The sequence below is a fragment of the Ailuropoda melanoleuca genome, chromosome 3 (assembly GCF_002007445.2).
Source record: "Ailuropoda melanoleuca isolate Jingjing chromosome 3, ASM200744v2, whole genome shotgun sequence".
Lineage (NCBI taxonomy): Eukaryota > Metazoa > Chordata > Mammalia > Carnivora > Ursidae > Ailuropoda > Ailuropoda melanoleuca.
Window position 1 is genome coordinate 40116995 of NC_048220.1, and position 66013 is coordinate 40183007.

At 40.1% G+C, this 66013-nt stretch overlaps 1 protein-coding gene and 1 pseudogene across 2 annotated transcripts in view; both read right to left on the reverse strand.

Moving 5' to 3' along the window:
• Positions 1-19850: 19850 nt before the first annotated feature.
• On the reverse strand, positions 19851-21245 carry LOC100474275 (annotated as a pseudogene).
• A 36260-nt stretch (positions 21246-57505) lies between these two features.
• DEPDC1B (DEP domain containing 1B) overlaps positions 57506-66013 on the reverse strand; it is an 83654-nt gene continuing 75146 nt past the window's right edge. For both annotated transcript variants that reach the window (XM_034656263.1, XM_034656262.1), the window contains exons 9-10: positions 60628-60813; positions 57506-59353 (exon numbers count right to left, since the gene is read on the reverse strand). In XM_034656263.1, coding sequence (XP_034512154.1) covers positions 59192-59353; positions 60628-60813 — 348 coding nt within the window. In that variant the 3' untranslated portion in view covers positions 57506-59191. The remainder of the gene's footprint in view (positions 59354-60627; positions 60814-66013) is intronic.

The following is a 66013-nucleotide window of genomic DNA, read 5'->3' on the forward strand; positions in this document are numbered from 1 at the left end:
AGAATCAGGGGATGTACTGTATGGTGATTAACATAATATAATAAAATAAAATTAATTATAAAAAAAAAACTAATGATGTACTGTATGATGACTAACATAATAAAAAAAATAAAATAAAATGAAAATCTATTTCTTACTCTTGGTTGCAGTAAAAAATATTTGAAAAACCATGCTGTGAAAACTATTCTTAACATAATTCTAAGTGTCATTAATATTCTAAGGCTTGGTATTTACCACAGCATGTATTTTGTAGCTATATCAATTTTGCTTTAGCTCAGATGTAAATGTTAGATTTGTGAATAAGTCTGTGATAGAGGAGAATTAACTTAGTAAATGGTGAAAACTGTAGGTCTTCAATGAGGGAGTTAGAGAAGCACGTGAGAACAACATTGTCATGGAGGTAAACAGAGCTCAGTGTCTGTGGAAGATAATGTCTAAGAACAAGTGAGCTTTTAGTTCAGGGAGTGTACTAGAAGGAGTGAGGGACCATAAAGGACAGCTGTCAGAGGAGAAATTTCCCCAGCTCTCCTCTTGGCTCCCATCTACTGGTCTCTTTTTGAAAACACCGCTGAGCAATACCCTTCTTGCCTGTGGTCTTTGGTGGGCTTCAGTCTTGCAGAATTCCCCTCCGTGGCTGAAGAGTGATCCCGCCACCATGTCTGGCTCCACATTTTTTTTTAAAAGATTTTATTTATTCAACAGAGATAGAGACAGCCAGCGAGAGAGAGAACACAAGCAGGGGGAGTGGGAGAGGAAGAAGCAGGCTCATAGCGGAAGAGCCTGATGTGGGGCTCGATCCCACAACGCCGGGATCACGCCGTGAGCCGAAGGCAGACGCTTAACCGCTGTGCCACCCAGGCGCCCCCTGGCTCCACATTTTTTCCCTCAAGAACCACCCTGGCAATCTGCTCTCCCAGCTCTCTGGCTCAGGACCACCGTCTTGCTTATGATGCCCTCCCACCAACCTCCAGCTGGAGTGTAGGCAGTAAAGATCAGGGTGATGAGTTGGGAAGAAAGCAGCTTTAACCTCAGTTCCTGGGCTTGTGCCACCCCAAATGGAAGAAACCCTCTAGGTCAAGCATGTCCATATGGCATAGCAACTAGTAAAAAAGACTAGATTTACAGCAACCATAATGATAATAATAATGAGTTAATTTGAGGGTCTGTTTTGTGCCATGCATTGTTTCAATCATTTTACATGAATTAACTCATTTAATTTTCACAGTAACACTGAGGAAGGTGAGGTAATCCCCACTTTGCAGATGAGGCAAATGACGATCGGAGTTTTTAAGCAACCAGCAGTCTCACAGCTAAAAAGTTGTAGACAATATAGAGAGAGAAGAACTAAAGGCAAAGTATGAAGTAACCAAGAAAGAAAAAAATATTGATTACCTTCTTGACAAAGAGAGATTCTGATTTCTCAGGGTAACTTTAGTTTGCCTTTAGTTACAACTGCAAGACTTCACACATACTCAACGTGTATCAGTGCTTGAACTCCAACTTCCTTTACCTGTAAACTCATGTGTGGCATTTGTGGAAACATCCAATGTCAATCTCACAGAGGTTTTTCCTTAAGAAAGATTGTTTTTTGTAGCTTGCAAACTGGAGTCTTCATCATGAAATGTTGAACAGTTTCTAGGGACTCCCCAGGACACCTAATCTAGAAAACAAGAAGGTCCAGCACCCAATGACTAAAAGTCACCCTACTTTTTTGAAAGAGGTCTCTCTCAGCAAAGAGACTGGTAGACAGAAGGCATTCTGAAAATCAACAAAATAAATCATTTAACCTATGGATCTGAAATCATTGGGGGAAAAGGCATCAAAACCCCAAAGCCTAGTGAATTACCCAGAAACAAAGTCAACATCAAAGGGCTAGGATACATATTGATGATTACATAGTGGTTTCTCCACCAAGCTTTTCCAGGAGCTAAGAAAAAAAAAGTGTACAAAAGTGGGAAGAAAGAGACAGGGCTAGAAACCACTAGCAAATCAGAAGTACTTATTAAAAAGAGAGAACTTGTAACATGACATTTAGACATGGTTTGGGATGTGCACTGTCTCATTAGACCCCTGACCTAAATTTAGTAGTTTTAAAAGAGCTACATCTCTATTCCCACCCATTTCCAAATACCAGCTGAGAACTCATTTCTCAGACCCTTTTCATCCACAAGAGAGCCCTGAGAAGTTTTTAAAAATCTAAGGAAAAAAGGTCAGGAAGTTAAAAGGCAGTATGCAGTCTCTTCTCTTTCCTAAAATGGCCATGTGGTTAAAATCCATGATTATGAAAGAGTTAAAATTCTGCACTGTTTAAGAACAACCAGTTGACCTTTAAATATGCTGGTTTGATTCCAATCACCTTTCAACAAGCATGAAATCTGGCACAAAGTGTACTAACACACACCAACTATTTTCATAGTGTACATGACTGAGCTCACAGTGTCCTGTTTAGAAAAAAGAATTAATGTTCGTTTTCCAAAAGCCAGACTTAAAGGCTGAGTGTCTCCGTTGGTAGGATTATCCTTTGGTAACTGTCACCGAAAGTCCTATTAGAGAAGGCCTTTCCTTGAAAAAGAAGTTTTTTTTTTTAAAGAAAATAACTTTTTCAATATGGTTTGAACTCTGTTATAACAAATGGTTCCCCCCCTCCCACTCTTGAACATCAAAAGTAAAAATAGCTGGGAAAGAGTTCATTACAATGCTCAGTTAAGAACTTTACAGACCATCTATGTAAGAGAAAAACTATCCCACCGGGTGGAAAGGTGAAATGCCCAACCCCACTCTGGGCAAATGCATTAAAATTCAGAGATTCAAAAGCAATTGTTGAGTGTCTATGACTTAAAATGACTCTTTGCTTTTTCAAAGTGATTCCCCTGAGGTTCTTTTAAGGGGTAATATTCCCTTGTGCCTTCAAAACAGAATTCAGTGTATAAAAATTCTGTCACAGGCTTTTTGAGAACATATTGGCCGGCTGTTTGGTGCCAAACACAGATGTAGGAGCCCTCTGTAGAAGACTGCGCTAGCAACCATGTAGCTTCTGGTCAATCATGAAACTATGTTCTTTATCACCTCCTTTGTCCTCTATCTTCAGATGCCCTTTGGGTCTCAACCCACCCCATTCACTTCAGACCGTTACATGGAATAGTAACCCCAAACCTTGACCATATTCAAGCCCAGATGTGTTTTTTCTTTGTTTAAAACTTTGCCTTAGGACTGAGACGTCTGAATTTCCTTCCGAAATCTCAACATCCTCCTCTCTCAGCATCCTATTGCAGTGAGAAACTTCTGCTGGCCGTGCACATGTTTGCCTGCCTCTCCTTGCCACAATATTTGACTTCCCTCATTCACTCCCTGTCATCTGTGAGTCTAGAGAGAGAACAGTGAGGATCTCGCAGCAATGTGGGCAGTGGCCCCAGGCCAGTGTCCAGATCACCACCACCCACCCAGGAACTTCTGCTTTGTGGTGCCAAGGGAGGGGCTTGATTCAGGACAAGGCGCCATCTGGCTTGGGGACTACTCACAGACCACATCAGGAAAACATCCACCAGCCCGAGGCCATGGCACACAAAGCCCCTTGGAGTTTACTGTCTATCAGGACAACTTGGTGACATGTATAGCGCTGAGGACTCCTCCAAAATGAAAGGGACCCTCCCAGAGACTGGATGAGTGGGATCATTCCAACAATGTGCCAGACAAAAGGAACAACCAAGGCTTCTACGAGCCTCACTCATTGCCTCTGCCCTATTTCTTATTTGTTCCCAGAAGCAAAGCTCTCTTGCTAGCTGCTGCCGAGTAGCTACAAATTCCAATCCCCTTTTGACACCTCCAGGACTAAGTATATGTTAAAGTCTTCATATAACTATCAAGCCCAACTCAAAACTGACTCCCCACACCCATTTGCCTTGCCAAAATTTGGGGAGCAGGGAAATCAAAGTATCTTTGTGCTACTAACCTCAGCTCAACAACTAACACAGAAACACAGGTCACCTGAGTACAGGTGTCAACCACCACTAGGCCCACATCTGACTTGTGTAGTTTTTCTCCTTGCGTGAAGACAATGACTCCCCTGGGCACATCATCCTAAAGTCTGTGATACTGGAGAAGACTCAAAGACCTGTGTGTATGAAGAATTGGGTGGAAATACATTTACTTAATATTTTCTATGTTATTAATCAGGGCACATGATTCAATGGCAGATGAGAGCTGTTCAGGATTCCCAGACCAGCCACCACTTCCTCTCCTTTCCATCAGCATCCTTCACACGCCAAGGTCTACCAGAAAATTCATGTGGTAATGAGGAAAAGCAAGCCTGAGACACCTGAAGACAAAAGACTGAAGATTCAGTCTCGGCATTATTATTAACTGAGTGATTTTGGCCCAGTCAGGACAATTCACTTAAACCACAGTTTCATGTTCTGTAAATTAGGGATTACAATAACCACCATACAAGGTACTATGAAGGAAGCAATGAGACACCGAAAGGGAACATAATTTTGAATTATAAACAGAGAAAGAGAGAATAATGAGAAGGGAGGGGAGGAAAAACTGATGTCTGCCTGCCTTGCCCTTTCACACTAGTAGATAAAATGGTCACAGAAAACCTAAAGAAGATAAACCAAAGTATACCATCCTTAGGGACTGTCAAAGGGAGAAGCTGCTGTGATGGCCAGACCTGGTGTAGAGCTCGGCCAGAGCGGCAGGTCCGAGGCTCTGAGAGCCTGGAACCCAGCACTATCGCTCTGCCGCTGGCTGACAGCAAGCCCAGGTCACTCCCCGTGGTAGAAAGACCAGAGCAGCACAAGGACATGCTTCAAGAGCAGGGCGAAACAAACATGTCACGCCATGAACTTACTTTATCCCCATGGCACATCAACTTCAGGAGAAAATTCCAGCTTTGTGTTTGCTGCTTGGTCCCACTTCAATGGGAAGTTCTGCTGAGGCCAGAAATAGAAAACAGGAAGTCAACGGAACTGATTTGCTTAAGTCTCAAATACAGAGCCCCGCACTCATTATGGATGAGAATTACTGTGAGGTAGAAACCTCCATGTTAAGGGGGGGGGGTTGTTTTAAGATTGTTTTAGAAAGAGAGCACAAGCGGGTGAGGAGCAAGAGGGAGAGAAACAGACTCCCTGCTGCGCATGGAGCCGGAAGGGGGGCTTGATCCCATAACCCTGAGATCATGACCTGATCCGAAATCAAGAGTCCCATGCTTAACTGAGGGAGCCACCGAACCGCCCTAGAAACCTCCTTTTTGAAACATCACATGCCGACTGTTTACAGAAAACATCCTGCTTCAGGGAAGAAAGGAACCATCCCTCAGCTTCCTTCCTTAATAAAGGGAGGAGGCAGGGGGGGACTGGCAGTGAGGTAAAGGCCACCCAGGGTGTTCCAGCAGAAGCAACTGCCCCTAAATATAACAACGCGGCCCACTTTGATGATCAGGTGCTATTCTCTGGGCTGGTTCCTCTAAACACACTTTCTCGAAGGGAGCAGCTACTGAAGCGGCTCCCCTCCCAACTTCCTCAGTACCGTTCACACCATCGCTGTTTTCCGAGGGTCCCGCCCTCGATACTTGCACGGTGGCACGCCAAGCTCCACTCGGTCGTCCGGGCCCCTTCCGTGAGTTTCCATCCCACACGGACAGTTCCGCATCCCGCGTCAGGCACAAGTTAGCTCGCGCGGCACAGCTCCAACTCTGGGTTCGCCACACCTTGCCAGTGCCTGAGCTATCTCCGGTCTGAATCCTCAGCACCCCGGTCTTCCCCCCACTCTCTTTTAGAAGACTGCCCTGCCCGGTGAATCTTGGCAGCATACACTTTGCTCTCTTGATGCCCCTGCTCCAACGTCTGCCACAGCTCCCCAGTCCCTAGTAAGCGAATCTAACTTCCTTCCGAGTGGTCTCACCTTATGGACGGAGCTCAGGCAGTGCGCTGGAGCAGAGAGCGCGCGAGGTGGCGCCCTGCGGACTGGGGAAGATTCTATCTGTGGTAAGTAAGCTCCTCCGCTAAGTGACTGTGTGAATCTGAGCAGACTACGCAACCTCTCTGCACCGGTTTCCTCATTTGTGGCCTGAGGACAAGATCACCTCCTTAGTTAGGAAGGATTAAACAGCCACACAATCGCAGTAGTCAAGAGTGGGTTTTGGTTAAGAAAAGTAATCAATGCTTATGGAGTGCTTACCACCTTCCGGGCTCTGTTCTGAGGGCTGCACATGTTTTTATGTAGCTATTATTATTATCCTCCCTGTGCAGAAGAGGAAATTGAGTCAAGGGAAAGTGAAGGCACTGAAACCGCACAATGAGTCAGGAGGACAGCCAGCCTTTGAACTCAGGCAGTCTGACTGCAGACCCTCGATGCTCCTCGCTTTCCCGCCTCTCATTAGGCTCCTCCTCCTTCCCTCTGGCTTTCACTGGCTAACACCGCCCACACATCCGACCCATCCTCCCCTCCTGTCCAAGCTTTGTTCCACATTCCTGGCTCCCCTGAAGGATGCCATGCTGCACTTTCTCTCCAGGCTCTCCTGGCGTCTTGGAAGAAGTTACCGGATTTTCTCTAAACTCAGGTATACCATCCCTCCTCTTTTTATCTCGCCCCCATTTATATATCAGCTTGTAGGTGTTCTCCAGTTCTGTCATCTGTTTCCAGAAAGCGCATCAGAAAAACGGACCACACCCCCAAATTCCAGCAGGTCCCCAAAGAAACATGTTATTGACACCAACATTCAGCTGCTATTACCATGCCAAGTCTCCCAACTTCCATTCATTTATCCAACAAGCATTTACCACACACCAGCCGTCCATTTCAGTACATGAACATTACATGGGCCCTGTCCTCTAGGATCTCACAGTCAGTTGAAATCAGTGTTCATACAGACAATTTTAGCAAGTTCTGATAAGTAGGAAATGCATGTGGTTAATGGCTCCTTGCTCCTGCATTTCCCACACCCTACCCTCAGGCTACCATACTGCCCCTTCCTTTTCATCTCTGCTGCCACCTAGTGGTTCACTGCTCCTTACCTGTTCCTCAACTATTGCAATCCCCTCGAACTTACCTTCCTGCCTCATTCCCCTGCCCCTGAAAAACAGCCCACCTTCTGCTACCTAATAACCTACAGGGTCACTCTCCTACATAAAGAACATACAGGTGAACGAACCAAGTGCAAGGCCGTGAGCCTGGACAAGCCAACACTGCCGAGGAACTTCCCTGATTTTCCATTCTTGCCCCATTCCCCTCCACAGACATGCCCTGCGCCTCACATACCACCTCAGGGAGACTTTCTGTAGCACTTCAAAACTCATTCACCTTCCCATTTTCTACTGTGCTTTTTGCCCACCCTCCCCTCCAAATCTATGAGCTTATTTTTATCTCTGAAATTCAGATGCTGCTCCTAGATTCAGGTCAAATCACATCCCCCAAGAAGCCTTCTCTCAATCTCCCACAAGGTGTGATAGTTGCCTTCTCTGATGTGCAGTCGTCATGCATTTGTGTCTCCTTTAGGGCACTTGACTTGTACGGTGCATTAGTCACTTCTATGTTTTCCCTTATGGTCTCTGTATCTTTGTGACAGCGCTTTGCCCTTAACTGTCTTTGCTCAGTACGTCACCTAGGAGATTGCCTCCAGCATAACAGGTACTGAATGAATATGAATATGCTCTTTATTCTTTCTATGTGATGAAGTGGGAGAAACATCTCATGAGGACCAAGAAGAAACCTAAGGTTTTTGTCCTTTTTATTGGTATCATGTAATCGTTTATCCGACAAATCTTTTTTTTTCATCCCTAGGCTGCATGCTAGGCACTCGAAGTACCAAAAAAAAAAAAAAAAAAGACACAAACGCCTGCACTGAATAAACATATGTTCTCTTTCAGAGATACTGGCACATAATACAAATAAAATATGCAATAATAGACATACAAAATAGTACGAATTGCAAAGCTGTGGCAACTCCATTACCAACTAGGTGTGTGATCTTGGGCAAGTCACTTAGTGGGTGAAATAAGTATTGATAAATATAAAATAAAAAGTCATAGGCAGACTGTGAAGTGATTATTTTAACCAATGCATAGCATGTTTTTCTAAGGGATGCCACTTGCTAGTTAATAAGTGCCAATATATTTGCAAAAATTATTAATGCTTATTAATTCTATGGAGATCAAGTAGGCAGTCGCTAAAGAAAGGTAAAGACCAGCAGCTGAAATTGATATTTAGACAGTGAGAAAAATAAATTGTAAGTACTTCACCAGCACAACATAAGTAAACCAGTGAAATTCAAGGGCATTATGTGTTAGGTGGTCCCTGAGTCTGGGCTCCTCCGCCTGCAGGTGCATGATGGATACTATGGGATACCCCTCCTCTGTCACACCCCCTAGAATGGACATCAGAACACCCTCCAAGGCTGATTTCAACTATTTTAAAATTAATAATCAGAATGGACATATGTGTTGTCACCTTAAAGAGAATCAATGGCTGACAGATAAATAGAACTTGTCTTATACTACAAGGAAAAACACTCACATCTCCTTAAAAAAATGACTCAACACAAAAAGAGCGCTTATCATTCACATCATCATAGGAAAGTGAGGCCAGAGAGGCAAAAGTAGATTGTGCTCACTCAAGCTCTCCCCAGGCGCAAAGGAGTCTTGATCACCAGATTTTGACTTTAACATCTTTTGGCCACGGCTATTCAGAAGACAGATGTGAATGTTCCACTTCACCCCAGCATGAAACATGCGAGTCATTTAATAGACTCCTCTAGCCCTGATTCTGTGCTCAGCAAACCCGGTGGTTGACTGGTTTGCCATAAGGTCTATCAGTTGGAATAGAATGTGATATCAAGCTGATGAGACTGTGGCTTCTGGGACAGTTGTCTTTGTCATCAGAAACATGTCAATCTCTTTGACCCATCAGTCCCATTAGCTAATAGGACTCCTCCCCTAAGCAGCAGATGCCCTCTCAGGAAACTCAAATGAAACCAAATCAAGTTTCTGGACCTGAAAAGCTGAGGTCTAAACCTTAGACCTTAGAGAATTCTGCTGCAAGGACACTTCGCCAAGTCTCCAGAAACACACCCACATGCCCTTCCTTCTCTTAGAGGCCTCCTTCCTCACCACACATGCCATGTACCTTTACTCTAAACTCTTCTATTTGTTACTTAAACTAGGTAAGGACCACATTTACTCTTCCTTAGGCATCATGGGACCTAGATGGGAATGATGCTTGGCTAAGCTTGAGAGATGCTCTCCCTTGAGCTCCCATATTCTCCCACCAGTTTTCCACACGTGGGATTGGAAATGCATGTGTGCAAGCCAGCCTCCCCTCTGTGATATGGGCAAGGACTTCTTTTTGTTCATCTCTGTTCCCCACACTCGGTGCCTGGCACATCGAAAGTATTCGATAAATGGTTGGGAATGAAGCAATCACTAGTATCATCAAGAACTTACTAAAAAAAAAAAAAAAAGAACTTTCTGAAGATTTACACATGGAATTCAGAACTACAAATGCAATGGTTCCTATCCTCAAGCAAAATCTATGAAAAACTGAAAACCTCAATTGTGAACCATAATTTGGTCTTAGGCATGGGTCACTGTCAGAGACAAATAACTCAGAAGCAACTCTTTCTCCCTTTCTCTAAGTGTGCTACCCAACTCAGAAACAAATTTCTCCCTTTCTCAAACAGTGTTACCAGGAAGGTTACTACACAGCAACAATTCATAAAGCCCCCTCCTGTTCAGATGGTGACTTGACCTCACACGAGTTCTTTCCTGCACCTCGCTTCTTCAAATTCCCCCCACCAAACACCTCTTCCACGTCTGGTCCCCAAAGCTCACTCCTTCTATCCCTCCATCTCTCCCCCTGATTCTGCATCACAAAAGCCCAAAAGAACTGGTTTGGCACTATTAAACCGTGCTTGAAATGTGGGGAAGGAAAAGAAAATGAGGGTTTCAGAGGTGAGAGGGGTGGGGGATTGGGATAGGCCAGTGATGGGTATTAAGGAGGGCACGTATGGCAATGAGCACTGGGCGTTATATGCAAATAATGAATCATGGAACATTACATCAAAAACTAAGGATGTACTGTATGGTGACCAACATAACGTAATAAAATTAAAAAAAAAAAAAAGGAAATAAGTAAGCAAAACCACAACCATTCCTGGTAGATAGTGCAAGAACGTCATGAATCTATCATACGTTACAAATGTTGTCCTCTTCATATACAGATACAACCTACAGGTGCTGAAATGAACAGGAAATGGTACAAAGAAAAGAGTTTGAATTGTTTAAGCATCTGCAATATTAAGAGACTCATGACAATCACAAAATTTATTGAGCACCTACTCTAAGAACTGTTTTGGAAAGGACAGTGTGTCGAGGGACCCAAGACCACCCCAACATGTGGACATTCACTACAAGAATTCACAGAACTCAGTTGATTGTTCTTACAGCTGAGATTTTATACAGCAATATAGTAAGGATACAAAGCCAGATCACAAGAAGGAAAGATAGGGTGAGCCTGGAGGAGTCCATATACAGACTGCCTTATGCTCTCTCCTTCCCATGAGAGGTCACAGACAGAACACAGCCCCCAACAACAAAAATGCAGCAACATGTGTGCAATGATTCAGCCTAGGGAAGCTCCTTAGAGACTCAGTGCCTGAGGTTTTTTACTGAGGACTGGTCATATAGGTACTTTCTGCCTAGCACATTAAAAACTTCCAGACTCCCAGGGGGAAGCAGGTGTTCAAGCATAGACTAGATTTGTGCACAAAACTCTAGACACAACACACCACACCCAACAGTTAACTGTTGACTGAGAGCACTCAGAAAACCGGGTACCTAGATACCAGCCGAGAGCTAGTCTTGCCACTAGGTCTTTCCAAGGCTAGCAGTCTGAGGCCTGCTATGTTAACTCTTTTCTGCAAAGATACAAAGACCTAGTTTCTGCCCTTGAGGCAAATAACATTTAGAGAAATAAGATGTATACATTAAACGGGCAAAGCAATAGAGCAGACCGAGCATGCTGGCTAACACTGAAGCCACACTGCCCAAGACGTGCTTGAGGCCACATTTATCAGAATCACCAGTGTGCTCACCAGCCTAGTGGCTATAACTCAAAGCATCCTAAGCAGTGTAAAGACAGAACGTCAGTCAAAGCCAGGGGTTCTGGTAAGATTATAGAAGACCGTGAATGCCACCATGAGAAATTTAAATTTGATTTCATAGCCATGGGAGGCCAGAGAATTTTTTTTTCTTAATCAGCTAATAATAACAACAACAACAACATCAAAGCAGCACTGTTTGAAGATTCATCTGGCTACATTATGTAGAATATAGTTAAAAAGGCAGAGATCGTAGGCCAGAAACCAGAACTTCAAAGGGAAAGAAAATGATCATCATGGACACCAGGGGCCATGTCCGAGGAGTTAGGCATTGTCTGGGTGTTTTGTATCAATGCTCATGTCAGCCTTCTACGGGAGGTACTACTGTCCCCATTTTATAGGTAAGCTCGGCCAATGGCACACAATGGATTCGAACACAGACAGCGTGATTCCGGCACTCAGGTACTTACTCACTATCCACCAGACCTGTGTAACACAAAGTCAGGACAACAGAAAACCAACAAGTGGGGAGCCAGTGCCCATGGCCAGAGCGAGGAAGGAACCACACAAAGTCCTATGCTTATCTTGTCCTTTCCTCCCCTTGGCTGCCTTATTCTAAGATGATAGGTAGAAAGTCATTTTCCAAAATTGATAGAAGATTGAAAGAGAGAAGTAAAACCAGAAATTGTCATATTTTTCTGAATGAGATGAGAGGTGAAGAATCGATAGGAGTCACAACTTCTTCTTGACCCAGATAGGTAGTAAGAAACCAAGTACCATGTTGCATCTTGATTTAAAGAAAGCAGTGGCCAACTGTGGCCTTCTTCAATCTTTAATATCTCAGAGAAATTTTACACTATTAAAATGTTCCTTCCTATTTATTTCCCTCTGACATAATATAACCCAAATATCACTTAATAACTGGAGTACACTCAAGACTATGATTTCTTAAGACATCTAAAATTAACACTCCACAATCATCACCATTCTCATCATCAAGATACCTTTGTTGCTCGCTCGACTGCATAAAAAGTTTTGCAGATGCTAAAGCAAGTCATTGACCCCAATGGTTTTAGAGGACACAACATAGTCATTTGCTTTAATTGATAAATAGCTCTCCCAGTTCTTCTTAAAACCCAGAATTAAGCAACAAGACATGACAAGCCACTGTTTATGGGGAATTAATCTGTTGCCTCAATTGACATTAAACAGGAGGCCAAAGGCCATTAAAACAAGCTGAAATTAATGTACCAAAATAACTCAGTCCAGGACACTGATCTTATCATGTTGGAAATGACTCTAAAATCTTTATTAGCTCTTAACATAAATCTAAGTGAGCTGTCCGTATCTTTCATATTTGGATTCCCTATTAGCCAATTCAAACACTCAGAAGTATGGCCATGAAATGCCAAAGAGAAACAACTTGAACAAACCTTCAAAACCTTCCACATCACCCCGATGGCCCAGGGCGTGTACTCTGCTATTGGGGAAAATTCATCTGAATTCTGTAACTGGCCCAGTTAATAGCTTGCTTGAAAATTCTTTTCCCCTAAGAGGTAATGGCAGCAAGAAGTTCCTTGCTTAGTTATTGTTACAGCGCTGTGACAGGGTATGAAAGGAGACACCACCTGCCTTCCAGGAGTCTCATGAGAAAGATGGGACAGACACAGGTTTAAAACACCACGAACAGCGGTAAAAGTGTGGGTCAGGAAGTCAAACGGCCTCGGCTGGAAGCCTTTCTCCACTAGCTGCCATCTTCACCAACTTTCATAACCCTCCCTCTGCCTTAGTTTCCCCTTCTGAAAAAACTGGGTGAATCCTAATACCCACCTCACAGGTTGTTGTGAAGAATCAGGACGATAACGAACACAGAATGCTTAGCACAGAAAAGGAGCGCAACAAACGTGAGCTGCTTCCACCACACAAGTCTTAGTTTTCTTTTTACTAATAACGACTGTTCCTACCACCGTGGCTACTCTCATCTACAGTTTGCCCCCATACCTTACAGATAAGGAGGCTCCCAGGCTGCATGAAGTGGTCCAGTCCAGATGGAATCGTTCATCTCAGGCAGGGAAGCCAGGAGGCTCATGGTTTGTGAGAAATGTCAAAGACGAATATTTCAGATGGAGGCGATGGCTGTAGAGGGGAGTGAGCAGAGCCTGCATGAAGCAGATAAGTCTGCTTTAAATGGCTTCTTGAGCTGAGGAAAGGCACATGTTCACAGGTCATATGATTTTTCAAGCTGGAAAGTAACTTAGAAATCCTTAAGTCACTCAAAAGAAAAAAAAAAAGCAGCCCTTGGAAAGCCACAAAAATCTTATGCCTTCCTCTAGTGCTATTTGAAATTTTGGAATCAACTCAGTATGAAAAGGAAAAGAACGATGGATGCTGGAGTACCTTTGGGGGGAAAAAAATCTGTTTCTATTTTGAAAGCTACATGTTTCTCCCTTGGATCGTATGGCAACAATGTTAGCCCTGAATCGGCTTGCTCACCACTAGCTTTCCTTCCTCAGTTATGGGGAAATCCGCCCTGTGCATGTTACTCTCAATGGCAAGCTTTTCTGTGGCTTTATTTTCAAATGCCACAGGGACACCTCCACCCTGCCTCTCATACACCCCGCTACAAGGAGACCGCGAGAGCCCAGTGACTGGCTCGTAGCCACACAGCTAGCTGCCAATGAAGAGAAACAGGAATCCTGCTGATAAAGAGGAAGGTTCCGAGGAGGAGAGGACACAGACATGAGAGTGAGGGCTTAGAATAACCTGCTGTGGGAAATCGATGGCGTGGGCAGCTACGTAGATCTGAGCAAGAACAGAGACTTAAGCAAAATGATTTTTCAGGAAGAGCATCTTTCCTGCTGTATAAAGAACACAAGAAATTAAACATGTCAGATTGCTTACCGTGGCAGCTTTGGCTATCAGGACCTAAAGTGAAATATCAACACAACAGAAAGGGAAAATCCAGGTGTGATTTTTCTCATGTGAGGAAGTTTCTGGTTTCTAATTGGCGTTTAACCCATTTTAGGTTTAAGATTTTGAAATGAGGTTCTTTCACAGTTGGTTATAACAAATGTAACGGCCTGGAATTGCTTTCTGTTAAAAGAGAAAAACAAAGTCACAAACTGAGCACACGAGAGCTTGGACTTTTTGGGTGTTCCCCAAGTCAAAAGTCAGGTTTTATTCCTGCTTCCCTTAGAGAGGATCTCTTGCTTCAGGACTTGGTGGCAGGGCATTTATTGGGCGAGTCCTCATCCTGGAGCCCTTCTTCCCTCCCAGTACGAGTGTGTGCAGAGTGACCGAGTACAGACCTGTGTTTGTGATAGGTTCTCAGCAAATGTTTGACTCAAGACTCAGCGGCCACTCTTAGCTTACATGGCCTTTTCCCCAAAGGGACAGGATGAGAAAGGAACTTCGAGACTGGAATTTATCCTGCTTAGCATGGAGAGTTTAGCTACTACGTATCAAAGGCCTTGCGGATGGGAACTCGTAAAGGGCAAGATACACACACACACCCCCATGTTTGAGTTACCATCTCAAACCAAAGTTAAATACACTTGTAGCATTCCTCCTGCTGACCAATAAATTGTAGTGATTTCTCGGAAGATGACTTCCTTTTGTCTTGGAGACTGGCCGGCAGATGGGGATGTGGGCAGGTTCAGAATTTCCATACAGAAGGGGATTAGGGCAGGAATCTATCAAGAGGAACATGGGGGACTTTGCTTCAAGCAGTGTCTGCAAAACACTCATCACGTTTATTGGACCATGACTGGGTTTTATCAGGAAAGGAACACCAGCTTCAGCTAAGGGGCGTTCACGGAGGTAACGGTTAAGCCTCCACAAACAAGGCACCCTCTGGCCTCCAACTGGAGACTCAGTGGAAGGATGGAAGTCCAGAGGGGGAGAAACTTGGAAAATGATGAAACTCTAATGTCAATGTGTCCGTGCTGGTATGAATCTCTGAAGTCTCTCTTAAGGTGCTTGGGTTTGGGGTTCAGCAGCTCAGAGCCCTTCCTGGAATGATCCAAGCACATCATTCCAGACCCATCCTCCGTAATTTTTTTACCTTATTCATATCCTACTTTGGTTTGGGGAAAAAAGAGGAACATCTGTGAAGAGATAATACCATAAATGGTAGAAAATTCAAAAGTTAGACAAGAAAATACGGTGAAATATAACACCTCTCCTACCTCTATCTCCCAGCCACTCAACAACTCTTACAGTTTCTTGAGTATATTTCCAAAGCTCTTCTATGCACACACAAGTATATACGCACATTTTTATGAACATTTATATAAGACATGAAGAGTACTTTTCAAATTTTTTTGTGATCCACAAAAAGCAATGAACCTTATCTTGTGTTCCATGGACATAACTATCTGTGCCCCAGTACCGGGGTGCTTTAATCATTTTAGCTTTATCATACATGCTCATCAGAGCATTTTCATTACTATTTGAATTCAGAATTTTCCCTGGCTGTTCTTGCCCTTTTATTTTTCTACGGAAACTTCACCCTTGGCTTCTCTAGGCCCATGGTCCTTTTCTGCATTATATCATGACACCAATTGTTCTTGTTTGTATGGATAAGACTATTGATTTGGTTTTTTTTTTTAATCAAGCCACACTACTCCATTCTCTGCTGATTGCTGCTGCCAGTGAACTTTCAGTGAATTTTGTTTTCTAGGTACAGTTGCATTATTTGCAAATATGGTTATCTTAGCTCCTCCTCTCCAGTTTGTAGATTTCATTTTTTTTTTTAATCTAAAATTCTGAGAAGTACCTCAAGATTAATGGTCAATAATGTGATGATAGTGACATCTTNATTTTGTTTTCTAGGTACAGTTGCATTATTTGCAAATATGGTTATCTTAGCTCCTCCTCTCCAGTTTGTAGAATTCATTTTTTTTTAATCTAAAATTCTGAGAAGTACCTCAAGATTAATGATCAATAATGTGATGATAGTGACATCTGCATTCTGATTTAATGTGAATGTCTCTATTATTTGCCCATTAAGTGTGAGCTGATTTTTGAGGAAAGATAAATATGTTATATTAAGGCCACAGAAAATTTGTTCTATTTTATGTGGTGTTCTTCTATAATCAATAATGGACTTAACTTTTATAACATATACAGCAGCCATGGGTGTGAGCGCATGGTTTTGCTTTAGCTGTTTTAGTACATTATTGTAGTGAATTCTACCGGTAAGTTTCCCAAATACTAAGCTAACCTGGCCTTCCATGGCCATGTTTTATTTTTCTTTTATTGTCACTCTAGATCTTGTTTGCTAACATTTTACTGAGGACCTTGGCTTTGATAGTAACAAGAGACATCAGTCTATAGTTTTCTTTCTTTTTATTGTTGTTCCATGGCAGATTTTGGCACCCATATCACCTTTACTTCATAAAAAGAAACCAATGGCTTTTCTTTATCTAGAAAAGTTTGAAAAGCAATGGAGTCAGAAGAGCTTCCCTGAGAAAACACTTGCACCTTGTAGTTGGGAGAGGCAGCCTCCCCCTAACTTTTTTTTTTCTTTTAGTATAATTCATCTCTTTAAGTTTTCAGACCCGTCTGGGGCCAACCTTAGAACTTTACCTTTTCTAGAAATTACATATTTTCATTCAAGTTTTTAAAGATTTAGTTGGATATGGGTGACAAAATAAGTCTCCTAGCAGCTCCTTTAACTTTGAGATTATTTCTTTTTTTTTTTTTTTGGAATTAACACTTTTATTTTTTTTTTAATTTTATTTTATTATATTATGTTAATCACNACCATACAGTACATCCCCAGATTCCGATGTAAAGTTTGATGCTTCATTAGTTGCGTATAACACCCAGTGCACCATGCAATACGTGCCCTCCTTACTACCCATCACCAGTCTATCCCCTTCCCCCACTTCTTGATTCTTGTTTTCTTATTTCATCCATTTCTGCTTTCCCCTTGTGAAAATAAAAGAATATTGCAACATTATTCACAGGTAGCCAAAAGGTGGAAGCAGTCCAAGTGTCCACCAACAAATGAACACATAAACAAACGTGATATGTACATGCAAGGAATATTGCTCAGATATTGAAAAGCATGAAGATCTGACCGACGTTACCAGGTGGATGAACCTTACATCATACTACATGAAATGAGCCAGACATAAAAGGACAGATATTGTAGGATTCCATTTAAATGAAATACCTAGAATAGCCAAATTCATGGAGGCAAACGACATTAGCATTTACCATGAGCTGGGGGGAGGGAGAATGGGGAGCTATTGCTTAATGGGCAGAGTTTCCATTCAGGGTGATGAAAACATTTTGAAAATAAATAATGATGATGGTTATGTAATACTGTGAATATAATTAATGCTACACTAAATTACATGCCAATTAAAATAGCAAATTTATGTTAAGTATATTTTACTACAAGCCAGAGAATACAAAAACACTAATTCAAAACAATATACACACCCTTCTGTTTACTGCAGCATTATTTACAGTAGCCAATTTATGGAAGCAACCCAAATAAATGTTCATCGACTGATGAATAGATAAAGAAGATGTGGTGTATACACACACACACACACGGGAATATTACTCATCCATAAAAAAGAATCAAATCTTGCCATTTTCAATGCTGTGGATGGAGCTAGTGAGTATAATGCTAAGCAAAATAAGTCAGAGAAAGACTAATACATCACTAATGTGATGTCATTCATATGTGGAATTTAAGAAATAGAATGAACAAAGGGGGACAAAAAGAGACCAAAAAACAGACTCCTAACTACAGAAAACAAACTGATGGTTACCAGAGGGCAAGTGGATGGGGGGATGGGTAAAACAAATGATGTGGATTAGTACACTCATCCTGGTGAGCACTGAGTAATATATGGAATCGTTGATTCAGTATATTGTACACTAGAAACTGTAACAATGTATGTTAACCATACTAAAATTAAAATTTTTTAAATTCCAAAAAATTAGTATAGCCAACAATTCTAATATTTTATTCAGATGCAGCTTGTAGATTTAATTTTGCCATTTTAAAAATTCTTATAATTCATGGGGCGCCTGGGTGGCTCAGTTGTTAAGCGTCTGCCTTTGGCTCAGGGAGTGATCCCAGAGTCCTGGGATCAAGCCCCGCATCGGGCTCCCTGCTTCACTGGGAAGCCTGCTTCTTCCTCTCCCACTCCCCCTGCTTGTGTTCCCTCTCTCTGGCTGTCTCTCTCTGTCAAATAAATAAATAAAATCTTTTTAAAAAATTCTTATAATTCATTAACTTTTGCTTTTCTCTTTATTAATATTTTACTATATTTTCTCTAATGTACATTGTTTTATAAATTCTGGTATTGGATGTTTAAAAATCACTTAATGTAATTCTTAATTATAAGTATTTAATGCTATGAATTTTCCTCTAAGCACTGCTTTACCAAAATCTATCTCCAATATGTTGTTTTAATTTTTGTTGTTTTCCGAATATTCTACAATTACAGTTTTAAGAATTTAAAGAGTGTTCTTTGGTTTCCAAAAGTTAAGGTGGCTTTTTCTTCTATTTTTATTATTAATTTTTGATTTCATTGCATTGTCAGAGATTATTGTCTATTTCTACTTGGGAGAATTGATTGCAATTTTCTTTACAGCTTGATATATAATTTTCATGACTGTTTCAATGTTACGTCAAAGGACAGTATAGTGTTTCTGAGAATATGGCTTAATGTGTATCTATAAAAGCTATCTTACTCATTACATCATTCAAAGAGTCCATATTCTTACTTGCCTTTTTTTTTTTTACTTTCTCTATCAGTAGTTAAGAGATAGGAATTAAAGTTTTCTATTATTAAAGCATTTCTATCTATTCCTGTCTCCTTTAAGTTTGGCACTGTGGTTTCCACGACAACTTTTTAATCACATTAAATTACATCATGAATTCCATCTTTTACTATTATCAAGCTCCCTTTTTATCTAATTTAATGTTTTTTATTCTGAATACAACCATATAGTTATGACTGCTGCTTTCTCTCTCCCTCTTCCTCACTATACTGTCATTTGCTTTTTTATCTATGTTCGTTGGTTTGGACCGCCCTAAGAAATACCACAGACTAGGTGACTCTAACCACAAAAATTTATTTTCTCACAGTCTGGAGGCTAGAAAATCCAAGACAAAGGTGTTAAATTCTGGTAAAATCTCTCTTGCTGGCTTGGAGACTGCCAACTTCTCTGTCTTCACATGACAAAGACAATGTTCTAGTGTCTCTTTCTCTTCTTGTATGGACACCAGCTCTGTTAGATCAGAGCCCCACTCTTTTGATCTCATTTAACCTTAATCACTCTTTAAAAATCCTCTATGCAATTAGGGGTTAGGGCTTCAACATATGAATTGGGAGCGGGGCAGGTCTTCAACATATGATTGGGGGGGTTAGGGCTTCAACATATGAATTGGGAGGGGGACAGGATTCAGGTTACAGCAATGTCTGCCCAGCTCTCTACACCTTCAGCCTGTATGGGCTTCGATGTTTTACACACATGTCCTACATCACACATAACTGGATTCCACTCTCTTTGTAAATATGAGTGTCTTAATAGGTGAGTGGGACAATTAACATTTATTTTTATGGTCATATGTTTGGTCAAATTTGGGTTCTCATTTTTTTTTTCTTTCTTAAAGTCTTTACTTTGAATCGTGATGGAAAAATCTTACAGGTATTCATGGAAAAGGAAGACATGATCACAGTTATAAGTGAAGACAATCTAACCAGAAAGCCTGAATGCCTGTCAGCTAATGTTGAAGCCAAAGTTGTGAGTAGGACATGCTGCAGGGCTGAATGGAATGGCAATTGGTATTTCTCTCCTCTTCTTCACTGTCTCCTTCAACAGAATCCATACCAATTTCCTCATAACCCTTCTCAAGGGCAGCCATGTCCTCATTGGCCTCAAACAACTCTCCTTCTTCCATGCTCTCACCCACATACCAGTGAACAAAAGCACACATGACATACATCAGGTCAAATTTGTGATCCAGGGAAGACCAGGCCTCACCAACAGCTGTGGAGCTGCTCGGCATGTGCACAACACTACTTTGGGCAGGTCTCCACCAGGCACCACATGGGAGGCTGGTAATTAATGCCAACTTTGAAGCCAGTGGAGCTTCAATCCACTAACGATGCTGTGTTTGGTCTTGATGGTGGCAATGGCAGCACTGACAGCTTCAGGAACCACGTCCCCACAGTACAACAGGCAGTAAGCCATGTATTTGCCATGGTAGGGGTCACATTTTCCCATCTGGTTGGCTGGCTCAAAGCACACATTGGTCACCTGTGCTGTTGATGGTAGGCTTTCTCAGCAGAGACGACAAGGGCCTATGTGGCCAGAGGGAAGTGGATGTGGGGATAGGGCACCAGGTTGGTCAGAAATTCTGTCAGATCAACATTCAGGGCTCCATCACATCTGAGGGAAACAGTGATGGAAGACGCAATCTGGCCAACAGGGCAGTGAAGGTTAGAGTAGGCTGAGCATTCAATATAGAGGTTTCTATGGCAGACTTCATAGCTGACCTCATTGCCTACCGTGAAGGCACAATCACAGTACTCCCGGGTGGTGTAGGTAGTGAGGATGGAGGTGTAGGGCTCAACTCCAGCTGTGGAAACTTGAGGGGCTGGGTAAATGGAGAACTCCAACTTGGACTTCTTGCCATAATTGGCCAAGAGATGTTCCATCAGCAGGGAGGTGAACTCAGAACCAGTTTCCCCTCCAAAGCGGTGGAAAACCAAGAAGCCCTGAAGACCTGTGCACCAGTCAGCCAGTTTCCAAATTCAGTCCAAGACAGAGTCAATGATCTCCTTGCCAACAGTGTAGCACCCTCAGGCACAGTTATTGGCAGCATCTTCCTTGTCTGTGACAAGCCCCTCAGAGTATAAAGAGCTAGTGGTAGATGCCGGTGTGAAATTCATCAGTGACGGTGGGTTCCAGATTTACAAACAGTGCCCTTGGGGACCAGCTTGCCAGAACATGTCTCACTGAAGGAGATGCCAAAGTCATCTCCTCCTCCATTTGTCTTGTCACTTGGCATCTGAATGCTGAGCTGGATGCCATGGTCCAGGCAAGAGAACTCCCAGCAGGCAATGCCCATCTGCACACCAGCCTGACCAACATGGATGGAGATGCACTCATGCATGGCAGCTACAGCTTAGCAGGTGCAGGTGACAGGTGGAGACACTGGGTCTGGGTTACCTTCGCAACAAGCCAAGAGTCCAGGTAAGTAACGCACTCTGGTACTCACATTTCATGTGATGATTCCCTTCTCTTGCTTTTGGTTCCACTGTGTAGTCTGCTTTGTTAAAATGCCAGCCTGATCTTCCCCCTTTTAATAGTTTGCTTTTTGTTGCCTAAATGAAAGATTTTTTGTCTTTGAGGGCCAGCATTTGGAAATACTTGGAAATGTGTCAGTACCAATTTTTCTGGATCATAGCGCAGCCTTTTCATTTGGAGATTCAAGTCATCTCTTATTTCCTAAAGCACTTTATTATTATCTCCAGGTTCCTTCTTAAAGGATACCAATAATGTATATGTTCCATTTCTTTCGCCTTCAATATCTTTCATATTCTCTTTAATCCATTCTAAGTTTGCTCATTTCCAGTTGATTTTTGCTTGTTTTTCTTAATCCTGTTTGCTTACCCATCACTGATGTCAAGAGTGCCTATTCTCCTCTGTGTTTATTCCAGTATGCTTGCATTTCAAAGGACGGCTTTATTTTTCTCTTCTGCTTCCTTCCTGAGCTCTGCAAATTGTTTCCTCTCCACCTGTCGCGTCCCTATTACTTTCTCCAAGCTCTCAATTGCTCTGCTTTCAATGGTTTCATTAAGTTGCCTTAGCTCGCAGTCATGTATTTGGTCATAACTTTCAGCATCTTGCTGGTCACTTGTTCTTGTGAGGATCCCCTCCCCTCCTTTTGTCTTATCTTTATATAGAACCTGTGCTGTTTGCTTTTGTGTGTTCATTTTCAATTACATGCATCCTTCCTGGACTCTAGAACTGGTTCATGTTGGGAAGGGGGTGAGCAGTACCAGGCTAGCAGGCATTCTCCAGGGTTTGGGGAAAAACTCGTTATGACAAGGTTGTATATGCAACTTATTCTAACTTTTACCTCTCTCTCTAGCCAACAAATATGGGCAGCTAGAGAGCAGGACGTAATTCAGCCTCTAGTCCACCTGTCTCTCCAGGAGAAAGATAAAAATGGCATTTCTGCATATTTTTATTCAACCCTGCTTTTTCCTATTTCTTTGTGTGATGAAATAGGGCCCAGGGATCTGGTTTCCCTTCACCACCACAAACAGCTGGCACTCCTATGATTCCAAAGCTGAGATAATTGGCTTTGCCCCTCAGGGTGCCATCTATGCAAGAAAATGCTTTCCTGCCAACCGTGACTGAGATTACTGGGAGTCTTCCTGCAGCCATATTTGATCTGTACTGTATGACCAGCTCTCCCCATAGATTATCTTTTGGGGGTTCGTCTTCAGTTTTATCAAAGGTGACATTCATATTTCTGCCCTTTTTTCTTTCTTCTTCTAAGAAGCAATGGAAAAATATCTTCAGTATGTCCTTTTAAATAAAAGCCCCAGTATTTAGAAAAGGTAGTTTCAAGTGAACACAAAGAGTAACCTGAAAATGCGCCGGCAGGGGACACACATCCTGAGAACCAATCGTGGAAGGGAGGGAACAATTTCTTTGCCAGGGCCTCAGTAGGCAATGAGAAGAACCAATGTTCACACTATGTACATGCTGGTCCCTCCCTGTGAAACTCATTTCAACACCCAGGGTTTTGCTGTATCCCACCCTTCGGAGTCCTTGGTACTCAAAACATGATCCACGCACCAGCAGCATTAGCAGCAGGTGGGAGCTGAGTAGACATGCAGAACCTCAGACCCTGCCTCAGACCCCAGACTCAGAAGAGGAATCTGCATTTTAACAAGATTCCTAGATGACTCGTCATCACAATAAGTCTGGGGAACCCCACTGAAGATCTCAGCGCCAGCATCCCTTCCCTCCGCTGACCCAATCACCAAGGCTCCTTTGTTACACATGCCTACGACATTTCTTTTCTTCTGAGCTCTTACTCTGTACTTACACATTTATTAGAATATGTTTAAAAAACATATTCATCTGTATTTCTCCCACTAAACCAGCTCCAGGCTCCATGGCTCTCCCGCAACCAATCAATAAATATTTGCTGAATGACTGAGTATGTCCCATGTTATATTTATGTCTCAGAACATTTTTAGTGTCAGTTGGCACTTGCCCAACCTCCCACCAGAGGCCTCCATGCATCGAACGCATCCATGCCTGTATTCACCTGCAACTCCCCAGCTCAGCACTCCAACTTTGGAGAAGACCCTGCCAGAAGTGAGCAAGGAAACAAAGGAATGAATGGGATCTCTGAAAAATCCAAGAATTGTCATCAGTTCACACATGGTTCCGAACATCGTATATACTTGTACATGGCCCAAAGAGATCCTGTTACCTGAGTGTCATTTTGGAAAATCTAATCATGATTTCTGTGTGGGAAGGGAAGACACTTCGTGGGCTCTGGAGCAGATAGTTAACGCACCAGCCCCAGGCCAGAGAGGCTCTGTTGTGGCAGTAAGGACCCAATGAGAGAGGAGGGGCTGGCTCAGGATTGGGGGATGCCTAGAGGGGCTTCCCCTGCTGTTCTGCGCCCACTCAACCCCAGTAGTGCAATTTTTCCTGTCCATTGACCTTGCCAGGTGTAGGTGAAATTGCCATTCTCAGCTGTAGGGGGCTGTTTGGATGAACAAGGAACAAAAAGTGACAGCTTGAAACTAGTTTCCCTACGTGGATAATTAAACCTTTCCTAAATATAGTAGGTTTAAAATGAATGTTCACAACACTGAAACAGAACATGCTAGTTCTAAAAATACAGACTCCCTTGCTATGAAAGTCCTCTCAGGAAAAGGGGACACTGAAGCACAACAATGATTTCATCCCTCCTGCCCACCGCCCCCTACCCAGTGAGCCAATGTGTTCCAAGACCAGGGTCACCACATGGCAGGGGAGGAGGTCAGAGCTGTTATCAGATGCTCTGTGAAGCTCTCAGGAAAGTCAAGGAAGGAGAGGTTCTGAGGCAGAAATGCTCTCTGTGGGATCCTGCCCAGCACCAAATCAAGCCAACCAGCTCTTTTTTTTTTTTTATAATCAATGAATATAAAACTCGAGTTCATACAGGAAGGAAATTTCACTAGCTTTGCAATTGTAGTCCATGATGCATTTTGTCAGAAAGGACATTCAAACACGAAAAACTTTGAGGAAATCAACTTTCTAGGAAGGCACGATCTTGAATGATTAAATCCCAAATAACCTTGACTGTCCGTGACCTCCAAAGCAATGAACCGAGATCTCAAAGAAGGCTGTTCCCTGGTCATAAAATGTTCCAGTGTAATTCCCCTGGTGTAATAACAAATGGTCAACGAAGCTCCAGTGAGTTGTCTTCACTTGGTATGTTCACTTTCCCACCTGCTCTCTTTTGAACCCACTCCAACCAGAGAAGAAGTTTCTATTATGGGCATAATGTCTCCATGCTGCATGATCCAGTGTTCGGCCCCTAGTCATGCCAGGAGCGTGGGACAGGGCTGGTCACTCCCTTCCTGAAAATCTTCACCTTTCACTCATCTGGGGCTCAGCCCACCATTCCCTCTGGTTCTCCTCTGACCTCAGTAGGGGCAACTTAGCTGGGAGAGAAAGTTGTATTTTGCTTACGTGTGACCTCATCTGCAGTGACCGCGCATTCTGTTTTTGAAAGGCTGGAATTTTCTTTACAACAAACTGTGTATGTGAATAGGACAGAATAATAGCCTTTGTCCTCCCAAGACATTATGTGTATTTTCAATCCTTCATACAGGGAAGGCCTCTTTTCCCGCGATTTCCAAAAATAGTAATTAGTCCTGAGATGGTGTTGCTAAAAGATATTCTATGAAACACTTGTCACTAAATTTTCTTTTTTCCCCACAGATAAAAAGCATATGGTTCAATATATAGCTTTTGACCAATACAAGAGAATCATGACCACATGAAAGAATCCTCATTTGTGCTTCTAAGGCTCTTTAGTTGGCTTAGCTATGCTAGTAACTCCCTCTCCTGGTTTCCCAGGACATCCCCCTCTCCCCACCAATGCACCTCTCCACCTACCCCCCTCCCACACCACTGCACACACTTGAGAGCAGACAGGCCTCTTCATCTTCTGGCTGACTTGCCACACAACAGAGACAAGATCCTATAGCTGAGAAATCCTTCAAATTCCCCTTTTTGGCTCTTAACTGATTCTTTCTTAGTGGCTATGCAAACCTCTGGACTGGAGACAACCCAGCATAACTTACACCCGCGGTTCAGCGTAGGACAAAGGCTACCCGGTACCATATTCACACATGCCTGCTCTTTAACAATCTTAGGACTTAGGCCAAGAAAGAGAAGTCATTTGCCCAAGTTCTAACAGTGGTCAGGGCAGTACCGGGAACAGAGCAGTGTCTCCGTCCAGCAAGACAGGGATCTTTCCTGCCCTGATGCTCTGCTACAAGCTCCTTACCTTAGGCTTTACAGAAGGCACTGCATAGAGCCCCACACTGTTCTACCCTTGGTCTCTTGGTGCTGGAATGACATTCCTACATAATTCTTAAAAACTATGGTCTCTGATTCACATCTGGTCCATTAGGTCTCTCTGATTTTCTAGGTTCTGCCTGGACTTCTATCAAAAGGAATTCATTCATTAACAAAACTTAAAAAAAAAATCTCTTTGGCATTTTGAGAAGTTTGTAATTTAAATCTAAATGAGGGAGGGAAAGGTTTGACATAGAACATTTAAGAGCAGCATGGGATGTTGGCTTTATTTTTTCCACTTGATAATCAGGATTATTTCCTATCATCTTCCTTGGAAAGGCTGGCATTCATTTGTTTCTCTAGCACAGAACTCATTAATGCTCTCAACCAGTATCAGTTGACTCTGGGTTCCATCTACAGACCTCAATTTCTTCAAGAGAGCCCTCAAGAGTTCTGATTTCACTTTCTGCCTATGGTGATTTATATTTTTTCTTCAAGTTATGATCTTCTGGTTTCCTCCTGAGAAACAAGATAGCAAATTGCATGAGCTTCAGTATATTAGCCTTAACAAAGTCTCCAGATAATCATAATAAATAATCTTGCCAATTCCTGGTCTACTCAACAGTTTCTCACATGAAATGCTTTATAATGGGGAACCGACATTGTGGATAAACAGAAATAGGATTTCTATCCATTGCCTTCCAATTCCTTGGGTCTAAACACATTCCTTTCTCCCCCATGAAACGTAGCTGAAGTTTAATTATTCTACAATGCTTTTTTGAGCTGGACCTCCCCGTCCCAGCCACATCCATCATACAGACTTTTTATTGATATCATTAATACTTTATAAGTGTTGTGGATTGTTCCTGCTTCCTCAAAGGAAGCTTATCACATTTTTACCCTCATATTCACAGTACCTAGTAGATAGTACCTACCTAACAGAGTAGTGAGTAAACATTTGTTTAATTGTTGACCTTTCCCAACTCTTGACAGAATTTAACTTGCTGGTCTGAGAAAGAAACTAAAACGGACTTGCCTTGGCTGTATGTGCCAAGTAGAAGAGAGAAGGCTGGAACTACTACTTATGTTTTGCGGGTTTTTTTAAGATTTATCTATTTGAGAGAGAGGAGGGAGAGGAAGAGAGAATCCCTAGCAGACTCCCCTCTGTACATAGAGCCCAACACAATCTCACAGCCGGAACCTGAGCCAAAATCAAGAGTCGGACACTCAACCCACTGAGCCAGCCACACGCGCCTTTACTACTCATGCTTTTGAAACAAATATTGACTGTGGATTTGTTCCGCGGCCCCCAGCTTCATGAAGTGTCACACTCCTTTAGTTTCCCAATCTAATTCTAACTAGCGCTGGCCCACTAAAGTTGACAGGAAACCCAATCTCAGTCATTTTCAGGCCTCCGTAAGCCCAAACCACCAATATGGGAACGTGGAGCTTCCATAATCCATTTGCAGAAGGGCCTCTGCTCTGATCCTCTGTCTGTCTTGGTCACGGAACCTGGAGGTGTCATGTCGAACCCAATGGTGCAGACCATGGTGGGCGTCCCTGTCATTCCCAGTACCCACCCCAGCACTGGAGTCAGCCCTGCGCTGAAAGTCACAGTGTCTCTTCAGCGCGCGTCACCCTCAGGGGGCTCAGCACCGTGACATCGTCTTTGGTTCGACCTCAATCCTTCAACTTTCCAGTCTTCCCTCAGCATCGCCCCGGGCAATAGCTCCAGGAGCACAGGTCTATGCCACAACAGTCAATTCTTTCTCTCCCAGAGAAAGGGGAACTCAGACTTCCACGTGCAACCCTCAACCAGCAGGGATGGAGGATAAGGATAGAGAAAAAAGCAGAAAACTTATTTTCGCCATCATTTCCTGCCACCCCAAGTTATTTCTACTGCTTATCACATCTATACTTAAAGATTTTATAAACACGACTAAAATATTATTCCAAAAGAGAAGGCAGGAAGGTGTTGTTTTTTTCTCCTTTTGAAGAACTGGGGGCAAGGAATGATGGAGATGCGGGACCAGGAAGAACTCTATTTCAGAGGTATGAAGGGCTGCCCTGCTTCTCCCTGTCTAGTTCTCAAAACAAAAATCTACCATCTTTCTTCACATGGAAAAAGGCCATGTTCACAATAAGCTCACTTCACTTCCTCCTGTTTTAGCATTTTTTACATTCTTGGCCTGTCCTCCAACTCCACATGCAGTAATAAACCAGACCAATTGGGAGAAATTAGAACAATTGTGCAGATTCTGAAACTTGCTGTATGACATTTCAGTTTTGTTTTTTTTTTTCAAGTAAATGACTTGAAAAGTTAGAGGAAATTGTGGTTGTTTCAAGCAGTCTTTCACCTTTGTGTGGAAATTGTTTAATCTGATAATTGCTCAGTTGTCATCGCTAGGGGACTGTAACTCATTTGTAATCTACAAGTTTATAGAACTCGGGAATTCTTAGCATAACTTACATAAAGGACATTCTTAACCTCTAAAATTTAATGGGTGTTTTATATTGTGTTTACTTGTTCCATGGGAGCTGAGAAAGAAATCTAGCATGTCTGACACTTTTCAGAGATGTGCTTGTTCTGAATCCAATTCAAATGTTGAAAGTTCAAGAGAAAGTACTTAAAAGGAAATAGTTTCAATGTATATTTATGTCACAATGACATTTGTAACAGATGTAATATATTACATAATATATAATTTATAATTGCTAGAGTTTAAGTACTTTGTGAACTCTCAAATAGGATCTATCAATATTTATGAAAAGGTGGACAAAGAGTTAGGAAATATTACATAATTTTCTTTATTTTTTTTTTTACCATACTCCCCCTGTCAGTGTTTTGTCCACTCTCTTAGAGAAGGGGTAAACTGAGGCAGAAAGCAGACAAGGCCTATGAAATTTCCGGGCATTGATTTCTGAGGCGGTGTGCGAGCACTGAACACTTAAGGCTAGGAAAGCAAACTGAGGTTTTTACAAAATGTCTGAGACAAACCACAAAGGAAAATAATTTCCCACCCACGCTACCATCACTCCAGAAGACAAAAAAGCTTCCCTACACCAAAGGAGAGCAGAGCCTGGGGACAAGAATGTCATAAGAAAAGGACCCCCCAGAAAGACAGTGGCTACAGCCAGCCTCTGTGCAAGGATTCTGGACCCTAAGCGCTTCAGAAAAGCAGGAAAATGTACTGACACAGCCCCCAAAGTATGGCATGACCAGAGTAAGACAAGCCATGCGCACAGGCACCTGGGGTGACTCGGCAGCAATCCGTGAGTCCAAGGACCCAGGATCAGGACTGGGACCACGTGGGGAGACAGTCATTCCCAAACAACTGCTTAGGACCCCATGAGTCATCTTCAACATCATCAACATTCCCTAGAATCTGGACTCCAAATGTGAAATGAGAGAAAATGTGGACCCAGGCCTGACTGCCATTGTTTCCATCACACAAAGAGAATGGGGACTGATACAAGAAATGTTGATGGATGATAGGGAGAACACCAGTATTTGCGGACTGAGACTTATATCCACTCTTAAGGAAATATTTAATCTTCATAATATGTTTTTCAACTAAGCAGAGAGACATTTATAGTCTTGATTTCATTGACCTTATCTACTTTTATTGCATTATGAAACCGGTGCATTGTGAGGAAACCTATAATCTACAAATGCTACCTACTCTCAATGCTCACTACTTGAAGGTCAGGAGGAAAAGTTTATGATTTTGCAGATAAAAAAACACAAAGATACAAACAGCAAAACAGAGCAGGTTAGTGATAGGACTGAACATAGTTCTATGTTATTTTTCATGGATTCTGTGGTCCTCAGAAAATATACCAAGTGCTATTTCATAACATGAGATATCCAAATGGCCAAAATAAGTATTGTTTAACTAACTATATAGCATCGAAAAGCCCAGAGAAGTTTGCTTTCTCTTGGTTATTGTAGCCACAGGGGAGAAGCTGCTAAAAATCAAACATAAAATTTAAGTGTAGGTTGTTGAATTTTCAACATGAGTTGAATTCACAATCTCTCCCACTCTTTCAAATGAAAATAAAGGCACTGATTTGGAAAGAATGTAGCCCTCAAATATGGAAAGAGGACATCTGTCTATACTGAAACGAAACTTACAAACCCGAAAGGCCAAGCCACCCCGAGTCTTGCCTATCCATGGAAGTAGCTTGCCCTCTCAGACATCAGCTTCTCTTCACTTGAAAAGCCTATGATAACATCACCTGGGGAAGATACATGTTAGGGAATGCCCATCCTCCTGCAGACCTTCCTCTCTGTAGACACTGTACTCACACCCAGGGCTAATTCGCAGCATGCTACAGAGTCAGGCACACAGTCTAATGCAGAAGAAAGAGCTCACTCTCCAAAAGAACTACAAATTTTGCTAAATTAGTGGCATAAACCTGGGGAAGTCTATGCAGAAGTAGATTCTAAGGGTGCTGGAATAAAGAGGATGAAACACAACCTTAGATTGGGCCACATTCATTGATATGGGTGCATTTACTAGAGATTTGGAACTTAATGTGTTAGCCTATGCAGCTCGAAGTGGCTCTAACAATTTATGTGGCTGTTTGGCTCAAATTTGGTCCCAACAGCGATTTACATTTAATGAGGTTGAAATGTCAGGGAATACAAAAGCATAGGGACATAGTAATGTTAAAGATTACTTTAACATTGGGCACAGCCCCAATTATATTCCCCAAGGTTCAGAACATACTCCCTTCGTTAAGCATTGATAAATATATAATTGGGTGAAGCAACTATATCTCCCTGAAAAGGATCACTCCCTTTGCAGGCCAAGTAGGACTATGAAGGGAGTTTCATTGATAGGAGACCCCTGATTTCAATGGAATGATAGGATTCCAGAGGAACAGAAGCCATAAGGCAGTAATGGACCACCAAAGACCACAGGAACACATCCTACATAAAGGGCACAAGTGATGCAACGGTGGTCTGAAAATAGGATTTAATAGGAAAAAACTCTAGGTCTGGTGGCCAAATGCCTTGCTTGAGTTTCAACAAAGAAAGGGAAAAGGTATGGGCACAGACTTCTCGGAATGGGCCCAGCATGAAGAAATTTGTATTGTATGTCAATTCTTACCCGAGGGCATCCACTACAGAAAAATCTTTAAAATCACGCGGGCTGATGTCAGTCCTACTCTTTCCCCAGCTATTTCAGGGTTACTCAAAGACCGCATGAGCTTAGTGGCCAGAGTGTCAGGGATAGAAGCTCTAAAAAGACTCAACAACACAGATCTTTCCTTCCTAAGGTTGACCTGGCTACCAATACTGCCACTTTTCTAGTTAGCCAACAGGAGAAATCAACCCTGAGCCCCTGGTGTGGTACCATGTACTAGGGGAACCAGCCAGCCACCTGGTAGCAGTTTACCTCGGACCTCTTCCATTATGGAGGGGATAGAGATTTGTCTTCACTACACTAAACATATGTGCTGGCTACGGATTGTCTTCCTACCCATAGCACCTCTGTCAGACCACCATCATGGTATTCCACACCATACCGCTTCTGATTTTATAGTAAATGGGGTACAGCAATGGACTTATGTCCAACTAATTATATGTGATTTTCATCACATAAACCATCACCCAGAAGCAAACGGACTGATTGAAATGTTGAATGGCTGACCGACAACTCAGTTATAGCCCCAACTGGGAGACGGTGCTCTGAAAGAATGAAGTATATGCTTTCGCTCTGAGACTTTATATGGTGCTATCTCCCCCAGGGCCAGAATACATTGATCTGGGAATCAAAGGGTGGAAATAAAATTAAAATAAAAACAAAATAAATAAAATAAAAGCGGCTCTCCTCACTATATACAGAACAATTCTTTTGCAGAATTTTTGCTTCCCTTCCCAGCAACTTGACCAAGGCTGGTTTGGAAGTCTAAGTTCTCAAGGAGACAACGCTTCTACCAAGGGATGTAAGAGTGGTTCCATTGAACTGTATGGCGAGAAGGCCACTTTGGACTCCTTATGCCACTCAATCAACAGAGGGGGTGAGGAAAGTAATACAACTGGCTGGAATGATTCTGTTTACCAAGGGGAAATTGCAGTGCTACTAAATAGTGGAAGCAAGGAGGACTGCATCCGGGGTGCGAAGGATCCTCCGGAAGCACCAAGAGTGGAGGTTAATGGGAAAGTGCAGGAATCAATTTTTTAAAAGGCAGTTTTATTGAGAACTCAGAACTTCAGAAATGAAGGTTTGGGTCACTCCACCAGGTAGACAACCCTGATCTTCTAAAGGCAATGAGAACAGGGAACAGGCAGTAAAAGAAGGCAGCCAGCGGTACGACCGACAGCCTCTTCGTCAATTACAGAAATGAGAACTGCATAGTTTCTCTTTTCTCTTCGCATGCTATGTGCATGAGTGTCTTCATGTATATTCACCATTTTCTTTTTCTTCCCTTCTTCCCTTAAGTATTTGGTATGTAAGCCATTTAATTTAGCCTTTGGGTAAGAGAAACCCAATGGAACTGTGACTGAATTTGGAAAATAAGGAAGAGAGCCAGCTAAGGATATAAATGACTATTGAATTGGTGTGTCTCCTCATTCAGGGGAAGGGGTGAGCACTTCTATATGTCTCTGAAAAACAGAGTTGGTTCTGTGATGTACAAAAGTTCCAACGTGTATAAAAGGATGCATATGGAAGTGAAGCAGCCAAAGGAGTTGACTGCCAGTTACTGATTTATTGCCTCTCAACTCCAAATCCACACTTTGCCCTACTCTGGACTCTGGAAACACCTCTCCCTGGCCAGCTGGTGCCATGTGATGTTTTGTTGGTAGAATGTAAGACAGAAACAGCAAGGGATAGCAGAAAGAACACCTCTTCATGCTTTTTGGGTCTTCCACACTCAGTTCGTGGCAGTCTTCCACCACCAACTGAGTGTGGAAGATGCCGTGGCACCTACCCTCCAGGGAGTTTCACCAGCTCCCAATGAGGGCTGCCAACTGAATTTCACTATCATCCCAGTAGATGGGCTGTTCGCCAGAAGTAGGTAGGAGACTCAGTAGAACCCACCTCCCGGCAAGTTTTGCCAAAGTATAGTAGGCACTTCCCCGCTCATGGTCCTGGACCAGTGGGACCCCAGAAGACAGCCCACTGCTGGCCTCTAACACTTCAAGGAACTTCACTAGCCAGCAGGCCCCACACAGTCCAGCCTCTGCAACAATGTCTAGATCTCACTCAGCCTTGGGGTGAGGGTGAGTGACCCATTTCCAAATGTAATCCTTCCTTGAGTATGATCTCTCAGCTCTAGATGGAATAGCTACATTTGCTATATTATGTGGTTGTTAACTACTTCCTATATTTGCTATTCCTATGTTCTTTAATCTACCTTTTCTGTACTTAAACATCCTTTTCTAATTAATAATTCCTTGTATTAAATTTTCCCTGTTCAAATAGCTGAGTGTGATTTTGGTCCCCTCTCTGGACAATGACTAGTATGGTCCCCTTCTGAAAAGAATCCCTTTTTAAAAAGTTCCAGTTTTTTCCACAAATGAATATCATGGAAATATTATAGCATTTCAAACAGGGTGTTTCACCTAGGAGATGCTCAATATTTAATAAGTTTTGACAGAATTTTTAAATTTGCCTTTCACAAGACACTAGTACAACTGTAAAATAGTGCAGTCACTTTGGAAATCAGTGTGACAGTTCCTTAAAATGTTAAACATCCAGTTACCACATAACTCAAGAACTCTTCTTCTAGGCAACATACCCAAGAGATATCAAAACATACACCACACAACTTGCTCACGAATGTTCGTAGCAGCATTATTCGTAATAGCCAAAAAGTGGAAACCATCCAAGTATCCATCGATTGATGAATGAATAAAATGTGTTATATGAATACAATGGAATATTATTTAGCCATAAAAGGGAACGGCATTTTACACATACTTTAATATGGATGCATCTCGAAAGTTTTATGCTAACTGAAAGAAATCAGAGCCAGTCATCAGAGACCTTATATTGCCACATATTGTATGATTCCATTTGTATGAAATGTCCAGGACAGACAGATCTATATACAGAAAGTTCATTAGCTGTTGCCTAGGGCTGGGGGAAGAGGAGTGAGCAGGAATGGGCAACGACTGTTAATGGATATGGGATTTCTTTTGGAGGAAATGGAAAATTCTAAAATTAGATTGTGATAATTTTTACACAATCCTGAAAAATATGCTAAAAACTGAAGCATACACTTTAAATATAAATGTATGTAAGTTATGTCTTAATAACGTGGTTTTGAAAATTTGCCTTTCAAAAATGGCTTTAGTTCTTCTGACAGTATAGCTCATGAAATGTATCCAAGGAAAGCTAAAATAAAACCAAGAATTAAACCCAATAAATCACAAAATCTTTCATAATTTTTTTTCGATTTCTTGGTTTCTTTTTATTTGTTTTTAATTAAAATTGTTTTGAAAAACACCTGAGAGGAGAATGGATGACTTTTCTCAGAGGTTTTATAATAGACTACTTCATCTGATTGCCTGAAGGGTGTGCTTTTGTGAGGGTGATTTAATGACTGTAAATCAATATTAAAGATTAGCTCATAAGAGATAAGCAGGAAAGCGTGATGGAAAATGCCCAGCGTGTCCTTCTGGCTCCAGTTCTACAAAGAGACTAGAGCTCTGGAAGTCACCCTCACCACCCTGACATCTCTGCTCAGCTGTAAACTGAGGGTATTGAGAGAGATGGTCTCTGAACCTCTCTATGTCCCTAACATTCTGGGAGTCTGAGATTCTGCTCCATAGACGCTAATATTCTTTGATCAATGACAGGAGGCAAAAGTCAATGCGGGTGAGAAGCAAGCAAATTTTGCAAGTGGAAGTAAAGCTATGTTGAATGCTGAAGTGTGATGGCCTAGACAAGCATCAAATACGCCTCGGGCTGTGGTCCCTCCGGGGTCACCAAGGCTGCTCTTTACAGAACTAGACAAACAGCAATGAGAGGCTAGATGGGAATCAAAAAAATAAATGGACTCTTCAGAACAAAGACCTCTGAATGAGGTTACAAAATTATGTATTACACTTACTTGCAGAATTTGTTGCCATTTTCCCTAAGTAAAGTAGCGAATTCCTTTTTTTTTAAGAGAAGCCTCTGTAGTTATTCCTGGTTTAAAAAAAAGGCAATTTTGAAATAATTAAATCCTTTATATAGTTTTCTTTCATATTACTCATCTATTCTTTTGCTCCCTGAGGATCTTGCAAAGCAATGCACCTCAGGAGAAGTACAGGAAAATGCAATTCCTTTCTTTTTCTCCTATTTCTTTTTTGTGTGCAATAAAGGAGTCCCCATAAGAGCTTTCCATCTTAACTCCAAATGTACAAGCTAAATCTAATTCTAATTGCTACTTATACTAGCTAATCTCACATTTAAATCATGTCAATGACATTTTATCATGGCCTTGAAAATTGCTTAAGCAATTTCTGTTTACTTCAATGAATTGTAAGCTAGCTGTTGCTCAAGGACTTTTAAATTTTAATTTTATTCTCTCAAATTTCACCTCATTTATTTTCCCAGGTATGTACAATGGTCAGATGCTCACTGAATGAAAATCTTTTACCCACAAGGTAAAAAGAGAACTAGACAACCTTTATTGGATATAAAATATAAAAATGAATAAAATTATAAAATATAGGGCCGACTGGGTGGCTTAATCAGCTAAGCATCCAACTCTTGATTTTGGCTCAGGTCATGATCTCAGGATCGTGAGATCAAGCCCCGCATCAGGCTCTGTGCTCAGTGTGGAGTCTCCTTGTCCCTCTCCCTGTGCTCCTCGCCCTGCTCGTACGCTCTCTCTCTAAAATAAAAATCTTAAAAAAATATATAAAATGTCAATATGTATATAATATCCAGTATTTGCATACTTTTGTATGTAGAAGATATGTAGAATTTATATGTACAATGGGAAAGTATGTAGAGAATACAAGTGTATATATAGAATATTTGGTACAGATAGAGATTATTAAATCCATGAGATACGGATATACAATTAAATACAAAGTAATTTTAAAAGTTATTTTAAAAAACAAATGAAAACAAAGCACAAACATGTAAGAGGTGAGAAAGATTACAAGTGTTATGAAATCCGGAAAAAAATATTCTTATTAGCTGCTTGACACATTTCTAGAACACTTTTATTCCTACAATTTCAGCTGAATACTAACTGGGTGCCTTGTCATATGACAACAGTTTTGTTTGTTTTATAAAATAGTTTATTAAGATCCATCTCTTTCGTCCATTGTATGTTCTGTTTGGTTCTCTGTCAGTATGATAGAATCATGATTCTGGAAAGAAGTCGTTAAACATTGTTGAATGAAATATTGCTTCTCCTAACAAGTCCTAACAAAAAAGGGCAGTATTTATCAAAATCAATGACCTGGTCATAATGCAGCCAGTGTTGACCTTCATGCCTTTCTGTTGACTGTACAAAGCGAGTTCTTCTATACTGTCATATTCATTTTCCTTCTGCTTTTTCACTTCCTGCTTGAGAAGGTCCTGGCTCTCATAAACATCGGTCTTCATTTTTGTTAACTGGAATTCTTGGTTATCTTGTTTCTCTGCCCTATCTTCATGATTTTGAGCATTAGAGCTTTTAGATTATATTGTGACATAGTAAGTTTTTATTCTGAAGCTTCTGCTCCCTTCTTTCGTCCAATGTTTGGTTTTTGGCTTCCTCTAGGGATACTTCTTTCTTATCAATATTGGAGTAAATTCTTTAATAACTTAAATAATACAATATGTATCTTATATAACTTATGTTTCAAATTCAGATGAATTTTTGTATAAGAACAGGAGTTGGCAAACTCTTTAGTTGGTCAAGAGTCAGACAATAAACCGTTGGTAGCATTGTGGGCGTTACCGTCTGTCTTAACTCCACAACTTTGCGCTTAAAGAGCCAGAGACTATATGTAAACACATGGGCAAGATTGTGTTCCAGTAAAACTTCTTTACAAATAAACCAAAAACCTGGATTTTGTTCCCAGGCCAGAGTTTGCCAACCCTTACCCAGGAGCAATTCAAAACCATTGTTATAGTGCTGCTACATTCTCCTGACCTACACAATTACTCCCCCTACTTAATCTGCTCTCACAGTTCTTAGGTTGCACATTAGGGAATATTAGGAGTTTGGTCCCTTGAACACTTCTCTCTTCTGTTTTACTGCATTGCTGGCTATCGGTGTGTTATTCCCCTCTGGAACTACTGGATTTTGACAGCAGAGGGGACACGTGAAACACTAAAATAACCCAATACACTAGGAAGCTCAAAACATGTGAATTCACATACACGCTATGTGTAGTATGGCCGTGGGTTTGGATCTCATACAGAAACTCTGATAAACTCGATTTTGCACATTTCCTATCAAAAGAGGAAAAAACAAATATGCGGTGCCCTGGAAACTGATAGGAGACAAATAATTGCTGAGAGGAGACAGTTTCCATTTTGACTAGAAATTAATGAAAATTATTTTACCAGCCTAGGGATTGGAATCGTTTCCCAAGACTGACTTCTGGTTCTCTACATTTTAAACCTGGCTACTAGGCATACATCTTTCCTGTGTGATACACTTATATCATGATAAAAACTCTAATTTCATCCTTGCCTATGAATCTGCTGTGTGGATGGACCCAGTGGGCATCAGGGGTATCACTGGAAGCCATTCCAACACCAGGGTAACTAGCAATAACTTAGCTCACCATACGTATTAGTTTCATCTGCTGCCGTAACAAATTACCATACAGAAACTTAAAATAACACATATTTATTCTCTTATAGTGCTGGAGATGTGAGACATGTAGTCACTATCACTGGGCCAAAATCGAGGTGTCAGCAGGGCCACACTTCCTCCAGAGGCTATAGGAGAAAATCTGTTTACTGGCCATTTCCAGCATTCTGTGATTCGGCAGACCTTTCCTCAGTCTTCAGGGCCAGCCAAGCAGCATCTTGCTTCAGGGGTTGTTTAGCCTCCTTTGTGCGTCAAACCCCACTCTGCTTCCTGCTTCCAAGAACACCTGTGACTGCATTTAAGGCCTACCCAGATAATCCAGGATAATCTTCCCATCTCAGGATGCCTGCTTTAATCGTATCATTGGGGGTTATTATACAACCTATCCCATCTAAGCTACATACATATATATATAGATATATAGATATATAGATATATACACACACACGTACACACACACACACACACATCTATATAACGTCTCACAAATAACCCAAATTTTATGTAACCTAATTCAACCTCAACCATTTCAAAAATGCCAGTGGCTGAGTTACTACCATAATCTGAAGGAAAGTACGACCTAGAAGTCAGAGTAGAAAGGAACTCAAAACACGACCATGTAAATGGGAGTGAAACCCTCTGACCAAAGCTTCAGTAGTTTCAAGAAAACCCTTCTCTAACCCATTATTTATCTCTTCAAGGGATATTTTTTGGGCTGTTTGCTCTCTTGGCAATTAGAGAGATTGCATATGTCATCAAAGGCATCTCTATGGACATTTTTCCAATACTATCTTATTTTTGTTTGCTTCATTTTTTAAAGTTGAGATAATAGTCCCATAACCTGAAATTAATCATTTTAATATGTACAATTGAGTCACTTTTAGTGCATTCACAGCATTATGCCAATATCATCTCTATCTAGTTCCAAAACATTTTCATCCCCCTAAAAAAAACTCCATATTCATTGAGGTACTCCACATTCCCCTCTTAGCTCCTGGCAACTACTCATCTGTTTTCTGTCTCTATGGGTTGGTCTGTCCTGGATATTCCATTTAAATGCAATCATACAGTATGTAAACTTTTATGTTTGGCTTCTTTCACTCAGCATAATGTTTTCGCATTGCATCCATGTTGTACATCTATAGGTACTTCATTCCTTTTTATGGCTGAGTAATGCTCCATTATATGGAAATACCACATTTTGTTTACCTATTCATCAAACATTTGAGTTGCTTCCGCCTTTTGGCTACTGTGAATAATAGGGTTATTAACACTTACAAGGGTTCTGTACCCAATTCTACTGTGGGCAGGTTGTTTTCTTTTTTTCCCCCCTCTGTATCACCAAGCAAGGCTCTGACACCAGCTGTGTCCTTCCAGTTTAACTCAGTTCTGACACGATCTACCTTGCGGTATCTTTAGGTTCCACAGGTTAATGGCTCAGTCCTCCCAGACGGCTCCCCTGCCCCCACTTCAGACACCAATGGTACACAGCAGGGTTACCACCTGTGCCTTAGACCAGCTGCCTTCAGATTCCATGTTTCCACCACCACCCTCTTGGGTTCAATTAATATGCTAGAGCAGCTCATAGAAGTCACAGAAACATTTTACTCATTAGGATTTAACTCAGAAACAGCCATATGGGAAAGATACACAGGACAAGGCATGGAGAGAAGGCCCAGAGCTGCCATACCTTCTCCACGCATGACACTCTCCCCAGATCTCCACAGGTTCACCAACCTGGGAACTCTCTGAACCTTCTCCTTTGGAGTTTCTAATGAGGCTTCCTTACATAAGGAGGTTGATTAAATCAAGGGCCACTGGAGATTGATTTCATCTCGAGCCCCTTTCTCCTCCCCAGAGGTCAGGAGGGTGGGACTGAAACTTCTGATCCTCTCATCACAGGGTTGGTTTCCTGATAACCAGCCGTTCATCCTCAGGTACTTCCCCAAAGCCACCTCATTAACGTAACAGAAAACACCTTCATCTTTCTTTTCATTTAGGAAAATTCCAAAGATTTTAGGAGCTCTGTGCCACAAGCAAGAGGATGACTAAATATCATAAATCAAAATATCATATTCGTGTACAAGTTTTTGTTGGAACATCTATTTTCAATTTGTTTGGGTATATAACTAGAAAAAGAATTTCTGGTTCTTATGGTAATTTTATGTTTAACTTTTGGAGAAACCCCCAAGGGTGTTTGCAATTTAAGCCTTGTCTCTAAGTGTGGAATAAAAAGCAATTTCTCTTAACACGGTCATGTAGGATAGTTATTTTAAGGAAGGGCTGGCTAGGAAAGTCAGAGAAGAGAAAATGAAATTTCCTAGATCAACTTCCCAGGGGCTCTGAATCCTGGCTACTCATTGAATCACCTGGGAATTTTTTCTCCCCCCCCCAAGGGCAATTAACATTTTCGGGAACCTTGATTTAAAAACAAAACAAAACACACACACACACACACACACACACTAAGATGGTTTATTCTACCAAGCATCTCTCCCAAAACGTCTAAGTGGATAAAGATGCACCGAAGTTCTCACAGTTGGTGGTCTGGGGACAGAGCCCTGCCCTATCCTCCATGTAGTATCTCCTCCAGTTTTAGGAAGACTATACACGAGACAGTTCTGAAGAGAAGTGTTTGAAACCACTCAGAAACATTCGACTTGCTTGCCATGTGAGCATGCCATAAACCTTTGAATTAAAACTGTAATTACTGAATGACATAGAAGTTTGGGATCTTAGAAGAGCCGAGGGCAGGGGATGGAAGCAGGTGGGGGTAGGAGAGCATTAGCAGAAGGAAAGCAGAGACCAAAGAAAAACCATTTTTGCCAAACTGTGACCCTGGTCCTGGGACACTGTGGAATACGTGCCTAATAATGATCTGTCTGCCATCTTGGCTCACAGAACTCTATATAGTAATCTGCCAGCCCTAAGGAATAAATTATAAAACATAGAAGTCAGCATTTTCCAAGCTATGGAAATAGCAAATGTTAAAATACTAATGTATCAAAGTTTTTTGAGTGAAAATTATATGTTCATTAAACATACACAAAAAATTCACATACATCAGTTGTTTTAAAGTACAAATATATTTTAGACTCTAGGGTATAAAGTCCCTCAGATAAAGAGCAGGATCAGAGTTTCTCATGGACAATACTTATACAATAAAATCAGCAGGAAAGCAAACCCTGAAGAAACAGCTAGATCCATCAGTCTGAAAATCTCCATTGGGTAAATCTGTCAAGTATAAATATTATGGGGGCTTCATAGAGGTTATGGATAGAAATTAGGAGAAATTACAGATTTTTCAACCAAAACTACTGTATAGGAAAGAAAGCATATAAGTTTCTACCTTGGACTGCTGAAGCAAAGGGGAGAGAAAAAAGCAGTAGCTAATATTTACTGAAAATGGACTTTGCCAGACATCGTACCCAGCATTTTCATTATGTAAGCTCACTTATTCCTTCCAACAACTCCATTATATTAAAGACAAAGAACTTTAGGCTCAAAGATGTTAAGTAACTCCCCTAGGTTTGCAAGTTAAGAAATAGACTTCCAGGGGCGCCTGGGTGGCACAGCGGTTAAGCGTCTGCCTTCGGCTCAGGGCGTGATCCCGGTGTTATGGGAGAGCCCCACATCAGGCTCTTCTGCCTTGAGCCTTGCTTCTTCCTCTCCCACTCCCCCTGCTTGTGTTCCCTCTCTCACTGGCTGTCTTTATCTCTGTCGAATAAATAAATAAAATCTTAAAAAAAAAATAGACTTCCATGTAACTCACAGACCCAAGAAATCACAACAGAAATTAAAACACATTTCAAACTGACTTTAAATAAAAATAAAACGTATCAAAACTCAGTGGAGAAGACTAAAGCTGTGCTTAAAGGAAAATTTATAGCCTTATATGCATTTATTAGAAGAGATGAAATCCGACTGCATTCTAAGTGTTTATCTCACAAAGCTGGAATCATAGCAAATTAAATACAAAGAAACAGAGTGAAGAAAATAAAGCTAGGAATACAAGGTAAAGAAATAGAAAATATACAAGAGAGAGGTCAAAAAGCCCAAGACCTGTTATTGATAATTTACCTTTAAAAACCTAGCTGAGATACTGGCCCCGCCCAAAGCCAAGTTCTGGGGCCCTACTCCGAAGAGCTGCTCATAACCTCCATAGGGTCCAAGGACCCAAGAAATATGTAATTTTTAAAAAAACAACTCTGACCATTTACAGAAGATAGGACCAAAAAGGTAAGTCAAGTCTGTTTTTACAGACTTCAAGAGTGAAATCACTGTTGTTTTTGCAACACATGTGCAAAGATTTTCTGAAGCCCACACCTTATTTATGTTAAAATAACTCTCCTATTATTATTGTTATTTGTTAGGGGGAAAAAACCTTAAAAATAGTGCATTGCTGCTTATGTGAAACAATATATTTCATTTTTATACTGAACAGGACACTATTAGATTACTATTTTATACACAAGAGGGAAGAATTTTGTTAACTAGCATTCTCTGTGGGATTCATAAAACAATTTAGAAAACAGAAATGCCATCTTACTGTTAATTTCCGAGGTGAAAGGAATTGTATATGCTTACCTGCAGTGTTCCCCTAAATTCCTCACAGAAAACTCTGCACTCCGTGAAAGGTAACAAATATGAACTCAATAACTCACTGTACTGGTTTCTCCGTTTTATTTAGGAGGGTCACGAGCCCAGAAGCCCCCCAGAGTCTCCGAGTGTGGATACAGCAACATCAGCATCACCTGGGACTTGTTAGATATGCAAATTCTCAGGCTGCTTCCCAGACTCTCCAGGAGGAGCACATCAATCTGGGCTCAAACAAGCCTTCCAGGTGATTCTAATGCACACTGAAGTTTAAGAACCACAGCTCCAAGGTAATTGAGAAAGACTTCCAGAAGCATCTCAAAATGTCATCTGCACCAGGAGCTCAAGGTAGCTCACAGGACGCTGCACAGCCACAGGCGTTGGCAGTTTAGACAGAGTTCTTAACGGCTCTGACTAAAGCAGGAGACTGATTATCAAAGAAGGAGCTTTCACTGGCCTCAGAGAAGACAGGTTGTACATCGCAAAAAAGAGCCCTGTAAACAGCACTTCCCAGCCTCCTGGAAGAAATGACAAGAAATTTAATGAGCTTACAACAAGATATACTTGCCTGAATATTTGATCATTAGCCAGGGAAGAGTTGCCCCGCCCCTAAAAAAGGACATTAACAGGAAAATAGAAGGAGAAAGCTGAAAAACCACCATTCCAAGGACAGCCAATTAGTAAATGGCCTGATTGAATGAAAATAAGATCCACCAGCATTTTATCACCAATTATCCTAAGGCAACAATGGCTATATTTACTCATTTTTATTTTCCCCTGCCTTATTCCTCCCTTTATTTTGAGAAGAAAATGAAGAAAAATGTTTCCCCAAGCTCACATTTTCCCAACTAACAGTGGTCAGAACAGTGAGGAGAGGCCCCTTGGGAGCTTAGAAACATGGGCTTCCAAACAAAGTAGAGCAAAACATTTGCCTTTCCGGCATTGTGTTCTTGTTGTTCTCTTCTGTTTTTATTATTTTTTTTTAATGTACTTTCTCCTGTCCAAATCAGACAAGAGAGTAAACTGAAGCTCTGAGTGGAGCTCCACTGATGCTTAGAGGGGGAAAAGCAATGTGTGAACATTTTACTACGATTTCTTTCTCCTCACCTGGTTTCTCCCACCATGCGCACCGCCCACACATTACTGCACCAGTAAGCGCAATTTTCTGAAGGCCAAGGCTCTCTCTTCCCTTCAGAGACACCGTGGAGCCATGAACTGGGGGTGTCACAGCCCTTCATGTGTCTCCCCAATGTCACAGCCCAGGTGCTAACTCTGTGCCCGAACCTGAAAGAAAAACATCTCTCTCTTCTTATTTACTATTCTGTATTCTACATTTCTAATTGCAAAACTAGTACTGGCTCATCTTAACTGATAAAATAAATCCAAAGATGCATCTATGATATCAACAATAAAATAAACACATTTGTAATGGACATTGGTGGGGAAATCTTTCACTGTGTGAATTTGGGTGGGAATAGGTTAAAGGGGGAAACGGTATTCTCTTCCCAAAGGACTCACACATCCCCACAAACTGGTGTCTGGGGCAGGGCACACACACTTAGCTCACACCAATACTCGTACCTGAACTAATGCATCTAACAGATGTGAGCCAAGACTCCATGGCCATTTCCTACCAGTAGGGATAAAAGTCTCACGGTGGCCATGCTAAATTATTTAGGGACATTCTAAACTACACTGCTCTGTGGTGTGACCTCTGTTGTGTCCTCCACGGCCTGGGTCCCTGCCAAATTCCTAAGCCTAGTTCTTTGATCTTAATCTTCCAACTGGTTCGGTGACCCCATTCAGCACATACTTTGGAATATTCTCAATAGTGGTGAATTTTTTTCCGTTAAGGGTAGATTTGAGTTTTGAAACAGCCAAAAGGCATTTGGAAACAAGTGATGACACTAATGAAGGCTATATATGGACACACACACTCACGCACACATGAATGAGACAGGATTATTACGAAGTTAAAAGAAAATGGTGCCAAAAAATTTCTTGAACACTGGAAACACTGTTAAAATGAGTACATTTTAACATTTCTTAATCTCACTCTTTAGAATAAGGGTGGCATTAATGTGAACGTTTATTCCTGTATTTGTAAATTAAAATCAGCCTTATTACTATATACCCGGTGTGCCGCTTAGATGAGCCCATGCATAATGGGACCTCACCAAGGGCCTGCAAAGTCTTTGTATTTAATAGAAAAAAAAAAAAGGCTTCCAGGTCTATAATTTAAATACTTTAAATCTAGAAAATACAACTCTGTTTTGTTCTGTCTAATATATTTTCTACACTTTGATAATAAAAACAAATAGCTTTCTCCTGACATACACCTATAGAAATAAAAGCACTATTTGGAATAGCCCTTTTACGACCTTCAACAGAGGCAAATGTTTGTATCATCTTAAGTTGCTGTGCACTTTCGATACTCATATCTATCCATATGTAAGTTTCTAACACAAGAATGAAATCTTGCCATTTGCAACAACATGGATGGAGCTGGAGAGTATTATGCTAAGCGAAATAAGTCAGAGAAAGACAAATACCATGTGAACTCACTCATATGTGGAATTTAAAAAAAACAAAACAAATGAGCAAAGGGGACAAGGGGGGGGCAAACCAAGAAACAGACTTTTAACTACAGAGAACAAACTGATGGTCACCAGAAGGGTAGTGGGTGGGGGATGGGTGAAATAGGTGATGGGGATTAAGGCGAGCACTTGTGATGAACACAAGGTGTTGTATGGAAGTGTAGAATCAATATTTGTACGCCAGAAACTAATATAACATTGTATATTAACTAACCGGAATTTGAATAAAAACTTTTTAAAAAATTCTATCATAATTAAAAGCTGAACACTGACTCTTTCTCTTTGCATTCTTGTTATAAAATTCCTAATCCCACTCCTAGTTCCATAATTTCTCACTCCCCCACCCTCACTGCAAAAAGATGCCTTGGCCTGACCAGGAATAGAGTCATACACACAGAAATTTGGGAGAGGAGAGTACACAGCACATTAAAAAAAAAAAAATTACATTCTGTTAAATATTTCTATTAATTGAAAAGAATGAATAAACACATGGACATGTGCAAGATGAACTTGCATAAGGACTATCAGGACAGACAAGAAGCTCAGAGAACACTCAGTAATGTTTGCTCCATACATAAAAGAAGTCACTGACACCATGGACCACCTCCCATCATCCGTCCTTAGAAAATAAAAATATATCCAAAAGGACTGAAATCAGGATCTCAAAGAGATATATGCACCCCCACATTCACTGCTGCATTATTCACAATAGCCAAGATAGAGCAACAACCTAAATGTCCATCGACAGATGAATGCGTGAGGAAGATGCGGTGTATACATACACTAGAATATGATCTAGCCTTAAGAAAAGAAGGAAATCCTGCCACTTGTGACGACATGGCTAAACCTGGAGAACAGGATGCTAAATGAAATAAGGCAGACACAGGAAGGACAGATACTACATGAGACCATAATATGAGAAACCGAAAGTAGCCAAACTCATAGAAGCAAGGAGTAGAATGATGGTTTCCAGGGGCTGGGAGGAGGGGAAATGGGGACATATTAGTCAAAGTGTATAAAGTTCAGTCACGCAAGATGGGTAAGCCCTAGAGACTTAGCGAACAGCATAGTGCCGGTAGGTGACAATACTGTATTCTGCACTTAAATACTTGCTGAGAGGGTAGATCTTATGTTAAGTGTTCTTACACACGTGCGCGCACACACACAAAATAAAGAGGGCAGGTGAGAGATGTTTATGGCGTAGATGTGGTGCCGATTTTCATGAAAGTATACTTATCTCCAAAACTGCAAAGTTGTATACGTTAGAAAGGTGCCTCTTTTTGTAGGTCAATCACTACTTGATAAAGTAGTTTAAAAAGAAGAGAGAGAGAAATAAAATGCCACATTTTATAAAATCTAGGATATCATCAATGTTTCCACCCCTACACACTTTTAAACATTGCCAATTCACCTGACACACCATCAACTGAAAGATACATCCTAGTTTCAGAGACGCTGAAATGTAGAGGGAAAAATGTGTTTCTCAGCTATAATATGGTAGTAGGGATGAATGAATCCTAAAACCCTAAAAATCAACTGATCACATAAGTATATTGGAGATACCCAAAAAAAAACTACAGAAGTAAAACATTGAAATGAGAACTAGAATCAACCAAAATAATTTCACCATTTCTGACATTCAAAATTTTCTACAGAAAAACATAACAAGGATGTAGCGTTTGAAACAAATATGTAAGCGCTCCGAAAATGCAGTGAAGAAATGAAAAGGCATCTAGCCAGTGGACTCATGGAAATGCCACCAGTATCTGAAGAGCTGTTGAACAGTCAACTGGTTAGTGACAGAGCATGGGGTTCAGTCCTCCAGCAGAATGACGTCTCCAGCAGGTTCTCAAAAGGCACACAGGGCTACTCTGCAAGATGTCTTCTGAGAAAACTGCACAAGCTATGGAAGTGTGACGATCTCTAGACCCAGTTTGTTTCTGCCTGAAGAACAGCATATGAGCTCTGCCAATTACATCCTTTCTTACCATCTACAAACTGATGACATGCATAGTGATAGAAAAAAAAATTAGCTTGTATTAGAAGTCTATACCTGAAGCATCTGAGTTTTCAAACTTACCATTTTATACTCCTTTAAAAAACAATTGAGCTACCAGAAAGGCATCGCATCTAAGTATGACTAATGTTAACTGCTTATTACTCAATCCCCTACTAATATCTACAAGGGCTATAAAAGTTTACTAAATCGGGCTTTTGATTATGAAGATAGTCAACCCTGTTAATGGGAATACTTTGCATCTTTCCATGCATAAAACAGCTATCAAGTCAAGAACATTTTAATGAAATGAGGAATAATTTAGAGATGCTTATTTAATACTCTCATTTTATATTGAGTCGATTAAAAAATACATAACTTTGGTTTTGACTTAATAATAAAATTTGAAACCAGGCATCATGACATGAGACATTTGATCTAACAGGACAACATGAAGCTTTGTGCCAGCTGTAATAGTCAGCTTCCCAAGCTACTGAAAACTGCCATGAACATTAATAATGATATGAAGGAGTCTGGTTTATATAAATGCAAGTCAATACAAATAGGGAAAAGGACCATTTATTGTGATGGATGTGTTCACTGAATGTAAAAAAAATTACCAAAGAAAGAGTGAAGGGAAGAAATCTATAAATATCCAGACTTCCTGCAGTAGAAGGGGATTAACCACATGGAAATTAAAGAAAAGCTAAAGGAAAACACTGAGTTCACATGTGGAGAAAATATTAAAAGCATCGCACTGCAGGCAACAACATTAAGGCAATGCATTTACTGAGCCAGTTCTAACATTCATTAAATGTTATGAAATGGAATGGTATAGACCCGGAGGCATGGAATTTATCAGGCTGTTGAGGGAAAAATGGAAATGGGCAAATAAAAGGATTGCTCTTCTAAATAAAGCACAAGAAACATTTGTCGATACCAATGAGTTTTTGCAACCTTTGTAAATGCACCAGGACAAATGAACACAGGCGTGCCCTGCGAACGCTTGGAAGGAGAGACCATGATTTAGCCTCAACCTAAACCGGATTCACAAGCAAATTGCAGAGAGCACAGGGTCTGGATGTAGGGGGATCGAGTAAGCACAAGAGGAAGGCACCTTGCAGATGTTAACTTGAGAGACGCCATAGAAGTCCTCATTGTGCTGCCAGTGGTCATGGAATCCCCTTATCATCCACTTCTCGAGATAAAGCCATCAGAGACTCTTTATGCAAATACTAGGATTATATGGACCATGGGGAGTGACAAAGCACTTCACGCCGGTCCCACTGAAGGATATGTCTTTTACTCTGCCTTCCTCCTGGTAGACATGTTCCTTGGGGCTCCTCAGTGACATCTTCCCTATGCCTTCCTCTCCTCTGTGCCCCTGCACCACACAGGGCTCCATGGCGCCAAGGTCATTGTCTGCACTGACATGCGGGCGGGTGTGACTCCCCCCTGGGCTAGATGCCTTCGGGAGCTCGAGCCAGCTGACCTCCTCCATCCTGGCCCAGCCGAGGGCCTGGCATATTAAGGATCTAAAAAAAAAAAAAAAAAAAAACAAAAAAAAACAAAGCAAAGCCAAACAAAAGAATAACTGACAGAGCTTTATTTGGATAGCTAACTAGTCTTTCTGAAGAGGCGCCGTGCAGCTGGGACACTGAGGGCAAAGTTTGGCATCAGGGTGGTGACCCTGAAGTGAGCCCGAAACCACGCGGACACTGGGCTGTTCCACCAGCTCCTAAAAGGTGTCTCAGAGAAAACCAATGCTCGAGAAACACATGAGCACAGCTGAGGTGTGGGGTGAAGAGAAAAGGACCCCAGGGAAAGTGAAGGAGAACAGATGAATGAAGGAAACCCCCCAGAAAGCACCCTTTTTCGGAGACTGGCCCACACACCTCCCCTGACAGGGACAGGATTTAGTGTGGTGAAAAGGGAGACTACTGGATCATCAAAGAGAAGGGCAGGGTTGAAGTTTTGCATCTGTGACCGAGGACCTCTCTGCACCTGTTGCCTCGTCGGCATCTGTGTGCCCGCTGGGATTTGAAAAGATGATGTCAGAAAATATAGGTGCGAGCCCTGCACCAAGTGCTCCAGAAATGAAAAGTATTGTTTGTTTTGCTTTCACCAACAAGACAACGTAAGTAAAAAGCCACCTGTTAGAGAAAATAAACATATGCAAGGAGACTGAAGGTTGGCTCCAGCAATTTAAGTTGGCACAGTGACTCCCCAAAATTCTTGAATATTTTATCAACAACTGTGATGACAGGTGCAAACATATAACCCGCAAGCATTGACACTAATGAAGAAAAATGTTCTGTTCGCTATTGTCAATGAAACCAACCAGCATAATAATATAAACAGAGGCAAACGGCAGTTCAAGTTAGACACATTTACAACAAGCCTAAGGATGAGGATAGAATTTCTTTTGGAAAAAAGCAATTCACGATGCATTAGCATTGACTTTAAACTTACCCTGACAGGTTTTCTTCTATTTTCATATAGAACTGAGTGTGCTGACACTTGTTCTACTCAGAACAAAAAGAAAAGAGCTCAAGAGACAGGAAAATAAGCACAAGGCAATAAGGGGCCAGAGTGGAAAAAGATTAAAAAAAAAAATCACCAAACACCAGGACCAGAAGCGAACTTACAACTCACCTAATGCAACTTTGTCATCTCTGCACATAGTATTTTTTTTTAGCCAACATTGGCATTTGACATTTTGTTTTTGTTTCAAAAACTGTGGTGTAGGACTTGCATACTCCATCCCTCCACTGACCCACTCCTAGCAACTTCTAATATCTTCCCGTTCCCAGAAGATGTTGGAGTTTGTGACCTCTGAAATCCAATCCCTTCACTTTACTGTGGAAACCAAAATCCAGTGAGGGTGTGGCTCGCCCAAGGTCACCTGCCCAACTGCTTACTGGTACGTCTACAACTTAAAATCCAAATATTCTGATGTCCAACCAATATAGGTGCTACACATCCTAGTGGGAAGGACCTTTGGGTACTGATTTCGTTGGAAAGAAGGGAGTAAGAGTCTTGCCTAGAGGTGGCATTTCACAGCCAATACAGTGTTTCCTTAGTCATGTTACTTTCAGGTGGGAGAGGAAAGCCTCCCCAAGCTCTCCACTGGCACCGCTGTGGTTGCTAACACACTGCTCCCTCCGCTACCCTGTCACTCATCTTCACAGTGACCTCTGAGATGCTGCCTGGGCCCTGCGAGCGGGACTGCTTATAGAACGCTGATATCATCAACTCCAAAAGCATCATTTGTAAACACGTTTTATTCCAGATGCTCTTTCTGCACTTACTATAAAGGGCTTGGTTTAGAGATCAAAAACTGAGCCTGAGGAATAAGAGTAAAACCAGACTTATTCTAAGGAAAGAGAGCGGGCAGTTACTCTCACACTGCAGAAAAGGCTGCTGGGGCAAGGGGCTGACTTGCACAAAAAGATCCTTCCTCGGGGTTTTTTTCTCCAAATGAATTTTGTAGGCAATTTTTTTCACTTTAAAATCTAATAATCTGGGGCACCTGGGTGGCACAGCGGTTAAGCGTCTGCCTTCGGCTCAGGGCGTGATCCCGACGTTGTGGGATGGAGCCCCACGTCAGGCTCCTCTGCTGTGGGCCTGCTTCTTCCTCTCCCTCTGCCCCTGCTTGTGTTCCCTCTCTCGCTGGCTGTCTCTATCTCTGTCGAATAAATAAATAAAATCTTTAAAAAAAAATCTAATAATCTGACATTTAACCCAAATTATCTGCTGCTGCAAGTAGATAACTGCTCATTTTTACCATTCATAGCCCACTTTCGGAGAGTGCTTAGCAAGCAATTGAGCCCTGTGGGGCTTTGGAGAAAAATACGGTCGTACAGCAGCCAAAAGATTACCCACAGTTACTTCTGTCACAATAAAGATGATCGATTTTCAAACTTCTCATTTCCACATTTAATGACTTACTATTTATATAAGATACACAGAACTTGTAAATAAAATCCCTAGTTTTTCCGTTATGGTACAAACCCTACCAACACAAGACTGCCCCTACTGGGATTATCTGTCCTTGTTAGATGGGTCATGACTTGTGAAGAGTCGGCCTAAACCAAACACCTCCTAGGGCCTTAACAGATTACCGAATTTAATTTTCTGCGAAAAGAAGAGTGAGGAACTTCCTGAAATCAAAGCCTTCATCATCTTTAAGCAGTAATTGTGGCTAATTATACTTGGCATTTTGATGAGTGAAAGTCTAAAGAAATTTACAAATGATGTCAGTGTATGTTCTAAATGTTAATTATTGCTTCAGGTAATTATTAAGAGTTAAACACTACACCAGTATTAACCAATCAGATTTGACCACCCCATACATTCCATTTAGAAAAGTCTTAAATTTTTTTTCTAAGTATCAGAAAGCTTTTTTAAGATTGGACTCTTTAGCACAAACTTGCATATGGGCAAAATCCTACGTTTAATAAAAAAAAAAATAAGCAGAATCAGTAAGCAAGAAAGCTCATTTCTACTATTATTTTCCTCTATGCCTCATATTGTGGTCTCTTTTAAGATCTCATGTGAAGAAACGTTCAGTCACACGCTTCTAATCTTCGAAACATCTTTCGCATGTGATTTTGCTGAAACACACCTAATTTTTTAAAGATATAGATAACGTATACATCTGTAAATAGAAATAACCCGGAATCATGGGCTCTCAAAATCAGAGACTGCATTTTATCCTGGCATAACTATTTTTCTCAGCAAACCATTCTACTATCTTGGTAAATTATCACTGAAATGTGTGTTGCCAAGACCCTTCCATAGGGCACAAGTTCTTAGTGGAAACAGTGAGCTAAAGGCCTCTTCATGCCCATGTTAGGTTACCCTACACTGATCAAAAGTACTTCAATTCTTAAATATCAATTATAGCTTACTTATTTCTTATGAAAATAAAATAATTTTAGTCCTCTGGGTTTTTTAAAATTAAGCTTTCTTTGTTTTACTAGAATACTCAAGAAGACTATCTTGTTACTATTAGAGATGCCAGCAGCAAGAAGGAAAATTTGTGGAGGCTGGAGGAGGGGAGAATAACTTCTGTTATATGCCCTAAAAAAGGCTCTGGATACTGTTCTCACTTTTGACAGAAGAGCCCCAACAGAAGTATTATACAGGGAATACATCCAGCCAAAAACATATATTATTTTTTTTTGAGACAGGGACAGTTTATGGAAAATATAATTTATTCTTGATACTCAAATGAAGCAAATGATTCACTTAACAATCCTCTAAATGGAATTTGCAAAAACTACAAATATGTACTAAACATGTGACATATTTTATTGTTTAATAGGTTAGTACCCTGTTGATCCATTACTTTCCCATTTCATTTTCTCAAACTGGAAGTTGAAACATTGAGGTTACATAGACACAAAAACACACAAAAAGATATCCATCAGAAGTTACTCATTATATTTTGTTTTTTTGAAGATTATTTAAGAGAGAAAGAGAGAGAGAAATAGTGAGAGAGAGCATGAGCAGGGGGAGGAGGAGGGGCAGAGGGAGAGGGAGAAGCTGACTCCCCATTGAGCAGGGAGACCGACTCGACCTCGACCTTGGGGCTCAATGCCAGGACCCCGGGATCATTACCTGAACTGAAAGCAGAAGCTTAACTGACTGAGCCACCCAGGTGCCCTCATTATATTCTTAAATTAGTGAATATATCCTCCAGTTATCCCAGGGAGTATATTTGTTCTACAAAATTAAATAACAAATGCATTTCCAAGTTGATACAAATAAGCAAATTCTCTGTTTATTAATGTGGTACCAGATCCCAACTTTCAAATTACTTGGGTACCCAGGAGCAAATAATTTAAGTCCCAATAATCATAGTTTATATTTTACAGTAATTTGTTTGCCTCAAAGATTCATATATGTAATGATTCAAGATGTTATACATTTTTTAAAAGATTTTATTTATTTATTTGGGGGGTTAAGGGGCAGAGGGAGAGGGAGAAGCAGATTCCCTGCTGAATGCAGACCCCAACATAGAGCTCGATCCTAAGACCCTGAGATCATGACCTGAGCCAAAGGCAGATGCCTATCCAACTGAGCCACCCAGGTGCCCCAAGATGTTACACTTTTTTGCAGGTTGTCTTTAGCAAGAAAATACAAGTGCAAAATGATTCCAAATGCCACAAAATTAGAATTTCCAGTGTCTCATTGTGAAGTAAACACTTCAAATTTGGGCAAATACTATGATGATGCGTAGACATATAGTTGAAGTGCCTCTTAATACTGGTTTTAATAGATAAGAACAGTCTTATTTTACTCCAGGATTTTAACACTTGTTGGGTTTTGTTTTTCAGGGTAAAGGTAAAAATAATAATGTAAAGATTCAGGCACACCCATAGAGTAAAGAACCCTTTTAATTGATTTCTCTTTCAATCATGGCAGAAGATTTTGTGACTTTCTAAAATAGAAACATTCAGTTTCCTCTTTTTGACCATCAACGGTTCACAAATACTGGCTCTTTTTAGGTTACATTTCATATAAAAATGTACAGAAACTTTCTTCTGGGTGTGGGAATCAGAATCAAGCTCCTGGGTAACACCAACGCTAAGTCATGACGGACCTCTACTATGTTTGCTAGAGGCCAGGTATGACTTCCCTGGAAGCAGACAGAGGAACACAAAGATATATGAGAAATCAGCATGAAGAATGGCTGAACCCCATTACCCTGCTCATACCTGAGATACACTCAACCTTGAAAATGTGCTGTCGTACCCTCAAATTTTCTGTATGGAACACTCATTTGATAAATTCCTTATCATAGTCTCTCAGATCAATGACAATCCCTAGGATGTTTTCTACTCATCAGACCTAAATACAAAACCAATTGCATAGAACAATGCCTTAAAAGGCATACCTACAAACAAATGCCTGATTGCACCAGAGAGCTTCTAAGAAATACTCTGGTTTCAGCACTGTTGCAGTATTTCTTGTGGAAATATGTAGGAAATTAGGTGAAAAATCTTCAGCAGATATTCACAGAAAGTGACCAGAGAAACACCAGAAATGAATTTGGCAAAGCTAGGCTAGGACAATGAAAACACTGCAAATCAAAGATAAATTTGAGTTCTTAAGTTTTAGAAAGTATAAACTGAATAATAATAATAATAATAATAATAAACTAGTGCTTCTACATAAATATCCCCCAAGTGCTCATAAGCATGATAAAGCAGTGCTCGGTGGGAGACAGCAAGACGCGGGCATCAGGAATCTGGACACTGCAGTCACGCAGAGCAGGTTCTGGCCGCCGACTATGCTGTTCACAAGCGGGGGGATCTTAGAGAAGTTACCCAACCTTACTGATGCTCGGTTTCCTGAGCTGTAAACTGGACATAAATTCCAAAATAGTGAATACAGGAATTTAACAGGAGACTAAACACACCTGAAGAGAGAAGTGCTGAAATGGAAGAAAGGCTAAAGAAATTATCTAGAATGTAGCATAGGAAGGCAAAAATAGGAAGGTACATGAGAGCTTAAGAGACAGAGGATAGGGTGAAAAGATCTAAAGTATGTTAGAGGAGAGATTATGACAAAGGCATATTTAAAATGGTAAAGGAGGGGTGCCTGGGGGCTCAGTCCGTTAAGCTTCTGACTCTTGATTTAGGCTCAGGTCATGATCTCAGGGTTGTGGTCTCAGGGTCATGAGATCAAGCCCCACCTTAGGCTCCCTGCTCAGTGGAGAGTCTGGTTGAGATCCTCTCACTCTCCCTCTGCCCTTTCCCCTGCACTCTTGCTCTCTAAAATCAATAATAAATATTTTTTAAAAATAAAAAATAAAAAAATAAAATGGTAAAAGGCCTTGATCCTATTATTTAAGAAGCCCCACAAATACCAAGCAGAATGATCATTTAAAGAGTACATTATATAAACTAGGTATGTCATTGTAAACTGCAGACCACCAAAGACAAAGAGAAAATCTTATAGAGCCGCCTGCCAAAACATGACATGTTCTCTACAAAGAGCAGCAATTGACTTCTCAGTAACAATGGAAGCCAGCTAACAAAGGAATAAATACAATGTACTGAAATACAATAACCCTCAACCTAGAATTCTGTAAAGAGCAGAAATATCTTTCAAGAACGAGGATGCTCTTTACACAGAATTATACACTTAAAAATGATTAAAATGCAAATTTTTTATATATTTAATCACAACTTAAAAAATTAAAATTGTAACCCATTAAAACCCATTGAATTATACTTTAAATGGATTAATTGGATAGTATGTGAATTATATTTCAATAAAGCTATTTAAAAAAAAAAAGAGCAAGGGCAAAATTAAAGTCTCCAGACAAAAGCCAGCACATACTGAAGATAAATTCTAAAGATTGTATTCTCAGAAAAAGGAGAAATGTGGTAAAATATGGGTAAATATGATAAATAAGAACTACTTATACAAACAACATAGTATGTGGTTTAAAAACAACAAAATTAAAACACATCACAGAATACTATCTGTTTTGGGGGGTATTATTAGTGCTTTAAGGTCCCTGAACTGTTTGAGAGGAGAGTAAAAGGTATTTACTAACTTTAAACTTTGATAAATTAGTAATATAAGATGTAATTTTTAAGGACCCAACAAGAAGATTAGAAAGTGTTTAGTTTCAAATTAGTAGGAGAAAACATGAAATACTTTGTCAAATTCAAAGTCAAGAAAGTGGAGACAAAAAGCTATAAAGCATTAATAAATATTTGTACCCAAATACAGAGTAATTATATTAAATATAATTTGTCTAAACATTACAGTTAGAAACAAAAATTGTCACACTGGTATCTTAAAAAAATAAATAATCCAACCATATGCTGTTTAGAAGGGACACAACTAAAATATAACAAAACGAAGAGACTGCAAACAAATGCATTACCAGAGATGGTGACGTTTTATAATAATTTAAAAAAATGAAGGAGAGAAGGAAGAGAGGAGGGACGAAGGGAAGGAGAGAGTAAAGGAGAGAAGAATTAGGTGTATTATATCTATCACGTCATATCAAATTACCTCAAAATTAAGTAGCTAGAAACGTTTTTATTTATTACCTCACAGTCTCTGTGGGTCTGGAATCCAGGCACAGTTTAGCTGAGTCCGTTGGCTCAGGGCCTGTCCCAGGCTGTAGTCAAGGTGTCAGCTAAGGCTGCCTTCACCTCAAGGCTTGACTGTGAGAACGTACTTTCAAGATCACTCACGTGGCTGCTAGCAGGCCTCAGAATATCCACTTCCGAGATCACTCACGCAGCTGTTGGCAGGCCTTGTGTCCTCACTAGCCAGTGGACAAAGACAGGAGTTCCTTGCCTGATGGACCTCTCCGTAGGGCAGCTCACACAGGGTGGCTGGCTTTCCTCAGAGCAGGTCTGGGAGAGAGTGAGGGAGAGGGCAAGCAAGATGGAAACCAGAGCCTTTTTGTGATCTAATCTCAAAAGAGATATCCTATCACTTTTGCCATATTCTGTTTGTTAAAATATGTCACTAGATCCAACTCACACTCAAGGGAAGATTACACATTGGAACAAATACCAAGAGGCAGGGATCATGGGGGACATTTTAAATGCTGTCAACCACAGCAATGAAAAACAAAAAACTGTCATTGTTTGCTTATTATGAAGTGAATGTAACAAATCCAAAAAAATCACATTAGATGTTTAGAATTAATAGGAAAGTGGCCTCCTAGCAAGGAGGGTGGGTATAAAAATCAGTGCACAAAAATCAATTTTTTTTTTTTAAGATTTTATTTATTTGACAGAGATAGAGACAGCCAGCGAGAGAGGGAACACAAGCAGAGGGAGTGGGAGAGGAAGAAGCAGGCTCATAATGGAGGAGCCTGATGTGGGGCTCGATCCCATAACACTGGGATCACGCCCTGAGCCGAAGGCAGACGATTAACCGCTGTGCCACCCAGGCGCCCCACAAAAATCAATTTAATACTATATATGAGCAAGAAACAGAAAGTGGAAATTTTGAAATAACCCCATTTACAAGAGGATCAAACATCAAGTTATTTATCAGTTAAATAATACTCACTGAAGTTAGGGATGGGTATTACTATCTTTACTTTTGTACATATTTGAAATTTTTGATACTAACGTTTTTTAAAAAGTACCAAATATTGAGGAACATATCTAACAAAAGATTGGCAAATTTACAGAGAAATTTATTTTTTTCTCATTCATTCTAAATAAATGGAGGGATAAACTATGTTCATCAACTGGAAGACAATATTATAAAAATAACAATTCTTTCCAAATTGATTTATAAATTAAACACAATCCAAATCAAAATCCCAACTCTGTGTGTGTGTGTGTGCGTGTGCGCACACATGAAACATGACAAGCTGATATTGAAATTTGAGCAAAAGTAGAAAAAATTTTAAAAATACGGAAAAAGTCTTCATCTTTAGCCATATTAATAAAGCAAAGTAAAACCACAATGAGATACAATTATACACCCACCTCCTTGATGACAATTGGAACTGACAATAGCAACTTTTGGTGAGGACATTAAGCAAAAAAAAACTCATATATACCACCAGTGGGAGAGTTCACTGTACAACCACTTTGAAAAACTAGTATTATCCACTTAGCAGTTTCACACTTAGGTAGTGGTGATGTTTTAATGAATTATACTTTTTTCTTTAAAGTAATCTTGGGGCACCTGGGTGTCTCGGTCGGTTAAGTGTCCGACTCTTTTTTTTTTTTTTTTAAAGATTTTATTTATTTATTCGACAGAGATAGAGACAGCCAGCGAGAGAGGGAACAGAAGCAGGGGGAGTGGGAGAGGGAAGAAGCAGGCTCATAGTGGAGGAGCCTGATGTGGGGCTCGATCCCGCAACGCCGGGATCACGCCCTGAGCTGAAGGCAGGCGCTTAACCGCTGTGCCACCCAGGCGCCCCAAGTGTCCGACTCTTGATTTTGGCTCAGGTCATGATCTCAGGGTCGTGTGATCAGGCCACACTGAGCTCCTCGCACAGCTGGGAGTCTGTTGGAGATCCTCTCTCTCTCCCTCTCCCCCGTCCCTCCATGATCTCTCTCTAAAATAAATAAATAAATCTTTTTAAAAATGTAATCTTAAGGGGGAAAAAAAACCAGTCACATATATTTCTAAAGATAAGCAACAGGAGAGAAGACTCTGGAAAGTACATTCTGCATTGGAGAGCAAAGAGAGCAGAAGTAGACTTATTCTTTGTTCTACACATTCCAAGGTCTGAAAACAAATATTGAGACACTAAAAATCTCCCATTACTTTATGTATTTGGAAGGAAAGGTGGTACTCAAATCAATAGGAATACTTTTATCCATTTTTAAGTAAACAAAATCTGAGTCAAATGTAGGAGGCATTCTGCTACAAAAGAACAGGGCCAGATCACAAAGGCAAGGAAAATTCAGTCCAAAGGGCAGAACAAGCCAATTAGTGACTGTTACTCTTAAGATCTAGGGTAATTGCTTATAAAGAAGGCCTCCAGATGCTCCATAATCTAAGTGTACCATTATTTGCAAAAGGGCAAAGCAAAGCAAAAGAAATGGACAAAGCACCTCCTGAAGGTTAGCACAAAAGCCTAAATGTCACTTATTCTATCATAGAAATAAGTGACTGATGTGAGCACACTGGCAAAGATAATGATGTTCAGCATTTGAGGATGTTCTATAACTAACCTAAAGAAATGCCAAAAAAAACCCACGTATAGTATTAAAAAAAAAAGTATTTATTTACATTCCATTTACTTTCAAAAGGATGAGGAAGCTGGGGGAAACATATTTATAAAGGAAATGGTCTCATTTTACTTAATCCATTTGTGTTTTAATGAGATAACGAAGATCTGACTTACAATCACAGGTGTAAGGGGACCAAAAAACTTTATTCAGTTCAATTCTCCGTTTTCAGCCACGACTGAAATTATACCACCGCAGGAAAATGAAAATCTACTCCACTTAGAGGTAAACACCTGCTAATATATATGTTATTAAAGAACCAGCTTTAGTTATATCTGACATAACAACCAATGAATCTGCAATAAAAGACACAGCCATCATAATATAGGACATTAAGAATCTTTGTGCAACATTGAAAACCAGATTTTACACAAGAGAAATCACAACTATTAAACTATGATGTCAACAGCATCACAGTAACAGTACCCAGTGTCTTTCTTATTCAAGTATAGACACTATTTTTAAGACTTGGTTATAACAAAGACATCAGTAACTAAAATGTGCATACAATTATTTTATTAACACCATGAAAAACAATGAATAAAAAAATAAAAATACCCTTAAATTTTGTAACAATTACAAACACGTTAACATTACCACTATATATTTGTCTAAATTTTAACTGATTTTTACACTTTTAAAAATAGCACTGAGTTTTATAAAAATACTGATAATGGCTCAACATTTTTGGAAGTCCGATCATTTTATATTTCAGTAGTCTCTATTTTATGCTCTTCTTTCTTCCACCGCCATCGTCCTCCTCTAACCACACATTTGCTCAAGGCAACAACAACAGAGATCTCTAACAGCTATGGAAGTACTACATCCGAAAACTTCTAGTTCTTTGAAATGGTTGGAAAGGGTTTTTTAGTGCCCACGTTAGCAGCTGTGGTTTCAGTTTCGGTTTCTCAGGAAACAGAAGTGCTTCACTTTCTGGGGTAGGAAATCGTTCTTGGTAGACTTCAGGATAGGATTTTTGAAACTGAAAAAAAAAAAAAAAGATTGAAGATAAGTCAAAAGACCAGATAAGAACCAATAAAATTAGGTGATCTAATTTTAAAATTAGAGTTTCTGATCTGATTTCATACTAGGCTGTTTTTATTTTGTTTTACTGTTTATTGCTCTCCATCAGAAAACAGAATAAGATGATGACAAATCATAATCAAATTCACTCCAACACAAATCCATTTCTTTTTGTGAGATCATTTGATTCCACTTGTTATAGGTCTAATGCAACTTTAATTTGATTCAATCTTCAAACAAACTCCTCATTTCGGTCAGATTTCTTAAAATTCCCCCCGCTTGCTAACTATAAACAGATTTTACTTTAAAAAATATTCACAAGTAATTCTGACTTGAAAATAACTTATGTTCCATACAGTTCAAGGAAATTTTGGCCCAACTATATTTCACGATCTCCCTGCTTCTCCAACTCAGCCCCACCTGCTTCTGCTCAAATGGAAGGGAAAACGTTCCAGTATATATTACTTTATGAAAATCTTAAAGAGAGGCAATATGCTTTTTCTTTGAACCTCAACAGTGAACTCTTCTCCAGAATTACTGAGAAAAATATGATTGGGATTCTAGAACGCTGGTGCTCTGTGTATAATCCCATATGTACGGTATGATCAGGAATCAAGCTTGCAGGAATCAGTCTTGAAAAATAAAAATCATTCCCTTAATCTTGAATCAGTACTTTAAGAATGGTCGAAGTAAATCTATTTGGAGTTAAAAACTCTTCAATGAAACCCAAAGCTGTGTTGCCTAGCAGGAATTAAACACTTTCAGTGATGCCTGAGGCAAGAAACCAATTTGATACTGGCCATCTAAAACCAAAGTCTCTTCAATTTTACACATCTTGTATCTGCAAATTCAATATAATTTGCCTTTCAAAAAAAATCAAGAGGAATCTGTCCTCATTTGACAGCTTCTCCGAATTCAAAGTAATTGCTCCACTAACTCACATCATGCCACATACCCAAACAAAGAACAAATAACAGAGAGCGGCTCCGTAATGAAGAGCTCAGGGATGAATGGTGAAATCTCTACACTGGAGAAGAAGATGTGGGAAACTGACCACAACTGCCTACATCCATGAGACTTCTGGAATATATGAACTGAATAATATAGTTTCAAAACTGCTATGTCTCAGAAGATGAGATTCACCTGAAACCCATTAAAATAGAGAATAAAAAGAAAAAACAATATTAAGAACAGCAGGCAGAAAAAATGGCTTCTAAAGAATATCCTTTTTACCTGCTTCAATTTTTTCTTCTTCTCTTTGTTGGAGAGTTTGGCATCTGTTATGACTTCCTCCAACAAAGCTGCCAGAGGTTCCTGAGAGCCGTATGCTCTCTGGTATTCAAATTCCTCTGGACTGATTTGACGGCAAAATGACGGGGCAGATAAAGTGATATCCATATCGGCTCCTGGGTATTTTATCTGAGGCAAAAGGATTAATAGTGAAAGGAATAAGTGTATTTTCATATAAGTTGCAAAACTGGTTCAGATCAAATACAGTATATATCCTACTAGGAATGCCATGTCATTCTTCAATTCATTTGGGAGAAACTCTTTATTAAAACATAGAAGTATTTCTATAAATTTGAATAAAATATCACTTAAAGCCACAGTTTTAAGTAAGAGATTCTTACCTTTTTAAACCCAAGAGCCATTTTAATAAACAGAAAACCTGGTGTGCTCTTTTAAATAAAATCTTAAATTGAAACAAAAACTAAACATGTTGACAAAAATGACTCAAAGCAATTACAATATTGAACCCTCTGGGGGTTCCTTTCCACATCTGGAGAATCTGATCCTCCCTTCCTTGCAAATGGACAGGAACACACATGCAGCATGGCTGTTATGTATGGAGAAGTACTACAACCATCTCCAAATATGTTAACAGTTTTCAAAAGCAAGAAAACAAATGTGCAGACACTGTACAGGGCAAAAGGGAGAATGGAGAAAAAAAGAGGAAAGACAATACCAAGACTTATAAATAAATGAACATCCATTAAAAATATTTAATTTCACACCTACATATACAAAGCAAATACTAACAGACATAAAGGGAGAAATTTATGGTAATACAATTCATAATAGGAGTCTTTAACACCCCACTTACATCAATGGAGAAGTCATGCAGATGGAAAATCAAAAGGAAATAGTGGTTTTGAACAAGACATTAGATTAGGTGGACCTAACAAATATATACAGAACATTCCATTCAAATACAGCATTATACACACTCTTTTCAAATGCACATGGAACGTTCTCCAGGATAGATCACGTTAGGCCACAATAAATTTAATCTCAATAAATTTAAGAAGACTGAAATCATATCAAGCAACTTTTCCAACCACAATAGTATAAAAGTAGAAATTAATTACAAACAAACAAACTTAGAAAAAAACACAAACACATGCTACTAAATAACCAATGGGTCAGTGAAGAAATCAAAGAGGAAATAAAAAATACATGGAGACAAATTAAATGAAAACAACAATGGTTCCAATCTTCAGGACACAGTAAAAGCAGTTCAAAGAGGGAAGTTTATGGTAATACAGACCTATCTCAAGAAACTAGAAAAATGACTAATAAACACCCTAACTTTACACCTAAGGGAACTACAAAAAAAGGACAAAGCCCAGAGCTAATAGAAGGAAGGAAACAATAAAGATTAGAGTGGAAATAAATGAAATAAAGAGTAAAAAAAAGATCAATGAAACCAAGAGCTGTTTCTTTGAAAAGAAAAAAAAAAATTGATATACCTTTAGCCAGACTTGACAACACAAAAAGAGAGAGGACTCAAATAAATAAAATCAGAAATAAAGAAGAAGAAATAACAACACCACAGAAATACAAAGGCTTATAAGAGAGTATTATGAAAAATTTTATTCCAACAAATTGAACACCTAGAAGAAATGGGTAAATTTCTAGAAACATACAATCTTCCTAGGCTGAATCAGAATGAAATTAAACATGTGAAGAGATCAACTACTATTAATGAAACGGAAATGGTAATCACAAAACTCCCAACAAATGACAGTTCAGGATCAGAAAGTTTCACAGGTGAACTCTAGCAAACATTTAAAAAAGAGTTAATATCTATTCTTCTCTACTCAAAAAAGTGTAAAAGGAAGGATAACTTCCAAATTCAATGTACAAGGCCAGCATTACCCTGATGCCAAAACCAGATGAAGACACTACAAAAAAAGATAACTACAGGCCAGTATCTCTGATAAATATAGATGCTAAAATCCTCAACAAAATATTAACAAACCAAACTCAACAATACGTTGAAAAGATCATTCACCATGACCAAGTAGGATTTATTCCAGAGATGTACAGGTGGTTCAGTATTCACAAATTATTCAAATGTGACACATCACATTAACAATAAGAAGGATAAAAGCCATATGATCATTTAAACAGATGCAGAAAAAGCATTTGGCAAAATACAACAGCCATTCATAATAAAGAAAAAAAACCACTTTTCAACAAGGTGGGTTTAGAGGGAACATACCTCAACAGAACAAAGGGCACACTGAAAAACACACAGCTAACATTATACTCAATGGTAAAAAGCTGAAAGGTATTTTTTGCCTCTAAGATCAGGAATAAGACAAAGATGACCTTTCTCATCACTTTATTTAACACAGTATGGAAGTCCTAGCCACAGCAATCAAATAAAAAGCACCCAAACTGGGAAGGAAGTAAAAAACAGTCAATATTTGCAGATGATATGATACTATACATAAAAAACCCTAAAGACTCCACCAAAAAACTATTAGGATAAATGAATTCAGTAAACTTGCTGGATACAAAATTAATATACAGAAATCTATTGTGATTTTTTATGCTATTAACAAAATAGCAGAAAGAGAAACTGAGAAAACAATCCCATTTATAATTGCACCAAAAAGAATAAAATATCTAGGAATAAATTTAACCAAGGAGGTGACAGACTATACTCTGAATGAAAGAAACTGAAGACAGGGCGCCTGGGTGGCTCAGTTGGTTAAGCCTCTGCCTTCAGCTCGGGTCATGATCCCTGGGTCCTGGGATTGAGCCCCACATTGGGCTCTCCACTCGGCAGGAAGCCTGCTTCTCCCTCTCCCTGCTGCTCCCCCTGCTTGTACTCTCTCTGCCAAATAAATAAATAAAATCTTTTTTAAAAAAGAAAGAAATTGAAGACAACACAAATGCAAAGATATACCATGCTCATAGATTGGAAGAATATCATTAAAATGCCCATACTACCCAAAGTAATCTACAGATTAAAAGCAATCCCTATCAAAATACCAATAGCATTTTTTCACGGAACAAGAACAAGTAATTCTAAAATGTGTATGGAACCACAAAAGACCTCAAATAGTAAAAAAAAAAAAAAAAAAAAAAAAAAATTGAATAAAAAAACAAAGCTGGAGGTATCACAATCCCAGGTTTCAAACTATACTACAAAGTTATAGTTACCAAAACAGTATGGTACTGGCACAAAAATAGACACATAGATCAAATCAGAATAGAGATCAGAATAGACAGCTTAGAAATAAACCCATGCATATATGGTCAATTAATCTATGACAAAGGAGACAAGAATATACAATGGGGAAAAGACAATCTTTTCAATAAATTGTACTGGGAAAATGGGATAGCTACATCCAAAAGAATCAAACTAGACCACCTTGTTATACCATGAACAAAAATAAACTCAAAATGGGTTAAAGTCCTAAATGTGAGACCTGAAACCTTAAAACTCCTAAAAGAAAACATAGGCTGTAATCTCTTGGACATCACCCTAAGAAGCAAAAAATTTATGGATAGTTCTCCTCAGGCAAGAGAAACAAAAGCAAAAATAAACTCCTGGGACTACACTAAAATAAAAAGACTTTGTACAGCAAAAGAAACCCTCAATAAAACAAAAAGGCAACCTAGGGAATGGGAGAAAATACCAGCACATGATATATCCAATAATGGTTTACTATCAAAAATATATAAAGAACTTATACAACTCAACACCAAAAAAATGAATAATCTGATTTAAAAATAGGCAGATGATCTGAATAGACATTTTTCCAAAGACCTACAGATGGCCAACAAACACACAGAAAGATGCTCAACATCACTAATCATCCAGAAAACACAAATCAAAACTATGATGAGATATCACCTCACACCAGTCAGAAGAGCTAGAACCAAAGAGCCCAGAAATAATAAATGTTGGCAAGGATGTGGAGAAAAGGGAACCCTCATGCACTGTTGGTGGGAATAAAAATTAGTACAATCGCTGTGGAAAACAGTATGGGGGTTCCTCAACAAATTAAAAATAGAACTACCCTATGACCCAGCAATTCCATTTCTGGATATTTACCCAAAGAAAACGAAAACACTAATTTGAAAATATATGTGCACCCCTATGCTTATTGCATCATTATTTACAATAGCCAAGATATGGAAGCAACCTAAGCATCCATCTGCAGATGAACAGATAAAGAAGATGTGGTATATACACACAATGGAATATTGTTCAGTCATCAAAAAGAATAAAATCTTGCCATTTGTGACAACATGGATGGACCTAGAAGGTATTAGGCTAAATGAAGCAAGACAGTCAGAGAAAGACAAATACTATATGGTTTCACTCATATGTGGAATTTAAGAAACAGAAGAAATTGAGCAAAGAAAAAAAGAGAGAAAGAGAAACAAACCAACAAACAAACTCTAAGCTATAGAGAGCACACTGATGGTTACCAGAGGGGAGGCGGGAGGGGATGGGTAAAATAGATGAGGGGAATTAAGGAGGGTACTTGTCTTGATGAACACTGGGTGATGTATGGAAGGGCTGAATCACTATACCATACGCCTGAAACTAATATAACATTGTATGTTAACTATACTGGAATTTAGAATTAAAAAAAAAGATATAGTATATATATACTATGGAATATTATTCAGCCATAAAAAGAATGATATCTTGTCATTTGTGACAACATGGGTGGACCTAGAAGGTATTAGTCTAAGTGAAATAAGTCAGATAGAGAAAGACAAATACCATATGATTTCACTTTATTTGGAATATAAAAGCAAAACAAACAAATTAAAAAAAAACCGAATAGACTCTCAAATTCGGAGAACTGGTGGTTGCTAGGGAAGAGGGGGTATGGGGGTGGGGGAAATCGGTGAATAGATGAAGGGGGTTCAGAGGTACAAACTTTCAGTTATAAAATAAGTCACAGAGATGGAAAGTACAGCCAATAATGTAATAATGTTGAACGGTGGCCACACTCATTGCGGGGATCAGTAATGTACAGAATTGTTGAATCTCCCTGCTGTACACCTGAAACTAACAACATTGTATGTCAATGTTACTTTAATAACAAAGAAATTAAAAAGTATTTAATTTCAGACTCCAAGAGTTCCATCTTCCCAAAAACATAACATCTATTGTACTGCCACCAGAAGCCTAGTAAGAAAAATACTAGATACCTATGATTAAAGGACTCCAAAGGAAGAAGAGGGTTGTGGTCAAGGCTAATAGAAGGTTGGTGCCAAAGATAATGCCCACCTCGAATACAAGTTGGTACAGCCACTCTGGAAAACAGTGTGGAGGTCCCTTCAAAAGTTAAAAATTGAGCTA